We start from the raw sequence: 55566 nt of genomic DNA, 5'->3' as shown, positions 1-55566 counted from the left end.
GCGGTGCAGAGGACCCGGGAATGGGGATGCCATCGGCTTGCTGCCGTGACTGTCCCTCGCCGGCAGAAATCGCCCGCCACATAGGTACAGTTCAGAGGGAAAGGGGAGCTGGTGCATCTCTGGTTGGGGATTTTGCTGGGTGGTATTACAAGAAGGGGGTGTGTTAAAGGCAAGTGGGAATCAAATTCTGAGCCATGCCAGCTAAGGCGTGGGAGGGCACTGAAGAAATAAGAGGTTGCAGGATAGGGGGAAAGAGGAGGGGTCAGGGGACAGGTGTAGGCCCAGGGATTGAGTGACTACGCTGCACTGCGAGGCTAGAAGAGGCCAGAATTAGTCATTTCCGAGGTGGGGGAGTTCTGGGTGGTGACTTCGTCTGGGGAGTGGTGATGAAGTGGGTGGCCAAAACAGTGGGACTGAAGGTCATGAGGGATGGGGAAACCAAGTGACCCAGGGGCTAGGGTGTGGGCTGGTCACTCTCAAGGATACTGAAGTCATCCATGGTGATGGCAGAGCCTCCTGTCTCCTCCATGGCTTCACCTCTCCCGGCAACGCCTCCCTGTTTGTCAGGCCCCATGGGTTGCTATGGTGGTGGGCGGGAAGACGGGAGGTGGCCGGGCTAAAGCTGGGAGGGGACTCTGAGCCACTTCCAGGGTAGAAAGAGATCCTGTGGAGGCTTGAAACAAAACAGATTCCTCTGAGTCTTTCCAGGCTGAAGGCAACCACAGCCCGCCCTCCATATGTGTCAGGACAGAGAAAATCTTGGAAGATTCGTTCTCTTCTCAGTGTTACTCTGGAAGCCCAAGGAACTAGTATATTCTGGTAATAACCAGAGTGGGAGGCCTCCGCTCCTCCCCTCCCCAAACCCCAGAGCCTGCCCCCTGTCTTAGGTTCTTTCGGCCATTCTCGCGAGAAAATCCTGTCTCACTTCCACCTCCACTTGGCCACTAACTCTGCCTCTTTCTATTCCCACAGCACCTGCTCTGATTCATGGTGTTGTCATCTGTCTCCTAACATCACAATTGTTTCCTAAATGATTTCTCTGCTTCCCTCCTGCCACACCCTCCCCACCCCCCAATTTTCCCCGGCTTCTCCCCCTTCCCAAGAGGCCAAGGCTAGAGAATGGACACTCCTAACAGTGAATTCACCAGCTCAACCATTTACTCAGCCATCAGTATAATCTTCCCCAAACGCGCTTCGGTCACATGACTCTTGTCCTCAAAATGTCTCAGGAGATCTCTGTGTCTACAACACAAAGATCAAAGTCTTTAGCATAGTATTTAAGACTCCTTTTAAGCTGGTCCCATGTTTTTCGTCACCAATTCCTCCCACCAGGCACTTCGCGCCAGCACCCCTGGGTTGTTTTACATTAGCTGAAATCAGCAATGTTCTGTCCTGACTCTGGGGTTTGGATCCACTCTCCCCTCAGCCTGGGATGCCCCTCGTCCCGTGCTCCACCTGCATCCTGTAGGGCTTAGCTACAATCACACCTTCTTCCTGGTACCTCATCTGACCCTCATCATTCAGAATTAATCAGCCCTGCCTCTACCATGAAGCCAGGAGGTTGTGCCAGCATCTCTGTTTAGCGTGTATTTTCAGTTGTGTCTACAGTAAGCAGTTTAGAAGTCGGGTATGGAACCCTTATTCTGCAAATACGCATGGTCATATGAGACACAGGGTACAATGAAGACTGGTCCTGCCTTCGAGGTGCTCGTGTTCCGCTGGGGTGCCCGGTGAGCTGACTGCCAATGGCAAAGCTTCGCGGTGGTACTAAGATAGGCGAAGGGCTGATCCCACCATGGAGTGCAATTATTGGTTTATGTCTGTCTCCTCAGCTAGAACCTAAGTTCCTGGAGTTCAGAAAGATGTTTTGTTTATCTCAGAGTCCCCACGCCTCGGCCCAGAGCCTGGCAGGTTGTAAAAGCACCCTGTGTGGTTTGTGGGGAGGAACCTCAGGCTTCCAGAAGGCAGGAGCTGTGTCTCCTTCATTCTTCTATTTTTCTCCCTTCTGGTGCCTTGTACCTGGCCTGGCAGAGCTGGCATTTGCTGAAAGGAATTAAGAGACAGAGTTGCTCAGAAGTAGCAGGTGCTCTGGGGACCTGTGAGTAACGGTTGACCAGCTTTGTGCTTCAGACCAGACACGTGCTCACGATTCATAGACCCAGACACCAGAGAGTCACTGCCCATTCCAGGGGGCCTCCCTAAGGCTGGCTGACGGACCAAGAGAGCCCAGCCCCCCACCCTACGGTGACTATGGCCACTCTGTCCTGCACGTGGGGCAGGGGGCAGGAACCCGGGGACCAGGCAGGAGTGCCCCACTGCAGCAGTGAGAGGCAGGCTGAGAGGCACCAGCAGAACGCCTCCCCTCATCCTGCCACTATGGGCCACCCCATCTTGGTTTGGGAGGCTGTGCGTGCAGCACTGTGACGACAGCTGTCGAGTCACCCACCTTATGAAAAGGACAGAGGGGACCTGGTCCCTAAGTGTGGCTTCAAAATGACCCCACAAGCCCTCTGGAGACATGTGGGGAGGGAGTGTCTGCTCAGGGGGCAGGTGCAGAGGTTTCCAGGAGACTCATCCCCCACCCCACCCCCGGCCAAATTTGTGAATCAGTGGGGGTGGAGCAGTATGCAGAGGGTGAAGAAGTTATGATAAAAGCTGGACAATGTCCTGAATTCCTGGGCTGAGGAAAATCCCCCCAGGGCTCCACAGTTCCTACCAGGAAGTGGGGAATTCCTAGTAGCTTATGGGGGCGGGAGGGTGGCTGCCAAAGGGGTCAGGGCTCAATTAGCAAGGACAACCGCTCCTGAGCCAAGTCCCCGCTGTTTGCTGGAGGTGTGGGGGTGGGGTGAGGCTGCTGGGATCCAAGGTGCCCCTTTAAGTCTGGGATGCAGAGTGCTCCATTCCCACGGGAGGCGGGCTGCCCCACCCCAGCCTTCCCGGTCCCTCCCCAGACGTCCCAGAGGCTCCACGTGGCCCCTCCTCTCCTCCCCGCGCTCCTCCCCGCGCTCCTCCCCGCGCTCCTCCTCATTTATTACCCTCGGCCCTCGGCTCATCTCCCCCACCCCCAGGAAAAAGCCAAGGGAGGGCCCGGGTCTGCCTCTCTGTAGAGGGTCTGCAGGGCACCGTGAGAAGAGCTTGGGGTCTGGTCTGTGCCTGCGGCAGCCACAGGCTCAGACTCTGTCCAGGCAAGTCACTCAACTGCTCCCAGCCCAGGCTTGTGCTTCTGTAAAATGAAAATGCCCTTTTGCAAAGCTGCTTGAAGAGCCATTGTATATAAGGGCTGTTTGCAAATTTGCTGTAAATATAAGAAGAATGTAAACAAGTGTTTAACTGAATCGCTTCGCTGTGCAGCAGAAACTAACACAACATTGTAAATCAGGTCTATGCCAATAAAATAACATAGTTTAAGAACATAGTTTCAACACTCAGCTATGCCTTTATTCACGCATCCATTCCACACGGTACTTATCCACACGACTATGTGCCTGGCGCTGTTCGCTGTGCTGAGCAGTGAACACATCAGGAGCTAACACTTCAAAAGCCCCGGTCCTCCAGGAGCTAACACTTCAGTGAGGAAGATGAACAAGAAACTCACCAACAAATGAATAAATATGTAATATAGAATAGATATCATTTTCTGCTCTGCAGAAAAGTAAAACGGGCTAAGGTGACAGCAGTCAGGATGGTTCCATCTCGGGATGCTCAGGAAAAGCCTCCGGAAGCAGCGACACTCTGGGGGGAGCATTCCAGGCCAAGCGAACAGCAGTGCCAGTGCTCTGGGGCAGGGAGGCTCTTGGCTCGAGGACCAGCATGGAGCCTCTGTGGCTAGAGTGGAGTGACCAGGGCCTGTGCAGGAGGATGAGGTCAAAAGGGAAGGCAGGGCAGGGCCTGAGGGCCTTGTTTGTCATGCTGGGGAGTTTGGTTTTACCCTAAGGGTTCTGAGCAGGGGAGTGAACTGACCGATTTATGCTTTTAAGAGTACTCTGTGTGGGGAGTTACTTGACAGCCAAAATGGGGCCAGGAGAGAAGCTAGGAGGCTGTGATCATCAGTCATCACAACTGCTGCCCCTCCCCTACCTCCATCCCTCCCCCACTATCATTCCAGCCTGACCCACAGGGCCTCGCTCCTCTCCTCGGCTCACCTCCCGGTTCACCCTTTCCTTGGTCTGGAGGCTGTCCCCACTCGCCACTGTAGCTGCCACCAGTGGCCTACAGTGATTTCAGCCCTCCTCCTGCTGGGACTCTGCACTCCCTGGGCTTCTTGGTCCAGGGGGTCCCGTTCGAGGGGCAAAGTACAAATTCGAGCGTTCCCGTCCTGGCACATCGGAAACAAATCCGACTAGGAACCATGAGGTTTTGGATTCGATCCCTGGCCTCGCTCAGTGGCTTAAGGATCCAGCATTGCCGTGAGCTGTGGTGTAGGTAGTAGACGTGGCTCAGATCTGGCGATGCTGTGGCTCTGGTGTAGGCCAGCGGCAACAGCTCCGATTAGACCCCTAGTCTGGGAACCTCCATGTGCCGCGGGTGCGGCCCTAAAAAGACAAAAAAGACAAAAAAAAAAAAAAAAAGTACACATGCCCACATAAGGTCCACTCTCTGGGCATCCTTCTTCCCTCCTCTGGGGGCCCCTCTCTCTTCCCCAAGGTGTCAGTGTTACCCCAAGATCCCTCCCAGGTTCTGCCCCAGGCCCCTTCTCCTCCCACCCTGACTGCACCCCGCTGTGACCCTCCCCCCACTGCTGGCACAGCTGGCACACTCCCTGTGGGTCGGTTCATCACCTGTGTTTACAGTGCTCCCACCACACTCTTCTCAGATGCCGTCATGGGGAAGGTGAACCAGACAGACTGAACCCCTGCCCTGAGGGAAGTCACATTACTGCGGTGGGAGAAAATGTAAAGGACTTTACAATAGAATGTTGGGGCGTGATTAATGGTATGATTAAAAATTAAGGCAGGGTAAGTAGCTAGAGAGAGATGGGGTCAAGGGCTACTCCAGAGAGAAATCTGAATTAAGTGCACGAGCCACGTGGGTATCTGAGAAGAGAGTGTTTCAGGCAGAGGAAAGAGCAAGTGCAAAGGCCCTGAGGTGAGAAATGAGCTCGTAGGGAAGGCTCAGGTGGCTGGCGCAGGGGGAGCGGTGGTGGACGGGGCCGTCTCATGGATAACTCCAGACTCTTCTCTTAGCCTCAGACTCCAATTCCTGTGTCTTTCTGGACTTTTCCAGCTAGCGGTTCTACAAGTATCACCACAAAGTCAGTGGCTCCAAAACTTAACCCATTTTCTTCCTCTGGAAACCTGTTCCTCTTCCTGTCCTCTGGTCTAAACCATCCCTCACGTTGGGATGCTGGCAGTAACTGTGACTCCTGCCTTCACCCCACACAGCCAGCCAATCGCAAGTCCCATTAAACCCCCTTTAAAAATATTTATTTTGGAGTTCCCGTTGTGACTCAGCAGTAATGAATCTGACTAGCATCCATGAGGACGCAGGTTGGATCCCTGGGTTAAAGATCCAGCACTGCCGTGAACTGTGGTGTAGGTTGCAGATGCAGATTGGATCCGGCATTGCTGTGGCTGTGGCCGTGGCTGTGGTGTAGGCTGGCAGCTACACTAGGGGGCTGACTGAGGCATTCGAGTTCCAGAGACAAGGTTAGTTTTCTGCAGGGGTCTGTGTTGACTTGGGGGCCCAGGTGTGTGCCGTCCCTGAGCTGCAGGGATGAGCTTTCCCTCTTCCCTGAGGCCTGCCCTCTCCCTCCAGTTTCCTGCCCCAGCTCTATAGCCCTCCGCCTGCACTGTGTGCATTGGGTTCTTCAGCTTTTCTCTGAGTATGGCTCATCTTTCTGTTCAGAGAATTATCAGAGGTTAGCTTCTGCAATATCCTCACAACAGAGATGAGAGCCTGATCCAGAAAAAAAGGAGATAGATAAAAGAAGGTTTTTGTTTGTTTTTAGGGCTGCACCTGTGGCATATGGAAGTTCCCAGGGGTCTAATGGGAGCTACAGCTGCCAGCCTACAGCACAGCCACAGCAACGCTGGATCCTTAACCCACTGCTCGAGGCCAGGGATCCAACTTGCGTCCTCATGGGGACTAATCAGGTTCGTTTTCCCTGAGTCATGACAGGAATTTCCTAGGCCAAAGTCTTAAATTTTGCAGGGCCCCTGGGGAACTCAGCCTTTCCTCTGGCCACTCGCTCCAAACTTTATGATAAATTTCAGTTCCTAGAATGCACCGTCTCTTGCCGCAGGCCTTCCTTCTTTCTGCTTCCTCTGGTCCCAGGATCCCTGGTTCCAAGTTGGCGCTCCCCCGTTCCCTTGCCTCCCTAACTCCTACTCACAAGGAATCAGCAGCGTCGCCTCCTCTGGCAAGCCCTCTGTGACCTTCCCACATGTTCCCCTAGCACCCTGAGCCCACCTGGCTATGCTGCAAGTGCCCTTTATGTCTGTCCGGTCCTCCTCCAGCCTGGCAGTGCTTATGTTGTCTAGCTTGGTGGTAGAAACCCAGCTCCTGGCACCATGCTTGGCATTCTAGTAGAAGATACTCAACAAATATTTTTTGAATGACTGGATGGGTGAGAGAAGAATGGCCATGGGGTTGAGAGCAGGGGTGCATCCGGAAGGGTGCAGGCATCACAGGGAGCGATAGAGAAGGGGCACAGCAAAGGCAGAAGTGAAAGGATGGCCTTGGGCACGGTCACGTTCTGGAGCGAGGGGCCCCCTGATAGGAGGGGAAGGCAGGAGTGGGCTGAAGGGTGATGAGGTCCAAAGGGGGACGGGCCAAGGTAAGGCAATCAGACTTTATCCCAGAGGCAATGAGGAGCCTCCAAAGAGTATAAGAGAGCTGTGAGATGGTCAAAGCCACGTTTAAGAGCATCAGTCTGGTGTGGCCTGCAAGGGGCCAGGGGAGAGAGGAGTTTGGAGATGGCTCCCACTCCAGGGAGCCCGTTCCACACCCTTCTGTCAGTAGGAAGACCCCCAACCAGCCACAGGCTTCTGGCAGCCTTGGGCCGTGGAAGGAAGCTCCAACCCATGCATCCTCTTCCACCATTAGGCTCGCTTGCCCTTCCTGGTGACTCAGCCCAGAGGATCAGCTCAGAGCAGAAAGTCATTGTTGACAGGAAGAAGGGGCTCAGAATTTCCCTTCCTTAGTGGCTTCTTAGGCACCAAAAAAGCAACACAAGACAGCAAAGGGCGGGGAGGGAGGTCCCGAATGGGCTGGGGGCATGCCCGCCCACCCGCTCGGGACCCATGGTGCCTCAGGACAGCCAGCCTGACGGCACTGCTTGTTGGTGAGTCAGGCAGCCCTGGAAACCCTCTCCCCGCCAGCTGGGGAGATGTGGGGCCCATGAAGGAGGAAGGAGGCACGCTTCCAGCCTTCACAGGCTGGCTGCGCTGGAGGGAGCCCACCAGTCAGCACTGGCTCCTAGGAGGACAGTGGAGCAGGTGAGGGCATCAGAGTGGGGATGAAATCTGAGAACTAGAAGAGGGGGCAGAGGGCAAGAGCTTCCAGAAGGATGTATCCTGGAGCTGGGATCAGGTCACATAACCCATCCCTCTGACGTAGAAGCTGGCAAGAGTTAACCCACTGTGGCAGACACCGAGGCAGGCTGGCTCCAACCCCCAAAGTCACTGGAGATTAGAATTTGTTCTCTATAGAAGGGCAACGTCCCAGGCGGTGGCCTAGTTCCTCGGCTAGGTCATCCCACAGAATTCTGTGTGAGCCAGAATGTTTACTAAGAGAAGCCCTGGTGCCTATAGCTAACGATGCTGTTTCATGCACTCGCAATTTGGTTAAGCGGGTAGATCTCCTGGTAAGTGTTCTTACCACAAAAACAAAGCGAAGCAAAACAAACACCAAGGGTCACAAGGAAACTCGGGGAGGTGATGGATCGTCAGCTACCTCTGCTGTGGTGGTGGTTTCAGGGATGTACCCATCTGTCCAAACTCATCAAATTGTGTGCCTGAAATCTGTACAGTCTTCGTACATCAATTACACCCCCATAAAGATGTAGAAAGAGAGAGCGAGCACTGCAAGTCTGGGTGCAGGTGGAGGTGGGGAAGCGAGGGAACTGGAGCAGAGTCTGGAATCCATACCCATACCTGCATTTTCTCAACCAAAGAGGATGGGAACCCTGAGCCAGAGGGCAGAACTTCCAAATTCTCTTCCAGTTCCAGGCTCCATGTCTGGGAGAGGCTCCAGTGAAACCCACTCAAGCCCCTGTGGCTGGAGTTCCAACCTTCCCTGCACAGGAGGAAGCAGAATCCAGATGCTGCTGCTCATCTGCTTGGTGGCAGGAAGGGAGCAGCTGGCTTTAGCAAGCCTGGGGCCCACAGACCGATGTGAAGAGCAGATGTGGGTGCCAGGCCTGGGCTGAAGGCTGGTGGCAGGCGGTAGGAGGAGAGGAGGTGAGAGGGGAGCTGGGCTGAGAGGCAGGGCGCTGAGGAAGAGGGTCCATCCTGGGAGACCGCCCTGCCCACAGCCACCGCAGCACCCAGAGTTGCAGGTCAGAGGAACCCCGATTTTCCTTTCTGTCTTACCCATCCTCCTCCTTGCTCCCCTTCCCCAGTTCTCCCAGCACTGCAGACCCTGCAGCTGGTTCGGCTTTGGGCCAAGGACAGAAACGGGAGCCAGTGTGTCCCTCTGCCTGGAATTCTCTTCTCAAAGGTGCCACAAAGCTGGCTCCTTGTCACAGTCTCTGCTAAAAACATCACACCTTCCAAGAGGCCTTCCCCAACTATACCTCTAGCGGAGGCCACCCTGGCATTTCTAGTTCATTCTAGCAGGGAGGCAATCCTTAGTTCGTTCTCACAGTAGCCCTGATCACTCCTGGCTACTCTCTGCCCTTGGTTTCCTGGTCTGCTCTGTGCCTCATCTGTGACCTAAGCCCCAGAAGCTCAGGGACCACATCTGTGTTGCTCAAGCGTGGGAGGACAGTGCCTGGCACAGAAGAGGTGCTCAGATGTTCAGCTTGTTCAAAAATGAATAATAATGGCTAACATTTATGGAGGTTTACTACCACCAAGTACTTTCTTTATATATTAACTTGGGGTCAGCAGACTGTGAGCCTCAGGGCAAAGCCAGCTGCATTATAAAGCTTTGTAAACAAAGCTTTATTAGCATCCACGCCCACTGGTGTATGTACTGCCTCTGGCTGCCTTTGGATAAAATGACAGAGCTGAACAGTGATGACAGAAACTGCATGGACAGTAAACTAAAAATACTTACCCTCTGGCCCTTTACAGAAAAGGATGGCTGACCTCCGTGCTAAGCCGGTCCCTCCTCCCCGATGCCCTCGAGGCCGGCGCTGTGGTTACCTCTGCCATTCTACAAATAAGGCAACTGAGGCTCAGCACGCTCGCCCCAGGTCACTGGTAAGTACAAATGTACTTGAACCCTGACCGTCTTGCTCAAGGCCCATGCCCTTAGCTAGCTGCCACGTTCTCATGACCCTCTAGGAAGTGACAGGAAGAGAGAGACGGAAAGTCAGGAGGTCAGAGTCATTTCCTAGCCTGTTAAAAAGGAAAGGAAAGTGGAAAATAGAGAAAGCTCGGCAGCCGGAGGTCAGCCAAGCCCTCGGATGCTGGGCTGTTGCGTTTAAAGTTTGGCCCAACTCTGAGACCCGGAGCTCTCACATTCTGTTCCTTGGAGCAAGAGTCTTAGCCCCGAAACATAAATAAAGACCCTCTTCCTTCAATCTGAAGACCGAGGGTAAAACATTCTCTGTTTAGGACATGAGATCCTGGCGTTCATCTTAAACTTTCATCCCTCGGCCTCTGCCACTGCTTACCTCTGTAAGAATCAAGGATCCTGTGTGATCTGCGATTTAGCACAGGTAAGGGTGATCCGAGGTTGCACATTCTGCTTTTTGGGAGAAGAGGGGGTTTCTACAAAAGTGCTGGCTTCTAGCGTCTCCACTGTGTGAACAGGTTTGAACCTCCCATTCCTCTGATGCTAAAATTTGGATACAGTTCAACCCACAGGTTAATGAAACCAAGCAGATCCTCTAGAATCAGACTATTAACTGCAGTCTTGGAAAAACCTGTGTACGCGGCCTCCCAGGAATACCGAGAGCTTTTCCTCACTGATTTAAGACATTTTTAACAAGGGGTGGCTGTCAGCTGGAGACAGTCCTGCGGGCCTTGCTGGGCTGCAGGTTCGGGTCGAGTGAGCATCCCCTGGCAGGTGCACGCTGGCGGGGAGTCCTGGAAGAGCACCGACCCCCAAAGCTTTGGCCTCTGGAGGTTGCACAAAGACTACCCAGCACCTCCAGGGTCATTACTGCATTTTCTCATGCCAAGGCCCTGAGGGAACGGTTTCTTTTATCCCTGCCAGAGAGGGTACGAAATTTGTTCAGTGCCACACAGCAAAGTGGCCCCGAACAACTGCCCTCCGTTTGGATGAACTCCTTGCTTATGAAGCAACCTCCTGATGACTCACTGGAGAGCCTGATAGAGGAACAGAGGGGATCTGGGTGGGCACTTAGGTATTCTCATTCGGTTCCTCCGTCTAGGTCCCTGCTGCATTTCCAGTACCCCAAACCCAGCCCAGAGCACACCCTCGGTCGGTGTTTGTGGAGAGGTTTGAAATGACACGCCCCTGCTCCAGAGAAGCACCCAGTCTGCTGGAGGAGGTGGAGCAGATACACACAGAAGCCTAGAATAAGCTGGAACGTGGAAAAGGGCCCCTGGACAGAGACACGATGTCATGGGCTTCTGAGAAGGAGAAAACCACACAGGTTGGGGAAAGAGGAATTCTTAGGGAAGGTGGCAGCTGAGAGGTTTACTCAGGTGGGGACAGGGGCCTCGTGACAGGTCTCTGGCCTCACCAGTCCTCTCCCCACCAACCCCCATCACCCGCACTTGGCCATCCCCAACCACACTCCTCTCTGCCCCTCGGCCTTTGCGTCTCCCTCTCCCTGGAATGCCCCTCCGCACCTCCTGCCGTTGCCTCTCCTCTCCCCTCCCCTGCAAACTGCTCCAGCTCCCCCACCCTCTCCAGGAGGATCCCAACCTGGCTTCCTGCCTGTGCCACTAACTACAGGCTGGGGCACTCACTAGTCGGTCACTTACTTGTCTCGCCCCTCTAATCTGCTGGACCAGGAGCTCCTTGAGAGCAGACTGTCTCTGATTTTGGGAATTCCAGCAGCTAACCTTGAGCCAGGCTGTAGTAAACATTCAAGAATGATTTATTGGGTGAATGTGTATCCAATTTTTGTGGGGCGGGGCCTGTGGGTGGATAATAGATGATGAGGGTGAAGCAGGAGGCTAGGACCAACCAGAGGAAGGCCCTGCCATCGGAAGCAGGGGCAGGGGTGGGGGGGGGGCGTGTAGAGCCCCTGGGTCACTGAGGGAGCCACAGCAGCTGGCGGGGCCACTGCAGGTGCATAAGGGCTAGAGCAGAGAAAAGAGAGGCCATGAGGGAGGAAGGTCCAAGGCTGGCCAAAGCATCCTGGTGACGTCTCCGGAGCCTTTGATGAGCCTGCTCAGGCCCCAGGTTCTGCTCACACCTTGGCTCACTGACAAAGCAAATGCAAACCCTGCAGCTCTGGCGTCCTGCCTGACCATGACCTCAACCAAGAGCAGAGGGCCTATGACAAGCATGTGACCCAGCAGCCAGCCACCAGGACAGGCCACTGTGGGAAGGAACAGGGGAGGGGAGGGCGCTTCCGGCAGGGAGGATAACCTGGGTTTTTGAAATCCATTCATTCATTCATCCACACATTCAACAACAAACTTCTATTGAGCACCTAGTATATTTGTCCCATGGGAAACAAAAAGCTGCCTCTGTCCTCAAGAAGCTCATAATTTAGTTGGCAGGAGGGTGAGAAGTGTATGCACAAAGAGAGACACGAACGCAAGAGAGGCAGAGACCGAAGCATCACGGAGCTTCAGAGGAGGGTGAAGGTATTCCTGCTGAGGAAACAGGAAGGCTTCCCAAGCGTGGAAGCCTTCAGAGACATGAGCTCAACAGGAGGACCGGGAAGGGGGGGAGGAAGGGACAGCAGGCCAGGCAGAAGGAGGCCATGAGCTGCTGGGGACGGGAACCATGGCAGTTTGGTTCTGTCCCTGGTCCCTGGCAGTGCTCAATAAGCACGTGGCTTGTTTGCCCAAGGAGGCAGTGAGCTTCTCCTGGCCCCTCCTCCCTCCCTGCCCACCCGGACCCACCACTGACCACTTGAACGTCTCTCTCAATAGCACTTGGTCTGCGGAACCCCTTTTCTTCTGCCAAACCCACATCGTTGATCTCAAAGGCAAAACCTCTCCTCTCCCGACACCACAAATCTTTCCTTGCATCCTTGATCTCACCCCCACCTGCCCCCAGGACCCCGCTCATCTGCGGCCTCCGCATCTCCATCTGTTCAGTCTCTTTCTCTCTGGGCAACATCTCTTTAGCTGATCAACGGAGTTAAGTCTCTGGCACCCCCCAAACCCCCTCACTTCCTGATTAGATGTTGCATTTCCAGAGGCCACGAGTCCATGCAGCCCCATATGCACCTCTCCCTGGGCCCCTCAGAACCTAAGGACAGGGCCCTCAACTCAGAAAGTATTCACCGAATGGATGGATCTGAACTTGTCACCCCTCAGCGTCCTCAGTGGTTCCTCAAGGTAAAGTCAAATACTGCCTGCATGACCCTCCCGGCCTCTCTCCCACATCCACCCTTCCTCCCCAGCCCGAATCATTCCGGAATAATTACACTGCCCAGAGCCCACTACACTGTCATTCACCTCTCCTGGCCTCTGCGGTTCCCTCTCTCTGGAGTTCCCTTCCCTACTCTCTACTTTTGCTCTCAATGCAGTTCCAAGGTCTCCTCCTCCTAGAAACCCCCCTGACGCCTCACCAGCTTAACTACTCCGAAGGCCTTCCAGCACTGCCTCTCTGTGCAGGAGCAGGGAGTGCACAAATGCCAGAGCTCCTTGAGAACAGGGAGGGGTCTTTTCAAAGATTTTAGCCCTATGACTAGGGCCTGGCGATTGCTAGGCGCTCAATGTCCATCAAATGAATGACTCCGTTAAAATCTGGAGAAGTGGCATTCCTGTCATGGCTCAGCGGTACAAACCTGACTAGTAGACATGAGGATGCAGGTTCGATCCCTGACCTTGCTCAGTGGGTTAAGGATCTGGCGTTGCCATGAGCTGTGGTGTAGGTCGTAGATGCAGCTGGGATCCAGCGTTGCTGTGGCTGTGGTCTAGGCCATCGGCTACATCTCTGATTCAACCCCTAGCCTGGGAACTTCCTGAACTTCCTTACGCTGCACCTGAGGCCCTAAAAAGAAAAAAGAAAAAAAAAAAATCTGGAAAAGTGCTAGCAGTTTCAGAAGCGTGTGTCTAATTTTCCTCTTAAATCCTGGCTCCCACCTGCAAAAAGGGGTAAAACTCCCTGGGGACCCAGAGTGTCCAAGATGACATGCCTCCACAGTTCTAGGACCACCCCCACTCCCAACACTCAGCCCCAAGAAGACTTTTAGTTGGCTTAAAACCTAGGCCTATAGTCCATGATCTAATTTTTTTTCAACTGAAGGAAGAACCAGAACATGACTTCTATTGTTGTGTTCTAAAAATATTTCTTCTTTGGTTCTTCTTTCTTCAAAATAGCTTTGGCATGACAGTCTTCTTGCATAAGTCAAATAGCATTTTAGGAGCTTCAAGGGAAGCAAATAACTGACCTAAGGTGGGGGTAAAGAGAGGGGAGGCGAGACAGTTCCATGTCCACCGAAGCAGACCCTGGGCTTGGGGCAGGGATGCTGGCACCAGAGCCCGGGATCAATCATCTTTAAGCATCAGAAAACACTTACTGCGTGATTACAGCTGGGGCGCTGCATCTAAATGGAAGAGAAGATACCTGTGAATCTGATTTATTTTCTGTGGCCAGCTCCCTCTGACCACATCACCACTGCTCCTTCCATCAATGACTGTAACTAACATTCATCAAACATCTGCTCGGCAACGAGGGTCTGGTTGTCTCTAGGACTGACTTTTCACCAACTCTCGAAGACACATAGTATTACTTCCACTTGACAGATGAGGAATCTGAGGCGCAAAAGAGGTTCCTAGGTCGCTCCAGTTTTCACAGCTAAAAGTAGATCTGGATCTGAAATCTGATCTCTAACTGGAAGTCCTTTAATAAGTGACGGCTGCATGAGTCTTCCAAGAGGAAAGAGTATTTTCTAGGAAATTTCTAATTTGATACTAGCCCTAATCATGGCGGGGGGGGGGGGGGCGCGCAGGTGTGTCACAATTGTTGGAATCCTCATTTTGCAGCTGAAGAAACTGAGGTGCAGAGGTTCCAGCAAATGGCCAGAGTCCCTGTCTGAGGTGAAGCCAGATCCTGCACCACCGCATCGAGGACTGGACCCCTCCTGGGCCCCTCCTGGTTTCTAGCACAGAGCTCGGCACTGCAGTTTCTTAGAAGGTATTTAATTCCAGGAACAGAATTCTTACCTAACAGCTCCCAGGCATCACCATGGCCCTGCCTGGATTCTGGCCCAGACACCCGCTCCTGGGAAGGAGAGAAGGCCTGCAGCCCTGCACCGGGAGCTGGAATGTGAGGGAGAGGCCGGAGCTGTGCTGGGCTCCACAATCAGGAGGCTTTCTAATGAATGGACCAATTGGTCGTTGTGGTTCTGTGGGCCAATTGCGGTGAGAGGAAGGGGAGAGGCTCCCAGCGAACACTGCGTTCCTTCTCCTGCAAGTGGGAGCCAGGAGCACAGGCCCTGTCTCCCTACGGCTCCCCTCCCCCAGCCTCGCACCCTCCTGGCCCCCAGAACCGGGCTCTCCCCTCAACAGGGTCCAGAGCACTGTTTGCAGTAGGAGGGGGCTTGCCTGAGGTGGAAGCAGCCTTGGCCTTGTGCTGCCCTACCCCACCCCCATTGCTGCCTGGCTAGGGCACCGCTGAGGAGGCATTAAGCACAGCTACTCTGCAGTCCTTTTTTTTTTTTTTTTGCTTTTTAGGGCTGTACCTGAGGCATATGGAAGTTCCCAGGCTAGGAGTCGAATTGGAGCTGCAGCTGCTAGCCTATGCCTCAGCCATAGCAACTCAGGATCCAAGCCAAGTCTGTGACCTACCCCACAGCTCAGGGCAACACTGGATCGATCCTTCACCCACTGAATGGGGCCAGGGATCGAACCCACATCCTCATGGATATTTGTTGGGTTCTTACCCACTGAGCCACAGCAGGAACTCCATGGAGTCCTCTTTTAATGGAGCCTGGAGCAGTACTGACTGGAAACAGAGGAAGTGCCCTCTTGGCTTCACTATTTCTGAATGATGAGAGCTCTCCCCCTTATACAGCACCTGCTATATCCCAGCTGATGTCCCAGGCATTTTATACATGATAACTCAACTCTAGAGAAGACCTTTGAGGATGATGTCATTATTCTCCCCATTTTACAGATGAGGAAACTGAGGCCTAAGTAATTTAGCCAGAGTCACAAAGCTAGCAGGCTAGAGAGCTGAGATCTCAACCCAAGCATTATGTCCAGCAGGCATTTCTCTGCTCCAGGTTTCCAGCTCCCCAAAGTGACTTCCAGAAGCCAAGTCACCCCGGCTCCTGGAGCACATTTTCTCATCATCACAGTCACTGCCTCAAGTTGGTCTGTCCCCCCGGCAGGCTGTGAGCAGGAAGGGCAGGTACTTCAACCGACCAGGGTGAGCGCAGGGCCAGAACGTAGCAGGCCCTCAAAAGTGCCTGTTGCATTAGCAGATGACTACAGATAGCATAGCTTCTCACTTCCTGTTTCCGGGTAATTCTCTCGATTTGTTCTCAGGTCACACCGGGCCAGAGATAGGAAGTGAGCTTGTCTGCCGCTTGGACACCAGCAGACACATGATCCTCCTTGTGATGATTCTCTTTTTCCAGTGAGGTTTTGGACAAACTTTCATTCTAGAAGAGTCTTCAGCTGAGGGACTGTAACTCTAGTGGGTAGGGAGGGTATTTGGGAAGACAAAATACACTGTGAATAAATTGCTTCTTGGAGTTCCCATTGTGGCTCAGCAGAAATGAATCTGACTAGTGTCCATGAGGCTGTGAGTTTGGTCCCTGGCCTCGCTCAGTGGGTTAAGGATGCGGCGTTGCTGTGAGCTGTGGTGTAGGTCACAGACATGGCTGGGGTGGAGGCCCTAAAAAGACAAAATTAATTAATTAATTGCTTCTTCATTCCCTGGCTAGATTGATCAGCTTTGAGGGTTCATGAGAGCCTGAGAGAGTCTGTCCAGGTCCACAAGATGCTTCCCAGCCTGCTGGTGGCAGGAAGCTCAGGGCACAAGAGAGCGCTGGGCCCCTGATACAGACAGCCTCCCAGAATGCCTGCCTGCCCCCCAGGGGCAAGATGCCTGGAGGCATGGTCCTGAAGCCAGCACAAGTGTTTTTTGTACCTGCAGGGACAAGGGGACAGCTGGCTGTCCACCATCCAGGGGAAGAGTGGTCTCATCTATTCTATCGGTCATTTTCCACAGTACCACATGTTGGCTTGTTTTCACGGCAGCCCTGGGCAGCCAGCCGCCATGCACTTAACTGATGAGAAACCGCATCCAAGAGTCCCTCCGTTAGGGCCGCTTTACCGTTTTCATGCTGCCCACCTCCTCCTCCCCACCGCCACCGCCCTATATGAAGGGAGAAGACAGGACTAGGAGGGCAGCCTACAGAGTAAAGGAACTGCGTGGGGCAGCAGGGGAGACGGGTTGGTCGGGGGTCTTAGCACACTGGCCCTCTCGCAGGCAGGCAGCACCGTGCCAGGAGCATGGGGACAGGACAGCGGCATTTCCTCTGCAGCCCCAAGCTTCCGAGGCTGTGCTTTCCACCCCTGGTCCACTTCCCAAAGAGCCCTGGGCCACTGCAGTGCAAGAAAGAATGAGAGAGTGAGGGAGAGAAAGAGAGAGACAGAGAGAGAAGAAGGAGGAGCAAGGGAGAGAGAGAGAAAGAAATGAAGGGAGAAAGAACTAAAGGAGGAAAGAAAATAAAGGGAGGGAGGAAAAGAGAAAGGCAGGAAGGAAGAGAGAAAGAAAAAAAAAAGAAAAGGAAAGAAAAGAAAGAAGGAAAGAAAGGAAGAAAGAAAGAAAGAAAGAAAGAAAGAAAGAAAGAAAAGAGGAAGGAAGAAAGAAAATGAAAGAGAAAGAAAGGAGTCCTCTGTGATAGAAGTCAGCTCCCTAGAAAAGATCTCAAGGGGAAATTGCCTGTCAAATAATTTCAAGGAAATGACATTTTGACAACCAGCAAATGAGGCTTTGCTCCCACTTCCTGCCATCCATCTCCATTCTCTCTTTTCAGTCTCTCTCCTCCCACCCTTGGTTCATTCCACTGGCAGGCAGGGTCCCTCCACTCCTCCCTTCTGCCCTCCTCCAGGGTCAGGGGAGCGCTGCCTTCTTGATGATACTACATTAGGACATCATTTGAAAACCCAAATCTTAGATTGTTCCAAATTCCTCTCTGCCTCCCCCAGGACCCCGCTCCGGATGTGACTCTGCCCGTAGTCAGCAGGGAGAACAGCAGCTACTCTGACCAGACAGCACAGGGCACTGAGAGTTGTTCTCTCCAGGTTTCACTCCTGAGGCCCCCTTCCCGCACTGTGCCAATCATGGGTGACCTCGGAGGAGGCGGCTCGGCCTGTCTGGGCTTCCATTTGCTCATTTGAAGCAGTATGGGTGGAACGGCTTCTAGGTCTGGTCTGTGGTTCCAACACTCCGTGACCACGGACGGGCACACACAGGCTTGCACGGGTGTAAACAGCGAAGGAGCCACACACAGACACTGAGATCCAGCCAGAACCTGCCTCCCAAGTCTCCCAGCCAGACAGGCAGGGGCAGGAGTCCCTGCCCCGCTCAGGAGAGAGCAGAGGAGATGCTGCCTGGGGAGCCCCACTAGGCATAATGCCACGAGCACTTCCAGCCTCCATTTCCCCACGCCGGGTGGTAAACGTGTCTGAAGTTGAGCAGATTCATAAACTCCCCTTTGAAGGTAACAAGAGCTGAGACAGCTGCGAGTCCCTCTGCGGAGTCCCAGTTACCCAGAGCCTTGCTCATCTCTCTGCGGCTCCGCACAGGCAAAGCTCCCCAGCGTGGCATAGCCTACGCTTCCAAAGTGCTTCTTCATAACCAAGCACTTGTTTGGGGCTGTTCGTTGCCCTAGAGAGCCCCAGGCGTTACCCATTTGACCTCTTAGCCCCTCCTTGGGGAAAGGGCTCATCATCGCCATTGTCAAATGATCACGGCCTTTGTCTAAAGTCATATAGAAAATGAATGGCAGAGCTAGAACTAAATTTGGCATTGGGACTCTCAAGTTTACTCTCAAGCACTACTCTGTGTCATAAGTCAAGACCTGTGTGAGTGCACAGATAATAATAATAATAATAGTAATAGCACTACCTTTGGGTTCTGTGCCAAACACTTCATAGGCCTCATCCCATTAAATCACTTTTCACCAAAGTAAAATCACCACTTCACTTTGGTGAGAAAGATAAACATGGCACACATTGTCAATCCACTGCTGTACTTTAATTTTTAAAAAAACAGAAAGAAAGGAAGGAAGACATGAAGGAAGGAAGAAAGACAGATAAATAGATGTCTCCATTTTATAGATGAAGACACTCAGGCTGAGAGAGGTTTGTCTCAAGTCACATAACAAATGACAGGGCAGAGCTGCAAGGGCAGAGAGCTATAAGTGGTGGGGTCGGGGTTCAAACCCAGGTGTGTAAAGAATTTCAGTGAAGGGGGAACAAGAACCCGAGGCTCGTGCTGACAAAGAAAGGCTGCCTTCCAGAGCTGCATCCTCACACCGGCCTCAGTGAGCCCGAGGCAGCGCTGGGTCAGGGAAGGGGAAGCAGTGGAATTTACTCCCAGCTCCACAAGTCAAGAGGTTTATCTCCTTACTTTACTTCCTTAACCTCTTATCCTTAAGAGCAAATGGTATCAACCCATTGTCTTAAATCGGCTTGTACTGGGCCCATTTAACAATGCCCAGGGGAAGTAAGCCCTCAGCCTCCTTCCTCTGGCTGGGCTCGGTCTCTGCTCTTCCTTCCGCAAGGCTCTGAGCATCCAGGGCTTCCCCACACCCTTTAAGCTCCAATTGCTCCCAAGCCCAGGAAAGCAGGTATGTCAGCGTGTCCATTCTTAGGCCCAGCCTGGTGCCTGTCGCATCACAGCCACATGGTGTGCATTTGTCAAATGAATGAATCATTCTCTAATGGCCTCATTTGATTCGGTCACTGTTAAGTGGGCACCTTCCATGTGCTAGGCACTTGATTTGGAGGTAAATGACCACGAGACCACCCTGGAGAAAGTTCTCAGTCCGGGGTAGGGGTGAAGTTTCAATCTGATGATCCAAAACATAACTCTCAGTACCACCTTAAGTACTTTTTAGAATGATGTGGGGCATGAGCGAATGACAGTGGATCAGGGAGACCGCAGAGAAAGGAGCCCAGTCCAGTGAGACCACAGGAACAGGAAACATTGATCCGCCCGAGGAGTGGAAGAAAGCTCTGCTGCTGAAGGATGTGGTGTGCTTTCAACCTTGAAGGATGAGGCGTTTGCCTTAAGGACAAGTGGGGAAAGGAGCGTTCTTTGCTGGGGGACCACTATGAGCAAGGGCACGAAGGTGTAAAATTACCGCTTGAGGGTGGATGACAAGAAATGCCCCTTCCAGACCAGACTGCCCTGTATTTCCAAGGGCTGCCAGTGGGTGGTCACACAGAGAGAGCGAGAAACATTGAATCACAGCCAACTGAAGAAAGAGAAAGCTCCCAAATTTGGCATTGTAATTACCAGGCTCACCCTATTAAGCCTTGTTTAAATTCATTCTCACGTAGAGACAAAGTGTGATTAATCAGCTCAGTAAAAGCATTTTCAGAAACATCGGGGGAAATCTAGAGCCAGGATGCCTATCTCCCCAGGTCTGGACGCTCAGGAGGGAGCAGGGTACCAGCCAGCATTTACATCACCTGCAGGTCTGGTGCCGGGGAGCATCTCCCGGCACACAGCAGAGCCTCCCAGCTCCCTGTCACAGGACACAATCCATCCCATTCTGGCCAGGCAGTTAGCCTCTCTGCCTGGACGCTGCCTCCAGACTGGGAGACGAGAGGCTGGGCGGGCTGCTGGGGGGCTGCCTAGGCAGGAGAGGGCTGCCTACAAACTTGCTGACTCAAGCTCCACAAGGTGTTGCAGCATTCGCATTGGTCTCCAGCGTTTTTCCCTACTCTCGGAGCATTTCCTGCTCAGATTTGGGAATTTTCAGGCTTAGAGGGAAAGTCCCTTGAAGCGAATATTAGAAAAAGAGAGAGAGAGCACCCAATCCGCCTGGAGAGCGCGGAAGGGAAGGCAAGGCTCTGTCCAGAGCCGGCGCGCTGGGGGACGGGAGGCGGCGGAGCCCGCGTTACTTTCTCAAAGGCGCCGTCGTTGAGCACAGCAAAGAGGGCGACTGCAAGACTAGCGGGGAAGACCAGCCCGCGGGGTGGGGGCGGGGAGGCGGTTCAGTGGGCCTCTGGAGTGTGTGTCTGTGTCAGTGCGCGCGCGCGCGGGTGTGTGTGTGCATGTGTGTGTGTGTGTCTGGCGCCTGTCCAAGGTGATTTCCCATAAACCACATGCCTCACAAGTCCGCTTAAAAGGCTGTGCCGAGGAGCTGGCCAGTGGAGCCCGGCTCAGGGAAAGTGAAAGTTTGCCTCGGTGCTCTTGGCGCTGCCGTGGGTCCCTCCGCACTCCCGGGACAGCAGCGCGGCCCTCGGCCGGGGCGCGGACTCTGCAGCGGCCAGCGAGCGAGCGAGCGCGGGCGGCCGACGCGCCCGGCCGGGACCCAGCTGCCCGTATGACCGCGCCGGGCGCCGCCGGGCGCTGCCCTCCCACGGTAAGCGGCGGTCGCGGCTCGGGGCCCGGGCTGGGCTAGGGCGGGAGCTCCGTGGCTCGGCGCGGCCCCTCGGAAGCCCCTACCCGGGCGGCCGGCTGCCGAGGCTCTTCCGCCCGGGCCGCGGGCTCGGGTTTCCATCCCATCTTTGCGCGCCGACTGTCCGAGGCCCCTCGTGCGCTCCGGCTAGAACCAGAGACGGCCCTGCAGCTGCTCCTGGGGCTGCAGCGCTTGTCCGGGAAAGGGAGGGCTGCTCACCCCATTGCACAGGCGGGCACACTGAGCCACCCGCCGGCAGGAGAGAGGGCTTCGCAGCTGCAGCGCAGAGGCTCCCTCCTTGCTTCTTTTCCTTATGAATCAGCCTCCAACGAGGAGCAGGCGGAGTGGCTGTGAGATGAGGGTGGTGCTTTCCCAGTGGGCATTCCTCCCCGGCCATAAACACGTCCTGCTGGGGAGTGGGCACGTCGGGATGACGAAGGTTCAGGAGCCATCCAGCTTATAGAATGCCAAGGCAGCCCAAAAAAAGGGGGCCAGGGCAAGCCACTACTTGTTCCAGCACACAGGCAGGAGCTGTTGGGCACTTGGGTGGCTGGATCAAGTCTGTCTGTGGGGGACATGGCCCCAGAGTTGCGTGGGGCCAGCTCTGAATCTTCTTGTCAAATATGGTTCAGTCCCTTGGGGAGATCCTGGGCTTGGTGGTGGTAGAGGAGGTGGAAGGAGGGTTTGCGGTTGCAGAATTGTGGACCGGGGCTGCGGGCTGCTCAGGACTGCACAGGGGCTGTCCCGCCCCAACCTCGGGCTGTAGCTGGGGCAACCCCTAGACAATGCAGGGTGGCACCATTCCTGCACAGTAAGTGGTCTCCCAGTGAGTGTGCTTCTGTGAAACCCTGGAGGACAACCTGGGGTCGTGGGGCAGGGGGGAGAGAAGCAGAAAAATATTTGGAGGATAAGAGAGGGGGCTGCAGATAGGGTGAGAGGGAAGAACCCTTCCACGGAGGAGGAAGAGCCCAACTGAGAGAGAAGAGATGGGGTCAGAAGGGAAAATCAGGAAGGATGAGGTGAAAGGCAACAAGACAAATAGGGGCTGGAAGTGAGACCTCTGAGGAAGGAGGAGAGTAAAATGCATAGAAAAGGGGGCCGGTTTCAGACAGCGGCAGCCCAAGGGTCCACCCGTGCCAAGGTCTCTCCGAGGACCCGACTGATGGGGAAGATGAAACAGGATGGGACTTGAGTGAGGAAGGCCAGCTGGACTGCGATGTCCTAGCATCTCTCTGAGCCCGAGGCAGAGACTCCTTGTGGCTGCCCCAGAGGCCAAGGCTGGTGGGTGGAAGGAAGAAAGGGGTGGGGAGAAGAGCCAGCCCAGCCAGATGCAAGCTAGAGTGTTAACCCCTGGGTGCCTGTCCAGATCTTCCTCTGGGGACAAGTCAGGGCTCCAGGAGTCCCTTTTGGCCACCTTCAAAGTCAGCCTCTTACATAGTAGCTGTACTCTCCCCCCACTGAAACCTGAAATATCTCCAAAAGCTGGGCAGCCCTTGGGGTTAAGCACTGCCCTCTCCTTGCTGTCCTCAAACAACCATATCCTGAGTTGCCTGTGGCTGCCTTCCTGAGCATCTCTTCCCCAGGCCCCTCCCCCCAGACCACTTCCCCCCCAGGGGCTCAGAGCCTCAAGGGCAGCAGTGGAGGGTGGAGACTTACCCTCTGCAAGACCCAGTTTCCTCCCATGGGTCCCGAACCACGGCAGGTTCCTGAGGGCCTGGACAGCCGTTCCCACCCAAGGCTGCCTCCTCAGCCACCCAGAGGAGCCCCATGTCCCCCTCCCCTTCCACTCTCTCCCCTTCCCCAGGTCAGCCAGGGATCCTCAGAGATCCTCTGCCGAATGGCCCTGGGCCCTCTGGGGCCTTTCTCTGAGGCCTCCCCCTCCCTCTCTCTGCCATCAACTTCTCCCCATCTTGCAAAGCCTCACTGTGCCCCCCTCCTCCCTCCAACCTCCCTGGAGCCCTGCCAGGGCCTCTCCTCTCTGCTAAGAGCTGACAAACATTCGGGCTTTTAGTTATATGCAAATCAGCATGTTGTTGTGAGCTGTTTCATAGCCTCTAATGTGCTATTTGTTTGCAGTATTTGTCTGAATTACTGAGGCAGAGCCCAGAGCCCAGAACCTAGGAAGGTGCCAGGCCTCGCCCCACCCTGACAGCATTTCCCTGAACTAGGGGGCATCAGCTGCCAGGAGGTGACATCCAGCTGGGGAAGGAAAGCCCAAGGGCCTTTCTCTGCCTCTGGACAGAGAAGGGGAGACCTAGGGCCAGGAGAGGGCTAAGGGGACCTGTGCAAGAAGGCAGGAAGGGGAATGACAGGGTGTCAGGAGCCTGTCCCATCACTCTGCGGGGGAGCAGCTACTGGGCCAGGTGGGTGCTGACAGAGGGAGAGATCTCAGAAAATGTTCTGGCCACGCTTCTTGCTGGCTGGCTGGTGCTGAGCCTGACGGGGCTCAGATAGGCAGGTGCCAGGCAGGGATGATCTAGAGCTGGCTCCAGTGCCTCTGATTAATCTTTTTGACACACATACCCAGGGCTCCAAAGGTTTCTGGTGTGGGATAGGTTCCCAGTGAAACTGAGTTTGGGCCCCTGGTTTTTCCAGTAGCAGAGCCAGACCTGTGTGGAATCAGGTAGGAGGAAGGGCTGGGCCCAGGAAAGTATCTCTGGCTCCAAGACTAGAAGCCAGCCAGCGTAAGAACATGAACTTGAGAGAAGTGGGCAGCTCACAAGATGCCTGGCTCAGTGTCTGATGTTGCAGGGACAGAATAATGGGTAGAGGCAAGTCCTCCACTCAAGGAGTTTCCTGTGTAATTGGCATGGGGACTGGTAGGCACACCTCCCATGTCCCTAATAGAAATTCAGTGTGTAGTCAGGCTTGGGCTGGGTTGATCTGGGAAGGCTTCTTGGAGGAGACGACTTTTGGGTTGTTATCAAGGGAGAGCAAGGCTGTGCGTGGCGGTCAGGAATGCCCAAGGAAGCTGGGTTTGGGAATGCTGCCTTCTGGGATAAGAGGCGAAGCCTAGAGCACCGTAGGTCTGAGGTCCTCAGCAGGGCACGGAGGTTCCGGGGGAGTGTGGGAGCCAGGGAGAAATGATGCCCTCTCTTTCGCAGACATGGCTGGGCCCTCTGCTGCTGCTGGTCTGTCTCCTGGTGAGCAGGAGTACCGCTGAGGAGGTGTCGGAGAACTGTAGCCACATGATTGGAGACGGACACCTGAAGGTCCTGCAGCAGCTGGTGAGTGTGTGGCCCTGCCTCCCTGTCTGGCCCCCACTGGGGAAACTGAGGCAGGAGCCAGGGAGCAGGCCCAAAGAGGGGGTTGCCGGCAGAGAAATAGGACCATGCAGGAAGGGGATCATGGCTCCCACTAGCTCCACAAGGCTCTTCTCACTGACCTTCTAAAGGTCGGGGCCTCCAACCACCCCATCCCACCCCTGCCACCAATCCCAAAGGCCTCTCTGACTCCCCTGCAGGCAGTGGACAGGGTGGGCTTCCAGCTGATCGCGTGGGTTCATGATTTCCAGCAGTGTAAGTCATGGACTCTGAAAAGGCTCATAAGGCCTGCTCTCCCACTGGAGATGGAAGGATGGCATGCTTCCTCTGAGGAGCTGGCCCAGTCTGCCCGCTGTGTCCAGATGTTGCCTCTAGCTCCTGGACTCCCAGATGTGCCGCCAGCCTGGCACCAGGGCCTCAGCCAGATTGGAAAGGGAGGCTCTTGCCTAAGTCCCAGCCCTCCGCCCTCCCTTCCCTGGCTCCTGCCCGAGCCCTGGGGCTGGGATGGCCTGCTCACCCAGGCCATGAAGGAGCCCGTCCGTGCCTCACACCCTGCCCAGGCCAGCAGAGTTGTCAGCGATTCCAAGCATGGTCCGGCCAGGCCGAATCAGGCTGTTGTCATGGCTGCTGTCCCGCTCAGAAGAGAATTTAACAACCCTCTGGCCATCTAGGCAGGGTGGGGCACCTCTGGCCAAGGCCAGCTCCAGGACCATGAACTTGGGGCCTGGAGGCTGCCTCTCATATACTTTTCCTCCTGTGTGTAGCAGCCACAGCAACACAAAGTAGACCAAGAGCCACAGCCTCTTTGAGGCTTAGAATCCCAGAACCACTGCTCTGCAGGCCAACAGGGGCTTTATGGATCGTACAGATCCTGAATCCCCAGAACTTGTCTAGCCTCTGCTTGAGTTCCTTCCAGGACAGGGAGCTCACTACCTACCCACAGGAGATTAGGTCTTATCCCCTCTATTAGTAGACAGTTCTTCCTTACAGCAAGCGGGCATCTGTCAGAGTTCATGGAGTGGGAGGGAGGAGGAAGAGGTTCCTTATCCTTCTAAAACCCTCCCCTAGATATGTGGCAGGCACAGGTATGCCCCTAGCCTTGGCTTTGTCTTTCCAGGCATGTGTGGGGAGGGGGGGATGAGGATCAAACCCTGATCTATCCAGAAACTCTAGTCCCCATTCTTAGGCAAGCTCAGTCGAGCTGCAGACACTCTGCCACCAGTGGCCTGTTTTCTCTTACAGATTGACAGTCAGATGGAGACCTCGTGCCAAATTGCCTTTGAGTTTGTAGACCAGGAGCAGTTGGTGAGTTATGGTTGTGTACAGGCCCACATGCCAGCACCCGTGCACTTCCCAGGGTGGGTGTGTGTGGGAGCGTGAAGGCAGCAGAAACCCTAGAGCTGGGCAGGGTATGGGTATGAGGACCCCTGGGTGCTCAAGTCTGGGGTGCCAGGGTCCAGGGCTGGGCAGGGCCCGGGGCTCAAGTCCCCTGCTGCTCCCTTCTCCTGGCCTGGCCCATGTCGAGTTCTTACCATGTGCCAGGTACTTTTCTAATTTGATCCTACGTGATTCATTCATCTCACTGTCATATAGAGGTTAGGCGAGAAGGCTTAGCTAGTAAGTGGTGGTGGTCTGATTTGAACCTGGGCAGACCGGCTCTGAGGCCTAAGGCAAACCAATACTTCTTCTGGGTTGCATGCTTTGCTTAAGGATATCACTTCCATCCAGCAGACAGACCAGCAGCCAGCGAATCAATCCAGCCCTTTCTCCTACCCCACACCCAGCCGGACACTGAGTGCTCCCAGTCCTGCCTCCCAGCATCTCTGGGCCCCCACCCCATCAGTTGCTTGGACAATTTCAAGAGCCTTCTAAATGGCCTCCCTGCTTCCACTGCACCCCTCCTCCCACCACTAGGGGGTAGCTGTCTGAACCACAACCTGTCCTCTTCACTGCCTCCCCCAAAGCTGGAAAACTGCTCACTTCAGGAGAAAGCCTAGGCTGCTCAGCCTGGGATTTACAAGCTCGAGGCTCTGTCACACAGCGCCATCCACACCACCCCATTCCCTGCTCCGGCCTGCCTCCAGGCCTTTGCACGAGCTCTTTCTGATGCCTATAGCGCCTTTCCAGCTGCACCCAGCCCAAACCTGGTCATCTTTGTGCCCCAAACAAAATCGCCATGATGCCTACAGTTTGCCCCATCTCTGAGTTTCTGCACGCCTGACCCCACACACTTCTGTTGGAACGGGAGACCGCCTGTGGTGCAGTGGGTTCAGAATCCGACTGCAGTGGCTCAGGCCACTGCAGGGGTGTAGGTTTGATCCCCAGCCCAGCATAGTGGGTTAAAGGTTCTGGCATTGCCACAGCTATGGCGCAGGTCACAGCTACAGCTCAGATTCATTCCCTGGCCAGGAATTTCCGTGTGCCTGGAGACTACCTCACGGTCCAAGGAGTATCCTCATTTTCTCAGTCACTCACACCTTAACAAGCACTTACTACTCGGAGCCCACCGGTAGGATGGAGCCAGGTGGTAGGAGTGCAGAGCTAAAGCAGAGGCTTCCCTGAGGCACCCGTCAGCTCCTTGGGGAGACAAAGCGCTGAGGCTGGCCTGGGACCCGGAGGTAGTCTCCAGGAGCCCTGTGGCCTGGAGGATTAGGAAGAGCCCTAAACCGAAGGGCTTTTTGTGAAAGCCAGCCAAGAGAGAGTCAGAGTTGGACAGGAAAGGGAAGTTCCCCAGGACTCACCCTACCTACGCAGCCCCATTCGGATTAAAGCCTCTTCTGTCAGAAAGCCCCAGATCTTCCTAGTCAGCATCCACATTTCCTTTCCTCTGCCACAATCCCCAGCAGCACCGGATCCCAGAGAGGGAGACTGAGAGGCCGCGAGGGGGTGGCAGTGGCGCGGCCCCTCTCCTTGGGAGCAGGGGCGGGGCAGGCCGCCACCCTTCCTCCGCCCGAGCATCACCGCCGCCTTCTCCTTTTTCAGACGGATCCAGTGTGCTATCTGAAGAAGGCCTTTCTCCAGGTGCAGGACATACTGGATGAAACCATGCGCTTCAGAGACAACACTCCCAATGCCAACGTCATTGTCCAGCTCCAGGAACTCTCTCTGAGGCTCAACAGCTGCTTCACCAAGGACTACGAAGAGCAGGACAAGGTGGGAGGTCCTGGGGCTGGGGGCACTGAGGAAGGGTGGGGCGGCTGCTGCGGTACCATCCCTGCCCACAGGCACCAAGGGCATTTCCTGGCCTCACCCGCGCCCCTTGCCACTGTTCACCCCTCTCCTCTCATTCTCGTGTTCATTCCATAAACCTGGCCGAGGCGGCACAGTGCTAGGCCTTGACCTTGTCTTTACGGGCAAGAACCACAAGGTTCCATCCTCTTGGAGTTTAGAGTTAAGCGAGATTAGCAGCCATTAAACAAACAATGACACAAGTAGGGAGAAGTGTAACCCCTGACTATTGGTTCATTCAGCAAATAGCTAATGAGCGCCTACTGGAACCGGGTATTGTTCTAGGCCCTGGGAAACAGGGGGGATCAGGCCCAAATCCCCACCCTGACGGAGTTTACCTTCGGGGCTGGTGAGATGGTTAACCAAATGCATAAGTAAAGTATGTGGTGTGGATGGTGTCAATAACGGCCTTGATAAAAAAAACAAAAACAAACAAAAAACCAGAGTGGGAAGAGCCAAAGGAGGGGAGAGAGTGAGCCAGGAAGAGGTGCATGGCGGGGGCTCTGAGAGAGAGAGAAAAAACAGGACTCTGATGTAAAACGGGGTGGGGAAGAAGAGACAGGGAAGGCTTCTGAATAAGAAAATATTCAGCTGAGATCCAAAGGTGAATAAGAGTTAGGAGGCAATAAGGCTGGTGAGAACATTCCAGAACGGAGAACACTAGGCACAGACCCCTAGGTGAGCAAGCAAGTGCACATTCGGGGTGCACATTCAGCATGGCCAAGGCCTGGGGAGGGGAGAAGGGGGAGGGGGAGCCAGATCACCTGGGGTCTTAGAGATGTGGGCTTTCGTCTGAAGAGCGAGGGACCTGGTCTAACTCGCGCCAGGAGCCCCTTCTGGCTGCGGTGCAGAGAATGATCTGTAGAGAGCAGGGGTGGAGGCTGGGCAGCCAGCAGAAGGTCCAAGTCCAAGCGGCTTGGACTGGGGTTGTGCAGTGAAGGTGGAGGCCAGGGGTCGCGTTCCGAGTTTGGAGAAAGAACCAGGGGACCTGGTCACGTGGCGCCCGTGAGGCGCTGACGGAAGGGAAGAGCGGCGATGGTTTTGTCTGGAGCCTACCGAGTCCAGAGATGCTGAAATGGGGCGGAGCAGGTTTGGGGCAAGAGCAGGAGTCCAGGCTGGGGTACCTACCACTCGAGGTGTTTGTGAAGTGGCCAAGTGGAGATGCTGAGCAGGCCGCTCAGCGGACGTCCGGGCCCTGAGTTGCCGTGACAGAGAGACCTGAGCGGTGTCAGTCTGCAGGACGTCTGTGAAGCCAGGAGTAAAGCAGTGCTGCCCTCTGCGAGAAGAGAAGCAGGCCCGGGGTGCCCGGCCTCTATGGAGAAGTTAGGCAGCGGAGGGGGGCCTGGCAAAGAGACTGAGGAGCCGCCCAAGGGGAGGGAGGAAACCCTGGAGCGTGCGGATCGCCCAGCGTTTCTAGGCGGGAAGCGTAGTCAGCTTTATCGGACAGGATGAGAAGTCACGCGAGAGAAGGGCTGGACGCTGACAGATGTGGCGACGTGGAGGTCGCTGTTAGAGGCCGGTGCCAGGTCAGGTGATCAGAAAGCGAGGAAGTAGAGACGATGCTGTGGAGGAACCTGGCACCCAAAAGGGGAGGCAGCAGGGGGAGTGCGCCACCGAGGAAGGAAAGACTTTTCAATAAGCGAGGTATTAACCTTGTGGTTTTCCACTGTTGAGGTTTGGAAGAGTCAGTTGGGGAGCTTGTTTAAAATGCAGGTTCCCAGTACACACCCTCTGGAAAGTCTGATGCACCGGGTCTGCGGGCAGGCCTGGGAGTCTGCCTTTTAGCAAAACACCCCCACGGTGCTGCACGGATGCTGGGGGCAGGCCCCAGGACAGGGAGCCGGTGAAGCCGGAGGAGCTGGTCTCCTGAGGAGCCGGCAGGGGAGGGATTCAGAGCTGGGGAGGCGAGAATGCCCGAAGGCCCAGCCTCTGCTGAGACAGGCGGTCTCTGTCTCCGGTTCCTGTTTTCTCCATGAAGCACGAGGTGAGGTATGAAGGAGACAGAGATGTGGGAAGAAAGCGGAGAGAGAGAGCCAGCTTACCTCTTTCCTACAACAGCCCTGGCAGGGGGCTGGCACAGATTGTCATTTTGAGCTGACAAATGAGGAGATGAGGAGTTCAGCAGTAACGAGCCCAACTAGTATCCATGAGGATGTGGGTTCAATCCCTGGCGTCGCTCAGTGCTTAAGGACCTGGCATTGCTGTGAGCTATGGTGTAGGCCAGCAGCTGCAGCTCCAATTCGACCCCTAGCCTGGGAACTCCCATATGCCGCAGGTGCACCCTAAAAAGCGAAAAAAGAAAATAAAATAAATAAATGAGGAGACGAGCCCACGCTAGATAGTTCATTTGGCCCGTGTGGCCAAGCCGGTGAGTAATACAGCCAAGCCTGGAGCTCTCCATTCCCACATTCATTCTCTCCCTTGTCCGGCCAACGTTTATTAAGGGCGTGCATGCACGGCCCCTGGGCATCCAGGGCATGCATTCCAGGACTTCGCCACCTTAGGGAAGCCTGCAGTTCCTCCCCAGGCGGCTCAGTTTAAGGGAGGACTTGAGAGTGATCGGCTGGCAGGCCGTAGATGATGGAGCCGTGGGCACACTGTCTGGTGTGAGAGGAAGGGCGGGCCCAAGATGAAGCCCTGAGTGCCAGCATTTAGAAGTCAGGTGGAGGTGAGAGCCTGGTAAGGGGATGAGCCAGGCAGCTTATGGGGTAGGAGGAAGACCGGGGAGTGTGAGGCTTCTCAGAGCTCCCGCAGGCCTGGAGAGTCAGGGTCCCATGAGCAGAGGAGAAAAGAGCAGCTCAGCTGAAAGGGCTGGGGCAGCCTCGGCTCTCCTTCCAAGATACACCGTTGGCCAGAGAAGGACCCACAGCCCCGGGGCCTCCTCCAGGCCATTCTCATCACACAGTGATCTTTCTGAAGGACTCGAGCCTTATCACGCTCCACCCACCTCCCCACCATCCTTCAGATGTTGTCTCTGCTCCGAGGATAAAGTAAACGGTTCTCGACGTGGCCAGTAAGGCCCTGCAGGACCTGACCCTTGGGGACATCTCTCACCCCTTTGCTCCTAGATGGCAGTCCCACAGCCACGCTAGCCTTCTTTTTGTCCTCCGGCATTTCTGGCTCTTTCCTGCCTCAGGATCTCTGCACGGTCTGTCCACACCACCTGGACAGCTCCTCTGGCCCCGCCTCCTTTCCTGGCTCAGGCTCGCTTGGTTCCACGGGGACTCCCCCAAGCCCTGGTTTAAGTTCCCCTTGTTACACACTCTCGGATCACTCTTCCTGGGACTCACCGCACTTGTAACTGTATGTTCGGTGCCCATGCCCTGCTGGACTCCATGTCCAAACTGGCCACAGACCTCCTCCCTCTTGTTCATCGCATGATCCCAGGTAGTTACCGTAAGCCTGGTGCATAAATATGTGTTAAGTGGATCCATGAATAAGTGATAAATCTCACCATCTCGGGACGTGGAGGTCCTGCAAACCTGGGGAGAGGGGAGAGAGAAAACACAAGAAAAAGGTGAATGTGAGAAAGGTCAAGGGAGTCTGACAGTCAAGCTAGAGACACGGGGCCAGTGATCATTGTCATCAAGGGGGACTCTGCTCTCTTCCCAGGCCTGTGTCCGAACTTTCTATGAGACGCCCCTCCAGTTGCTGGAGAAGATCAAGAATGTCTTTAATGAAACAAAGAATCTCCTGAAAAAGGACTGGAACATTTTCAGCAAGAACTGCAACAATAGCTTTGCTAAATGCTCCAGCCAGGGTGAGCACCCAAGGGTCTGGCAAGTGTAGGGCTGGGGAAGGGTGTGTGGAACAGAGCCACACTGGAGGGTGACACAGGGGGCTGGAGGGACCTGGGGAGGCAGCCTGGCTGCTAGTCGTGTGCCTGTATGTGTAGACCTGCTTGTTTTGTGTATATGTGGCTTCGTGTACCTCTGGGTGATCCTAGGCACATGTCTTCTCTGACATGTGTGTGCATGCACACCTACATATGTCTGCATGTTGAGGCATTGAGAAGAATCACGCTGGTGGCTGTGAGATCAGGGAGTGGCAAAGGGGGCCCTCTCTGGGAGCCCTGTAGGCATGGAGGCTTTCCCACCGGCTCTGCAGGCTGGCTGAACGTATGGGGGGTTCCGTGGAGAGAGCAGAGGCTCCGTCGGGGAGTCAGGCCCTTGCTCCGGGAGCCCTGCTGCGAATCACCAGGATGCCCTGGCTCCAGAAGTCCCCAGGACGCCTTGAGTGTCCCCTCAAGGGACAAGGCTGGATTTGAAGTCTGAGCATCACTCGAACTCTCCCAGTGCTGGCCCGGCTGCACACATATGTACCCTGCGTGTCCTCGTCTCTGCGTCCTGTGCCACGTGTGCCTGCCCACATCCAACCTTCTTCCCTGAGTGGGGGCTGAGGCCCTGCACCTGCCAATGGCCAAGTCCAGTCTTGTTGCTTCAGTCCCAAGTCCTCAAGCCTTGGCCCCATCCCAGCCCCAGCCTGCTCGCACCTGTGGCTGTGGCCGCATGGCCCCTTGCTGTGCATGAAACCACCTTGCTGCTTTCCAACCAACAGTGTCTTTGGGGCTCGAGGGTGTCTTGTGTTAGTCCTGGAGGCCCCTGTGCTCAACCTCCTGGCTGGCTGTTGTCACCCCTGGCTTGGTGTCTGGCCAGCTGGTACTGCTGGAAGGGCTGGTCTCTGGCTTCCCCTGACCCCGATCCCCAATCTGTGTGTCTAAACCCCACTCTTTGCTCTTTCCTGGAAAGAGCCTTCCTGCCGTTTGCACCTTCCCTGCCTAAGGCCTGTGTCATGAGCATTGGCTCCAGTCCTGTCTTCTCCTCAGTCCCAGGGCTGGGTTCGGGCACAAGGGGACGACCAGCCCCCCTCTGGACCCCTCTGGAAAAGCTGTGCTGGAGGCTGGTGACTCTATTTCCTCCCCGTCCTTCTCTCTCCCTCTCTCTCTGTGGTTCTTTCAGATGTGGTGACCAAGCCTGATTGCAACTGCCTGTACCCCAAAGCCACCCCTAGCAGTGACCTGGCCTCTGTCTCCCCTCAGCAGCCCCTCACCCCCTTCATGGCCCCTGTGGTTGGCTTGACCTGGGCTGACTCTGAGGGGACAGAGGGCAGCTCCCTCTTGCCCCAAGAGCAGCCCCCTCGCACAGTGGACCCAGGCGGTGCCAAGCAGCGACCACCCAGGAGCACCTGCCAGACCTTTGAGTCATCGGAGACCCCAGGCGTCGAGGACAGCAGCACCGGAGGTTCACCACAGCCCCACTCCTCTGTTGGAGCCCCCATCACTGGGATGGAAGACATTCTTGGCTCTATGCTGGGCACTGATTTGGCCCTGGAAGAGGCCTCTGGAGAGGCCAGTGAGGGGCCCCTACCCCTAGGGGCCGAGCCCTCCCCCTCCAGGCTGCAGGGAGACAGCGTCCAGGCGGAGAGGGCCAGACCGAGCCACCTTCTCTCAGCATTTTCCCCACTTTCTGGACCGGCAAAGGGCTGGCAGCCTGCGGATGTAATTAGCCCGCTCCCGCCCACGGGGGCCACCGGGAGACCCACTGAGGCCTGGAGCCACACACTTGAGAAGACAGTCCATCCATCTGCCTTGCCCAGAGACCGCCTGGAGCCAGACTCCACCAGGATCCCAGCACCGCACCCACGAAGCCTCAGCAGTCCCTCCACGCTCTCCTCTCAGCCAGGCCTCCCCGGAAGCCGCCCCTGGGGCCACGTGCTGTCCCCTGGGGAGCCGGAAGGCAAAAGAAGCACCAGGGACCGGAGGAGCCCCGCAGAGCTGGAAGGAGGACAGGCAATTGAGGGGGCGCCCAGACACCTAGCCTATTTTAACCCCATTCCTTTGACTGATGCAGGCCATGAGAGGCAGCCCGAGGGACGCTCCGACCCCCAGCTCCCCGGCTTTGTCTTGCGCCTGCTCGTGCCCAGCATCATCCTGGTCCTGCTGGCCGTCGGCGGCCTCTTGTTCTACAGGCGGAGGCGGTGGGTAAGAAGAGCCCAATGGGGGGAGAAGGGCATCTCGTGGGGACCAGGGCACAACCTGGGTAGAGGAGCAGCCGGAGGTCAGCTTGGGTTCAGAGCAGGTGCTTCAGACCCTGAGAGACAGGAGGCTGAGCACAGAGGGTGGGAGGTGGAAATGGAGGGTTTTTTCAAGAATGGGGAGGGCTCGGGCCACAAGAGCAGCCAGAAGGGACTGAGGACGAAGAGTGGGAGCGACTGTTCTTGGGCCACAGCAGGATATGAACCCAGACGGGAGAGGGGACGGGGGAGGAAAGCGATGCCTGCATGGGGAGGAGAAACAGCGTGTTGCCAGCATAGAGGCTTCCCCGCTGGCTGTTCCAGAGGGAGGCTTTGGTACCCCTTCATAGACCCCCTGGGCAGCCCTGCCTAAGGGTGGGGCTGTGGTCTCCCTGCCGTCCCCAGCCTCTCAGTGAGCCTGCTCTGTTCCGTCCCCAGAGCCTTCGAGAGCCTTGGACAGTGGATCCTCCCATGGAGCAACCAGAGGGCAGGTGAGAGCTGGGAGGGGGCTCTGGTAGGCGCGGGGGCGGGGGGCGTGGTCTTAGCATCTATTTCCCCTCTAGATTTGGAAGAGACTTTCTCCCACTTGATCTAAGGAAATGAAGCTCAGAACAGGATGTGAGGTGGGGAGGAGGAAGGGTGTCTTGTCTTTCTTAGCTCTCTGGGATTTTTCCTAGTTTCTTCTTAGGGCTAGGCAGTTCTGAGTCTTCTAAATCTGAGAGGGCTAGAGCACATGTGCAGGGGACTGGGGGACAGACTTAGGGGGTTCCCTCACTCCCTGGCCCCCGCTGAAGTCTTATGCCAGCCCTGTGCTCTGCTTGCAGCCCCCTGACCCAGGATGAGGACAGACAGGTGGAATTGCCAGTGTAAAGGGAATTCTAAGGTAAGACTTGGATCTGGATCTCTCTCCATCCCTTAAAATGAGCTACACTCTCTTCCAGTCACCAGAACTTGGTGGTGGTACCACCAGCTCCCCTGAGGCCCCCTACACTTGACTCCCTTCTCTGTCCCCTACTCCCTCATCCATCCATCACCAGGTCTGGCCAACTCCCTTCTCCCTGGGTCCTCAGGTCTCCCACCGCCCGTCCAGCCCCTCCCCGCATCTGAGGCCAGGCACTTGTTAATTCTGGTTGGGTTATTATTTCTGCATTGGGCTTTTACTTTCGCTACACCTTCCATTCCAGAGCAACCAAACTCCTCTCGCATAAGGCCTTCAGCCTCCTGGGGAAGTCCGGCAGCTCTGTAGCACCAACCACTTCAAACCCAACTTGCTCAGCTTGGCTCCCAAGCTCCTCCGGCAGCTGCCACAGCTCTTGCCGGCTTCCCCTCTGTGTGCACCCTGATTTGACTCTTCTTCCCAGCCAAGGTCATTTCCACCTGCCTGCTTTTAGATGTGTGGAGCCATAGAGGCTTAGTCTTAGAAGGGCCCTCAGACGTCATTTGGTCCAGCCTCCCACCCCACAGGGGCCTCCCCTCTGCATCCCTGACGGGGAGAAGGCCAGCTTCTGGTCACACACTCGGTTGCAGGCACAATCCCTGCCCTCGCCCTGCACGGTGGGAAGGCCTTCCTCACTGGAGGCATAACTGGCTTCCCTGGCGGTCCCCCTCCTCCTCTCATGCCAGCACTCTGATATGTAAAGCCAAGTATCCGTGTCCCCTTTAAGAATTCTCTAAGCCAAGTGTGGTCAAGGCCCTCAAACATTCCTTCTATGACGTGGTTTTCAGACCCCTCACCAGCCTGGCCGCCCTCCTTTAGACACTCCCGTTTGTCAGTGTCCCTCTGAAGATGTGGCGCCCAGCCCTGGACACAGCGCTCCAGACGCTGTCTGACCAGCTCAGAGCACAGCGGGGCGGTTACCTTCCTTGATCTGGATGGTTTTCTTCTACTCGCACAGCTTAAGACGGCATTCGGGTCTCATTTCGTTTGTAACAGTCCTGTCATTCCCTTGTCCCGTTTGGAGCTTGTGGTGTATTAAAGCCCGGAGTTCCACCTCCCGTAAAGCTCTGTCAAGCCAGACTCTCTTTCTCCCCTATATTCAGAGAACTTAGCTGTTGTTGTTTTTTTTTCAACCGATGCGCAGGAGCTTACATTCATCCTTATAGAAACCACCTTGCTGGTTCAGGCCCATCACCTGAGCCTGCCCAAATGGTTTTCAAATCCGAATTCCGCCTTCCCAGCCTCGCGCTGTCTCCCGAGCATTGATGGGTGCTTTCTCCTGTCCTTGCCCGTGTTGTTTGATAAACATGTGACTCTTATCACCCCTCGCCCCCGGCTCCCCAATTCCAGGCGGCCCATGACCCTCCTCCCTTCCTTCCCCTCAGACCACAATCAGCCCGCAGGCATCGGCCCTTCCTGACCGGCTCCATCACGCTCTGGTTGCTCCTTTCATTCCTACTCCTCTGCTCTTTTGTGTTTGGTTGATACCATATTGACCTGCACTTACTTGGATGTTGTTTTTATACACTTAGAAGTCTTATTTTGTGCCTGTGTGTACACTTGGTACCCCTAAGACAGCTGTAAGCCCCTTGAGGGCAGGAACTGTGTCTACTTTGGGTTGGTTTTGTTGTTGTTGTTGTTGTTGTTTGCATTTCTTCTTCTATCCCGGATCCTAAACAGTAGGTTTCTTCTTACTTGCTAAGAACTCGGTGTTGACTGACTGGCCTCAGGGCTGACTGGCCAGCCGTCTCTAACCGGCTAGCCTTCTGACTGACCACTTAACTAGCTCATAACTGACTCTGACTGCCTGACCAGCTGGCTGAGTGACTCTGACCAATGAACTAGCTTGTAGCTGCCTAACTGCTAGTGAATTGGTGAGCTAACTGGCTCACTGACTAGCTGGATGACTGCCTAATGTGCTGATTGGCAGGCTGGCCGACCAGCTGGAGTGAACCCATTCACGTTTCCAGACACAGCGCATGCTACATGCAAGCCAGCACCTCAGGGCCTTCTCGCGTGTGGAGTGATAGGTCAGGGCCCTGCCGGGAGAGACAGGGGGTCTGCCAAGTGCTCAAAACCGGGAGAGCCTATTTAGAAAACAGGGAGAAGTAATGCATCTGGAATCCTGGGGTCCACTCTGTTGGCAGGTGGGCTAAGAGGGGACAGGTGGGACACTGGCAGCACTGTGACGATGATGCAGACCCCTCGGGACTGGCACGCAGAGGCCAGACTTCGGCCCCTGGGGACGCAGTGGCTCAATGCTGCACCACCCTCTGGCTGGTTGCCCACCTTCCCCTCTGGTCTTGGCCCTCTGCCCCATCTCCTCTACACGCCCCTTCCTTTCCCTGCCTGCCCATGCCAGGCCCTCCCGAGCTCTCCTCTTCCTCCCCTTAAGATTTCACTTCGTGAGAAGCCCAGGGCAGGGGCCACATCCAGCCCCCACTTGGGTTCTGCCCTAAAGCGGTCTCCAGGCCAGGCAGCAGGAACCTCAGGGAGACACAGGGCCAGCTCCGAGACTGACGCTGCTCTGATGAGAGACGTGAGAGGGGGAAACACAGAGGCAGGGAGATCGAGAGGGGGACCCTCAGAAGGAAGACATGGATGCCAGCCCCTCCACTCCCAGGAACCAGGACCTAGGGGCCATGGGCTGGAGCTTGCCCACGTGGTTCTTCTTCCCTCCTGGCCCCAGCAGGGCCTGTGGTCCGTCGTGCCCAGCATGGCCCATGTCCCGTTTACGGTCCTCCCTTCTTCCCCTTCCAGAGCATGGGAATGGGCCGGGAGCCAGGAGCCATGGTCCCATCTTCCCTCCTTACCCATCATGGGTTTTGCCAGTAGGGCCTATGGACAGCCAGGGAGGCAGGCTCCACATGGGGTCCAAAGTCAAACTGTTGGAGAGAATCCAGGGGATTTCTGCTCTGAGAACAAAGCGTTCTGAGGAGGCTGGACAAGGGGACAAGGAGGGGGAGGGGCTGGAGAGAGCAGGGCCTGACCCCTGTGGATGATGCGAGGAGGCAAGTCCCTGGGCGCCTCCGGAAGGAAGGGTGGCTTGCTTGGGGCGAGCACGCCAAATGGCAGGGTGGGCGTTTCCTCGTCTGCAGCTGTCTCCAGTTCCTCCCCTGCAGATACCTCTGCCCTGCTCTCTTGAATGTCATGTGTGCTGGCCCTCTGTGCTGAATGCGTGGAGGTGGGAGCAAGAACCTTGTCTTCTCTGCTAGAGTCAGCAGGATTCACTCTTGATTTTTTTTGGACCCGGGACCGTGCCATGGTCTTGCCTGAGGAGTCGTCTAGGGACACTCAAGTGCCCCCTTCCCGCTCCGTGAGACCCCTCCTCTTGAGCAGTGCCCCCCAGCCCTCCTTAGACCTCCGCCAGGCCCTATTACCTCCCCCTGTGGTCCCCAGTTCCCCAGGAGGAGGTAGGAGGTGAGGCCAGTGGGTCCAGCGGCTTGGGTTGCTGCCAGAGAGAGCTGCCCGGTTCTTGCGGTGTCTGGGGCGGTGGGGAGGGCGAGGGAGAGGAGGGAAGGAAGTCCTGCCTGCAGCACCAGCAGCAGCCCACAGGCATGCCGGCCTCCCCGCCGTGTCCTCAGCAACCCCTCCCTTCTAGTCCTCTCGGCTGACCAGCCTCTCTCTCTCTCCCCTGCAGCTGGGCGCGCAGGACAGACTCTTCGTGCGAGGAGACTTATGGGGGCGTCCACCACCACCCCTCCCCAGCCATTCTCCTGGGAACACAGCCTGCCCTTGGGGAGAGCTCCTGCCTGCCAGGACTAGACCAGAGCCGCCAGCCTGGGGCCCCTCCGCCCTTGACCCTCAGACTCTGGACTGACTAAAAGAGGCTGGAGGATGCCCCCACATTGCTGAGGCTCCCATCTGCTTGGGGAAGGCCGGCAAGCCCGGCTGGGGACCCTCCAGGGCTGCATCCACCTCCCGCTCCCCTCCAAGCTGGCACCTGAGCCCGGGACCCAGAGGCCCGTGGGATGCGGGAGAGCAGGGTGGGCGCTGAGGAATGGAAGAGGCCTTGTGCCCAGAGGAACTGCCTGGTGCCAAGGGATCCTAACAGCGACAAGCAGGGACGTGTCTCCAGAGAGAGAAGCGTGAGACTCACAGGGCGGGACAGCGTCGCTGGATTTCCTGTAAGGTGTGTAGCCCAGAAGATGGGAAGAGAAGGCCTCTGGGCCTGCTGCTCTGCACTGACAGCCTCAAGGGGCCTGCGCCCCCCACTTGCCTGAGTGCCCTCTGCTGGTGGCCAGGCGGAGAGGGGAGGCCAATCATACCCTCAGGACCTGCCTGGCCCAGCCCATGATGCCAAGGAGAAGACCAGCTCTGGCCTCTGCCCCGCCGTGCCCCAGCCCCGCCAGAGCTTCTCCGGGAGGCCGCACAGAGGCTGTCCTCAAGGAGGAAGCCATTGCACTGTGAATACTGAACCTGCCTGCTGAGCAGCCTGCCCCATCCGTCCCAGAGAGCAGACACCCCCACCCCCCCGTCCTCCCACCTCTCCAGCCTCTCCCCAGCTTCCTGCACTGAGTGCCCGAGCCGGCCTCACCTGTCGACTGAGGGAGCCCCTGAGCCCTGACCTTCTGCTGACCCCGCTCTGTCTCCCTGGGGTGGATCGGGGTGGGAGCACCGCCCGGGCCGCCAGCCGGAGCCGGTCTTTAGGCTGCGTTGTCCGCCCAGGTTTCTGCATCTTGCACTTTGACATTCCCGAGAGGGAAGTGACTAGTGGGAGGGGGAGAAAAGGAGAGCAGGGACACACACAGAGAGGCTACAGGCTGCACTCTGACTGCAAGTGGGCCTTTGAAAGGATGGGCCCGCTCCCGAGATGGGGGCAGAGGTCTGCACCCCTGACCCCCCCAGCCCAGTCTCTTGCTGCAACCCCAACCACGGCTCCAAGACTGCTGCCGATAGGCACCTGGGCTGAGCGGGTCGTCCCTTGTTAGGGGGCCGGTAGGCAGCGACACCCTCCAGCTCCCGCCCCACCCCTCACCAGCACCGTCTCTCTGCCCAGGCAAGCCAGGGTGGGAGAGGGACTCGGAGGGCCCTGGCACCCGCCTCCAAGTCTGCCTTGAGGGCCTCAGCTTCCTGGGAGCCCACGGCTGCAGCTCTGAGATCCAGACAGCAGGTGACAGGGCTGTCGATTGGCCTTGGTCCCTTTGTGCTTCTGGATCCCTCCTCTCCTGCTGCCCTGGGCCCTCCACTGAGAGACCCTGCCCTACTTGGCCGTTGCACCAGGGCCCTTCCTGCCCTTGAAAGTGAAGGCCCACTGGTCCCTGCCTCCCCTGCCCTGTTGCTGTCAGCAAAGGCAAGGGCATTGGAGAACTTTCCCTGTCGGGGTCCTTTTGCTAGTCACAGACTCTATATTTGATACTAAAAAAATATCTATTTAAAAACGTGGAAGGAAAAAACAACACAGAAAAAAGGCATTCCTCCCTCACTCCCCTCCTTAAACATATAGTATTTTGAAAGTCAAGAAAGCAAATCCAACCCATCGCAGAAGCTCTTTGAGGGCTCTTGGGGCACAGGAGTGGGAGGGCTCCTAGCCCCCCTCTGGGTGTCTCCCCAGCTACCTGCACAGGAACCTTCTTTTCTCTGAGAAAGCCGAGAGGGAACATTGGCTCACACACTGTGAGATTTTTGTTTTTATACTTGGAAGTGGTGAATTATTTTATATGAAGTCATTTAAATATCTATTTAAAAAAATAGGAAGCTGCTTATATATTTAATAATAAAAGAAGTGCACAAGCTGCTATGTGTGAGTCATGGGAAAAGTTGTTTTGGGGATGCAAGTGGCCAAAATGGGGAGTGGCCGGTAGCTGCTGGCTAAGCCCCAGCTCCGAAAGCTTTTTTCAAGATAATGGGGCAAAGGAGGGTTCTCTCCAAGTTCCAGTCTTGTTACGAAAACCTCCTGCATTATCAGTGTCCTGAACACATGCATCCATCTATCTGCTTCATAGGAAAACGGACAGAAAGCAGCCAATCCTCAGGCCTGGCCTGGGCCCCGCTGCAGTGCAGTCTGGCCAGCCCAGGAAAACGGCTGGTTGGGCTCCGTCCAAGGGTCCAGGGGGCCTGTGAGGATGCAGCTCCTTGAGCACTGACCCCTGCCGTCCAGGTCCTAGCGGGCTCGGAGGTGACAGAGCACTGTCTCTGGGCTGGGAACCGGGGTGGGAAGAGAGCCAGCAGGCTCTGTGAGGCGGGTCTCAAGCCCTGATCTTCCTTCTCGGAGTGGAGAGAAGACTGAGAATGCAGACTTCCCGGGTCAGAAGGGTGTTGGAAAGGGCCAGCATGACTGCAGGGCCAGCACAGCCCCAACACACACCCTGGGCCAGACTGTGACAAGAGGGGCCTCCCTATCGCTAAGAGTGCGCTGGACAAAGTTTTGAACCAGTGGTTCTCAAAACTGGCTACCAGAAAATCACTTGGATTGTTTCCAAAAATACTGGTATCCAAGGCCCACCCAAGATCAACAAATGAGTCTCAGGGGTGAGGTTCACACATGAGACATCAGAAGATTTCTAAGACATATCAAGTGATTCAAATGGGATCCAGGGTGAAATGCACATGGAGCTGCACTGTCTGATATGGTGGTTACGTAGGTTTAAATTCATTAAATTGAAATAAAAGTAAACATTCCATTCCTTTGCCAGTAGTCCTAGGCACACTTCAAAGCCCAATAGTCACATGTGGCTGCCACGCTGCTAACACAGAAGCAGAACATCTATAGCATCTCTGACATCATATGAGACAGCGCTGCTTGGACTTAGGGGACCAAGGTTATAGAGTCAGAAAGGGCACCAAGCAAACTCGCCAGGAACGAAGGACCCAAATATCTCAGTCACCCGTCTCTGTGCCCTGAACCCCCCACGACCTCCCTGTCCCTCATCATTTCTCTTAAGCCAGCTCTTCCCTTTCTATTACAAGCTCCTCGGAAAATATTTTCTAAGAAACTTTGTAGTTTTTCATTTGAGTCCCAGCTGAAAAGTCCCCTCCCCTGAGAAGTCTTCCGAGCTTTACCTAGGCCCCAGAGCCCCATTGTGGCTCAGTTCCTTCCACGCCTGTGCTCCCACAGACTGAGAGCTTGTTTATTTGTCTGTCCCACCAGGCCATGGACTATGGCAGGAACTGTGCTGCATCAGAGTATCTGGCACACAGTAGGCACTCAATAAATGTGCATCAAAAGGTTAGTACTGAATGCATGAACAAAGGCAAGAGTAAGGAAAATTCTGACCAGATTTAATGGTAGCCTTTTCTAGGGACTCTCCTGGCATTAATTAGCCAATGGACTGTATATCTAATAACTACGATTCACTAGCCAGGCAGAGGCGGTATTTTCAGCAGGTTTCCCAAGCTTCTGATGAGATGAGGCTAGGTTAGCACCCTAAGAGATCACTGGGCTGTGGGTGGAATGTACATTTGAAGGCCGTTAAGCAAGGATTGGCAAAACAAACACCCCTGGTGCTCACCTGCCTTTCCAGAGGCCCCCAAGGTATCCAGAGAGAAGGGCTGGAGAAGCTCAGCTTCGCGTGCTGCAAGTGCTGTTTCAGCAGTGCCGCATCGGTGGAACAATATCCACATTGGATTTACAGCCAGAGAACTTAGGCCACTGACTTGGATCTCTTACTGCCTAACTGTGTGAACTTGGACAAGTATTTCATCCCTCTGACCCCCCCCCCTCCATCTTTAGAACTGGTTTAACAAAACGAGCCAGGCATACATGGTCTGAGGTTCAAATATGGGGACACTCTGTGTCCAAAAGCACCTTGTGGATTCTAAAGGCTGCTCCCAAAGAAAGTGTGTCCTGGTGCTGCCCCTGCCAGCTGGTCCCATGGTTTCCCAGGCCAAACACGGCTCCCCTCTGGGCAGGCACTGGGGACCCAGGATGCAGCCAGGGCCTGGCTGTGCTGGCAGAAGGTGGTAGAGCTGGGTGCTTCCTGCCAGGATGAGGCTTCAGATACCTTGTAGCTCAAGGATTTGGGGCTGGAGGGAGGGGGGAGGTAGGAGACCGAGGGGAAAGTGGCCCTGGGATGCAGCGGTGCCGGTTAGCAGGCAGGGTCAGGAACTCTGGCTTCAAGTATGAAAGCAGAAGGGCCCAGCCAAACCCCAAACCATTATCCGGCCAGAGTCAGGGAAGTGAATCAGAGGCAACCAGGAAGAAGCCTGAGGTTAACCTCACGCAGACTGCCAGCCATGGCAAGGAAGGGGTTGGGAGTGCGGGGTGGGGGGAACACCGGGGTCTGGGCAGAGCCTGGGTGATGTCCGATGACCCCCTGAATAAGTCATTAGGGGGTGGGCAGTGACTGGACAGCCTGAGACCCAGGTCAGCTGCCAGGCAGCCCTAGGGAGACAGCCCTCACTTCCCGGCAAGACCCTCCAGCCCCAGGGGAGGCACCCTCTACCATGGCAGCACACTGTTGTCCCCAGTTTCTCAGGCCAGTTTCTGGGGGTGACCAGGCTCTGCTGCCCTGGATGCTGGGACTGCCAAGGGGGCAAGGTGGACCATACCAGCCTGGAAAGCCCCTCGGTGAAGTGAGGAAGCACAGATGGGTGAAGTGAGGAAGCACAGATGGGTGAAGTGAGGAAGCACAGATAGGCTTGCTCCCAAAGCCCTGCAGGGGTTGTGGTGGCTGTGGCCCCATCCTTGGTCTGGGACCACAGGAAAGCCCAGAGGTTGACCCCCATGGCCCGGGGGAGAGTCCACATGGGCACAGATCTGAGACTAGGTGGCTTTGGGGCAGAAGAGGTTATGAACTGGGAAGTGGAGGAGGCTGGGTCCGGGGAGCTGCTGGGTGAATTTCTGGAGGACAGCTGGGTGAGAACGCCATGTTCCACTCCAGCCACTCGGGCTCACCAGCCCCCTCACTGCCCTGAGGTCCTGGACCCCCACCCCAGCCTCTGTACATGTGCACCTAGTGAAGTCTGGGAAGGCTGGAGCCTCATTCTCTTCCATTCACTCATTTCCACACCATTGCTAGACACTGAGCACAGAAGTGTGAGCAGAAGAGCCAGTGGGGGAAACAGGTATTATTCAACCACACAAATAAGTATCTAATCATAAACTGTAAATACAGGTAGGAAGATACAGGCACGGTGAGAGCTTCTAATAGGGAGCCTGACCCAGGGTGCAGGGCCTCACAGGCCTTGCGGGTGACTAAGGCAGAGGAAGCCATGGGAGGTTTCAAGCGGTGGGGCATGGGTTATTCCTCCCCCGTATCCAGTGCTGCCAACGGAACTGAGCAGTTTTCATTGACCGACTACCTGGTGTTTATGGGGCACTCGACAAAAATGCGATATTCATTCCTACAACAGCCCCATGAGCTAGGTGCTAATATCCTCTTTTATTTTCTTAGAGAAACTTAAAACATGGCCAGTTCATAGCAGCTGGTAAGTGGCAGAGTCTGGATTTGAACCCAGGTATGGGTGTTTTCAAAGCCCATGCTCTTGGCACATCACACCCTATAGGCATTTAAGAGATGCCTGTTGCACACATGGACAGCTTATGCCAGCCTGGCAGGGGCTGAAAGTCCCGGGGCCTGAGCATCCTCCGCCTTCTTCCCCTCAGAAGGGCTGTTTAATCTGGCATTGGGTAGCGGGTGTGCCTATGACAGACTTGTATTCTCTTGGCCCTGTTCCTAACCCTAAGTCCACCAGGAGAGGAGGAAGGCCCCTCCTGGGCAACATGCCCACCGCCTGAGCCTCTGGGAAAGGCCCTTCTCGACTGCCAGCCCTCCTACTGGCCTCCTTTAGCTTGGACCCTTTGAAGCCCATATGATTTCTCCCTGCCCACCTTTTGGGCATCTCCCAGGCCCCTGGTTAATTACTGACCCAGATGACATCTAGGCACGGATCATTCCAGCTGGTAATAGGCTTTGGCATCATTTTTATTTTGCCTGATGTGACCTTCTTGGATTGGCCAGGATTGCGTGAGCAAGGCTAGATCAGGATCACCAAATGTGACATCTCACATGCAATATTCTGGGAAGATAGGCCAAAGGCTAAGGAGTGGACGGCACAGAACTCTCCCACTGCCCATGAGGTCTGGGAGAGCCTCAAAGAGGCATCATGATCAGGAAGCTCAATCTGTAATGGTTCTCCTGAAAGGAGCTCCATGTCCATAGGCAAGAAGCCACTCTGACAGTCTACTTTTCCAAAGAAGAGCTTCAGGCTTGTAGGCAGTTTGGCACAGAGCCTATATTATATTCAGAGTATTTTTCTATAGCAGCAGCAACAACAGCACCCTGGGGAAGGAGTAGAAATCAGATTTCCAGAGTTGCTGCATTATGTCATTTTAAATGTCTAGTTTTAACAACAAAAAGATTACAAGGTATTTAAAAATACAACAGCATGTCTCATACACAGGGGAAAGAAGCAATCAATAGAAACTATTTCTGAGGAAGCCCAGACTTTGACTTATTAGGCAAAGTCTTTAAACCAGGTGTTTTAAATGTGTTTAGAGACTAAAGGAAACCATGTCTAAATAACTAAAGGAAAATATGAGAGCAATGTCTCACCAAACAGAGGAGTATCAACAAAGATGTAGAATTTTTTTTTTTTTGGTCTTTTTGCCATTTCTAGGGCCACACCCGTGGCATATGGAGGTTCCCAGGTTAGGGGTCTAATCAGAGCTATAGCCACAGGCCTACGCCAGAGCCACAGCAACGCGGGATCCAAGCCACGTCTGCAACCTACACCACAGCTCATGGCAATGCCGGATCCTTAACCCACTGAGCGAGGCCAGGGATCGAATCCACAACCTCATGGTTCCTAGTTGGATTCGTTAATCACCGCACCACGATGAGAAAGATGTAGAAATTATAAAACAGGAATCAAATAGAAATTCTGGGAGTTCCTGTTGTGGCTCAGCAGGTTAAGAACCTGACTAGAATCCATGAGGATGTGGATTCAGTCCCTGGCCTTGCTCAGGGGGTTAAGGATCCAGCATTGCTGCAAGCTGCAGTGTAGGTGGAAGATGCAGCTCAGATTCAGCACTGCAGTGGCTGTGGTGTAGGCCAGCAGCTGCAGCTCTGATTCGACCCCTGGCCTGGGAACTTCTACATGCTGCAGGTGCAGCCATAAAAAGGAAAAAAAAAGGAAGGAAGGAAGGAAAGAAGGAAAGAAGGGAGGGAGGAAGGAAGGAAGGAAGGAAGAAAGAAAGAAAGAAAGAAAGGAAGGAAGGAAGGAAGAAAGAAGGAAGGAAGGAAGGAAGGAAGGAAGGAAGGAAGGAAGGAAGGAAAGAAAGAAAGAAAGAAAGAGAAAGAAAGAAAGAAAGAAATTCTAGAGTTGAAAAGTACAATAACTAAAATAAGAATTTCCCCACAAGGCTTCAATAGTAGATTTGAGCATCCAGAAGAAAGAATTAGTGAATTTGAAGAAAAAATCATTAAGATTATCCAGACCGAATAACACAAAGAATGAAGAGGGACTTCCCATTGTGGCACAGTAGTAACGAATCCAATTAGTATCCATGAGGATGTGGGTTTGATCCCTGGCCTCGTTCAGTGGGTTAAGGATCAGGTGTTGTCGTGAGCTTCAGTGTGGGTTGCAGACATGGCTCAGATCTGGCATTGCTGTGGCTGTGGCTGTGGCTGTGGCCAGCAGATATAGCTCTGATCCACCCCCTAGCCCGAGAACTTCCATATGCCATAGGTGTGGCCCTAAAAAGGCAAAAAAAAAAAAAAAAAAAAAAAAAAGAAAGAAAGAAAGATGAACAGAGACCAATGGGATATCAACAAGCATAACAACATATGCGTAGTAGGAGTCCAAAAAGGAGGAGAGAGAAACAAAGGAGAATTAAGAATATTTGAAGAGGAGTTCCCACTGTGGCACAGTGTTTTAAGGATCCAGCATTGTCTCTGCAATGGCTCAGGTCACTGCCCAGGTGCAGGTTCGATCCCTGGTCCAGCACAGTGGATTAAGGACCCAACATTGCCCGGCTGTGGCATAGGTTGTAGCTACAGCTTGAATTTGATCCCTGGCCTGGGAACTTCCACATGCAGTGGGTGAAACCAAAAAAAAAAAAAAAAGAAAAGAGAGAGAGAATGTTTGAAACTTCCAAATTTGGTGAAAAACATTCACATTCATATCTGAGAAGCTCAGCAAACTTTCAAAAGGCAGAGGCTCTTGAAAGTAGTAAGAGAGAAGAGACTCATACAGTGCCAGGAATCCTTAATAAAATTAACAGCTGATTTTTCATCAGAAATCATGAAGTCCACATATGCTAAGCCACAAAACAAGTCTCATTAAATTTAAGTGGATAGTATTTGCAAATGATGCAACTGACAAGGAATTAACTTACAAAATACACAAATAGCTCATACAACTCAATAACAAAAAAACAAACGACCCAATTGAAAAATGAGCAGAAAACCTAAACAGACATCTCTCCAAAGATGACATACATATAGACAATAGGCACATGAAAAGATGCTCAATATCGCTAGTTATTAGAGAAATGCAAATCCAAACTACAACCACCTTACACAAGTCAAAATGGCCATCACTAAAAAAATCTACAAATAAAAAATGCTAGAGTGGGTGTGGAAAAAAGGGAATCCTCCTACATTGCTGGCAGAAAGGTAAACTGGTGCAGCCATTATGGAGAAGAGTATGGAGGTTCCTCAAAAAACTAAAAATCAGAAGTTCCTGCGTAGCACAGTAGGTTAAGTGGCTGCATTATCACTGCAGTGGATCAGGTAGCTGCTGTGGTGCAGCTTTGATCCCTGGTCCAGGAACTTCCACATGCCACGGGTGTGGGGAAAAAAAAATCTAAACTAAAAATAGAGTCACCATGTGATCTAGCAATCCCATTCCTGGGCATATATGCAAACAAAACTATAATTTGAAAAGGTACATGCTCCCCTGTGTTCACAGCAGCACTACTCACAATAGCCAAGACAGGGAAACAACCTAAATGTCCATCAACAGATGTGGATAAAGAAGATGTGGTATATATCAATGGAATATCACTTGGCTGTAAAAAGAACTAAATAATGCCATTGGTTGCAACATGGAGAGACATAGAGATTATCATATTAAGTGAAGTAGGTCAGAAAGAGAAAGGTGAATAACACATGATATCACTTATATGTGGAATCTAAAATATGACACAAATGAACTCGCTTAGAAACAGAAACAGACTCACAGGCATAGAGAACAGAATTGTGCTTGTCAAGAGTGAGGGAGGGTGGGAAATGGATGGATTGGGAGTTTGAGATAAACAGATGCAAACTAGTATATATAGAATGGATAAACAACAGGTCTTATTGTATAGCACAGGGAATTATATTCAATATCCTGTGATAAACCATAATGAAAAAAATATGAAAAAGAATAGATAAGTAGATAGATAGATATAGATAGATAGATAGATAGATAGACAGATAGATATCTGAATCACTTTGCTGTAGCAGAAATTAACACAACACTGTAAATCAACTACACCTCAATAAAATAAAAAATAAAAATAAAAAAAGTAAGAGATTATTGCCTGTGGTTCAGTGGGTTAAGGATTCAACATGGTCACTGCAGTGGCACAGGCTGCTGCTGTGGCATGGGTTTGCTTCTTGGCCCAGGAACTTCTGCATGCTGTAGGCATAGCCAAATAAAAAAAAATTAAGATAATAGAAAACAAGCATTTTTTTCTGACCACAATGATATAAAATTAGAAATCAATTATAGGAAGAAAAATGGGAAAGGCACAAAAATGGGAAAAGCACAAAAAAGTGGAGACTAAAAAACATGCTACCAAGAAAAGCCCAATGAGTTAATGAATCAATCGAAGAGGAAATAAAAAATTACCTCAAGACAAATGCAAATGGAAACATAACTCTCCAAAATCTATGGGATGCAGCAAAAGCAGTTCTATGAGGGAAGTTATAGTGATACAGGCCTATCTCAATAAATAAGAAAACTTTCAAATAAACAAACTGGCCTACCAACTAAAGGAATTAGAAAAAGAAAAACAAAGAAATCATGAGGTCTAGAAGACAGTGAGATGACATACTCAAAGTGCTAAAGGGAAAACTATCTATCAACCAAAAATTCTATATACAGCAAAACTATCCTTCAAATACGAAGGCAAAATTGACATTCTCAGATAAACAAAAAATGAGAGAGTTTATCAGGAAGCAGATCTGACCTACAGGAAATACCAAGAGAGTTGCTTAGGTTGAAATATAGATATGATAGATAGTAATTTAAACCCACATGAAGAAATAAAGAGCATAAGTATAGGTAAATACAAAAGACAGTGTGAATGTATTTTTTTTCCTATTTAATTTAAAAGAAAACTGAACAAAGCAATAATTACAAATATATGCTGATGGATAAAACAATGTAAAACAACATTATTTGTGATAATTACAGCATAAAGGAGGGGAAAGAATGGAGCTATATAGGGAGAAAGTGTTTGTGTACCATCAAAATTAAGTTGGTGTTGGGAGTTCCCTGGTGGTCTAGGGGTTAGGATTTGATGCTTTCACAGTTGCAGCCTGGGTTCATTCTCTGGTCTGGGAACTGAGATTCCCCATCAAACTGCTATAGGCCACAGCCAAAAAAAAAATTTTTTTTTCCAGTGGGTATTAGTCTAAACTTATTATTGTGATTTAAGATGCTAATGATAGTCCCCAGGGCCACCACTAAGAAAATAATAAAAAGTACATAATAAAGTAAATGACAAGGGAATTAAAATGGTATACCTGAGTATTTTTCTATAAAAGCCTCACTGTCCAGCTATCAGTGAAAAATTGGGGACCCTTAACCCCCTGAGGGGGAAAGAGGTACACACTGTCCTTGCCCCTTGACTTCATGTTCTACTCATCCCTTAAGATAAAATACCCAATGTTCCTTAGTTTTCAAGCGCTTCCCAGATAAGAACATGCTTCTTCCTCACAAAACCCTCTCATGGCAGGTTTTAGATGACTTTATGAATGAGGGCCCTGAGGCTCAAAGAGGTTAGGGAAGCAGCCCAAGGACACACAGCCAATAAGTATAAAAGGTGGGACTAAAATGAGGTCTGTCTTGTTCAAGTTCAGGGCTCCTTCCTCCATGGCTAAGCTCAGTACTTGGCCATCAGAGATGCCAGCTTCCTTTTCCTTTGTTCTTTTTCCTTACTTTTAATGATGGAAACTATCAACTATATACCAACATAAAGAGATAGTAAAATGAACCCAACACTCAGCTTCAACAATTGTGGCCAACCTTGGCCCATCTGTATCTCCACACACTATCTCCTGTTCTCCCCCTCATTATATTGAAGCACATCCCCAATATATCTTTTCAAATGTGAAATTTTCAATATGCGTCTTTAAAAGGCAAGGATTTGTTCTTAAAAACATAACCACAATACCCTTGCCACTTCTGAAAAAAATTATTAATACCTTAATATCATCAAATAACTGAGTGATTCGATTTCTCTGTGGGTTAAATTTTTTTTAGAGTTTGTTTGACCCAAATACTATTTATATACATTGCAACTGGTTGATATGCCTCTTAAGCCTCTTTTCATCCATAGGACTTTATGAGACCCGATCTCTTCCCCCTAGCAGTTTATTTGCTGAAAAAGTCTGGTCTATGTGTCCTGTAGGTTTCCTGGAATCTAGATTTTGCTGGTTGCAGTGCTATAGTGTCACAAGTATGTTCCTCAGACACCCATATTTCCTTTAAAATGGAAATAAGCAATATCAGATTTTATCTTTAAAAAAACTTAGAAACAGCTTAAATGTATTCTCCCATGCTAGGAGAATATATGCATAATGATGGTCAAGTGTTACCACAGAATTTTATGCAATTATAATTATACTTTTATAATTATACTTTTATTTTTTGTTTTTTGCTTTTTAGGGCCACACCCATAGCTTATGGAAGTTCCCAGGCTAGGTGTCAAATCGGAGTTGCAGCTGCTGGCTTAGGCCACAGCCACAGCAACGTAGGATCCAAGCCACATCGGTGACCTACACCACAGCTCAAGGCCACACCAGATCCCCAACCCACTGAGTGAGGCCAGGGATCAAACCTGCACCCTCATGGATACTAGTCGGGCCCATTTCTGCTAAACCATGACAGGAACTCCCAGTAATCATACTTTTCAAAGAATTCTGAGGGATATGAGAATGCTCATCATATAATATTAAGGGGGAAAAGCAGGAATAAAAAATATACAACCATACAGAGAAAAAGGATTAGAGGGAACCACTAATGGCAAGGAAAACAAATAATATTAATAGAGTCTATTGCCAAGGATTAGAATTAGGGTGGATTTTTTCCCTTTCTTCATTCTTCTGTATTTTCTAATTTTTTCTTCATTTTTTGAAGTTTTATTGAAGTTTCTGCTGTATTTTCTAATTTTTTTTTTTTTTTGGTCTTTTCTAGGGCCACAATCGTGGCATATGCAGGTTCCCAGGCTAGGGGTCTAATCGGAGCTGTAGCCACCGGTCTATGCCAGAGCCACAGCAACGCGGGATCCAAGCCACATCTGGGACCTACCCCACAGCTCACGGCAATGCCAGATCCTTAACCCACTGAACAAGGCCAGGGATTGAACCCACAACCTCATAGTTCCTAGTCGGATTCATTAACCACTGAACCACGGTGGGAACTCCTATTTTCTAATTCCTAATGATATGTCCGTATTTCCTTTACAATCAGAAAAAATAATTTAAATATCTTGTAAAACTTCTATGTGTGAAATTGTGATTTTCCTGAATTCATCCACAGGACCACAAAATTTTACCTTCTGTAGCAAGAGGTAAACATACAAAGCAGTTTGACCAATTGAACAAATGGCTGGTCAGTTACTGGTTGGTCACTGATTGATGTCTCTGAATGGTCATTTTGGTCACAAAGACCATTTGCCGGTTACAGGGACACAGCAAGAGTGAATAACATTCTATCACGAAGGCCAGCAGGGCAGCCTCTTTGGTTTAGCAGGCCTGGCTGGTGGACTTGGGTCTTTAGAAGGCCCGGTTCCACTGCCCTGTGCCCTCCTCCAAATCACTCACCCAAGACATCACATCCACACAGCCACAGGGACATAAGCCCCATAGCAGTGAGGACAACTGAGGACAATTATAGGTACCTTGAGCAGGGCTGGGCCACTGCTGCAGCCCACTGTCAGAGGCAAGCCTGAGGGTCCCTCTGCCAGGGCAACAGGACCTGCAGGTCTGACCCGGGCAGAGGAAGAAATGAGAATTCCATTTCTGCTTTCAACCTTTTCCTTCCTGGTCTAGCCCAACCCAGAAAAGTCTCCTGAACAAAGGAGGCATCAGATATTGATCTATAAGAGAAAAGATTTGATTTTAGGATCTCCGTGGCCCTTTTGTGATTCTGACGTGAATTTTTTCTGGGATCAGTTTCCTCTAAAGCTCATGGGCCATTTGAATTATACCAAAGACAGAGACTTTTTGTTTCCTTGTAAGTAATCATTTAAATTATGTCCTCAGGCGTATACCATTGGATTGTGGTACAGATGTCACACACACACAGGCTGAGAGCCAGGCCATCACCCCGATTCCCCTCTCACAGTTCAACCCTTGGGGAGGCCCTCTAAGCGACCCATCTCTTCCATGTTGTTCTTGTTTTCCTTTAAGAGGAACCATACCTGACACACAACCTCACCAGACTGGAACTCCATCCACAGAGTCGACACACCCCCACTGAGCAGAGAAGGCGCTCGATTCACCTCTGCGGAGCTGGGGAGAACAAACAGAAAGAGATGATGAATACAAGTTCTAATTCAATCATTTCCCTCTTTATTTTTAAATAAAGGCACCAAACCATGAGCTGGGACTTTTGTTCCAGTGCAAACACTCTCCATCAATTTTTCAGCACGACGTAATCTGATATGGAAATATCAGCAGAGGTCCAAAGAGCACATGCTTTACACAGCATTTGATTTTTGGCTCACAACAACAGATCATCTTTCCCAGAAATGATTCTCTTCATCCTTTGCATGATTTGACAGTGAGCAACTGTCTCATTAAAAAAAAAAAATCTTTTTTACATGAGCACCATTTTTTTTTTTACTTGAGCAGCATTTCTTTCACTGCACCTGCAGCACGTGAAAGTTCCCAAGCCAGAGATCAAACCCACGCCACAGCAGTAACCAGAGCCACAGCATTGATAACACCAGATCCTTAAACTCCTGAGGCACTAGGGAACTGCAGGGTGGGATTTTTTTAAGGAAAAAGCTAATGAGGACCAGCCCCTAACTCTGTGCCTGTTGGTTGTTGAGATGGCGCTGAGGGCGGAATGAGCACCAACTGGAGTCACAGGACCTGAGTTTAGCCCTGGACACCTTAATGAGGAGCCAGGCCCATCTTCTCCAGGGTGAAGGTGGTGGAAGGAAGGAAGCCCAGGAAAATCTGCAGCTTAAGAAGGGTTTATGGGGAGTTCCCGTGGTTGTGTAGTGGCAACAAACCTGACTAGTATGCATGAGGACATGGGTTTGAACCTTGGCCTCACTCAGTGGGTTAAGGATCTGGCATTGCCATGAGCTGCAGTGTAGGTCGCAGATGCAGCTCGAATCCTGTGTTGCTGTGGTGGTGGCGTAGGCCGGCAGCTGCAGCTCTGATTTGACCTCCTAGCCTAGGAACTTCCATATGCTGTGGGCGTGGCCCTAACAAGATAAAAAAATAAAAAAAAGAAGAAGGATTTATGGAAAGACTAGGATTCAGCCTGTAATATGATTTAGAGGTTACTAAACAATTTTGCATGTATTTATCACTTGGTCCTCGCAACATCTGATGAAGTAGCACTTTTTACCATTTCATTTACATAGAAGGAACTGAACCCAAAAGAGGATACGTTACTGGTCCAGTGTAATGACAGCCCAGGGTTTTGTTTGGTTTTGTTTTTTGTTTTTTGTTTTTTTTGCTTTTTAGGGCCACACCCGCAGCATATGGAGGTTCCCAGGCTAGGGGTCTAATTGGAGGTACAGCTGCCGGCCTCTGCCACAGCCACGGCAATGCCGGATCCTTAACCCCCTGAGCAAGGCCAGGGATCGAACCTGCAACCTCATGGTTCCTAGTCGGATTCGATTCCGCTGTGCCACAACAGGAACTCCAGCCCAGGGTTTTTATGCCAAGTTATTCCCAACTGGATTGTAACATCCTTGAGGACAAGAATTTTGCCATATTCATTCAGATCCCCATCAAACTGAATGCAGGATCAAGCTCAGAGCAGATACTCAATAAATGTTCACCTAGTGAAAGAATATGTATGACCTTGGACAATCCCTTTGCCTGTCCACACCTGAGAGTGCTAGGAAGATGGCCTTAACAGCCCTTCCCAACTGGGAAGAACCAACAGCAACAGCTCTCTGAGCTCTTCTGACATCTGTGTGTACTGTGTGTCAGTGGGGCAATAGTCAGAGCATCCACTCCATCCTGCACCCCTTCTTTCATTCAGCACCAGAGTCCTCGCTTCCTATCGTTGCTATACCAAGTCACCCCAAACTCTGTGGCTTAAAACAATACACACGTTTTCTCTTACAGCACTGGAGGCCAGAAATCAGCTTCACTGGGCTAAAAGTGAGGTATCGTGAGAACTGGCTCCTTCCGGAAGCTCAAAAGGGAGAATCCCTTTCCTTGCCTTTTTCAGCTTCTAGAGGCCACCTGCCTTCCTTGGTTTGTGGCCCCTTCCTTCATCTCCAAATTACACCACTCCAAGCTCTGTTTCCTTTATAGTATCATCACAGTTTATTCTGTGGTCAAATCTCCCCCTGCCGCTCTTCTAAGGACGGCGCTGATTACTTGAGGGCCCACCTAGGTAAGTAATGCTCACAGGATTAGGATTTGAATTTCTTCAGGAGGCATCAGTCAGCCTACTGATGACCATTTCACTTACAGTTTACCTTTGCATTGATATTTGCCTGTCTCTCTGGTAGACTGTGAACAACTTGAGAGCGAGGATTCTGCCCTATTTACCTCTGTCCTCTCAATTCCTAATATGATGCTTCACACACAGTAGGTGCTTAATAAATGAGTTTATGAAGAAATGACCCCATGCCCACGGATGGCTTCATCTTAAGGACCATCACAGTACAACATTCCAATGAAATCTAAATTTAAATTCAGGAGCTCCCGTCGTGGCTCAGTGGTAACGAACCTGACAAGTATCCATGAGGACACCGGTTCAATCCCTGACCCTGCTCAGTGGGTTAAGGATCTGGCATTGCCATGAGCTGTGGTGCAGGTTGCAGATGTAGCTCTGATCTGGTGTTGCTGTGGCTGTGGTGCAGGCTGGTGGCTACAGCTCCAATTTGACCCCTAGCCTGGGAATCTCCATATGCCACAGGTGCGGCCCTAAAAAGAAAATAAATAAATAAATAAATCTGACTTCAAAAAAGCCTTAAAAGATGACAGTCTTTAGCAAAATTCTCTTGGAGACTTAGAGGCGATGACATTACATGGCAAAAACTTCCTAAACATGCCTTGGAGACATTTCTCCCTTCCCTCCAGGCCCCTTCACTCCCCACTTGCTTGCCCATTCACTGCCTCAGGCAGCCAAATCTGTAATTGTTTCCAGGGAAAACACAGGAGCATCAGGATTTAATTTTGACAATACTTGCTCTCAACCAATGGCCAGGCTATCAGAGGGGAAAGCAAAAGCATTATCTGCTTCCTAAATTCTTGGGTGTGTTCCTGGATCTGTCTGCCACACAGCAGGGTCTGCAAGACATTCATGGTCTAGTCCCCTGTGGTCCCATTTGGACATATTTAGGACCAGACCCCTGTCACAAGAAGCAATTCAAGGGGAACTCACTCCAAGGAGTGGAGGAGAGAAACCTCTGACAGCCCATCTGGCTGGAAGGCTCAGGGACGTCCCACCACCCCAAGCCAGCCCAGCATCCCCCGTGCCAATACCTTGAAGGCCTTCCTTCTCCCTTCTCCCGAATGAATGTCATCAACAACAACAACAACAAAAAGAGTCTGGGTGAAATCTCACTCCATTCAGGAACGCTCAGCTATAAATTCCTCATTCTCTGACGTGATCCAGCCTTTCTGATTCTCCAAGCTGTGCACACAGGCACTTTGCTGTATGGGCAAGTCACCCCAAGGGCATAAAAATGACAAGAGTTCCAATGCAGGATCTTCACCCGCATCTAAACTTCACAGCAGCTCTTTGAGGTAGGTAAATTGTTATCCCACATTTTTTCCGGGAAACAGCAAGCTTAAGTGACGTGCTCAAGGTCACCAAACTACTAAATGATGGAGTCAGGATTCAAACCCAGGTGGTCTGGCACGATTAGGCAAACATGCCATCTTCCTGACTACCTGCATGGTGAG

General features: G+C 52.9%; 1 protein-coding gene across 5 annotated transcripts; it reads left to right on the top strand.

Annotated features, from left to right (window-relative positions):
- CSF1 (colony stimulating factor 1 (macrophage)) lies at positions 20278-40044 on the top strand. Of its 5 annotated transcripts, none has more exons than XM_021088653.1 (9): positions 20278-20821; positions 23962-24084; positions 25363-25425; positions 27103-27273; positions 30961-31108; positions 32307-33328; positions 33799-33851; positions 34185-34243; positions 37938-40037. In XM_021088653.1, the coding sequence occupies exons 1-8, from the start codon at positions 20783-20785 to the stop codon at positions 34228-34230; spliced, it is 1665 nt and encodes a 554-aa protein (XP_020944312.1). In that variant the 5' UTR covers positions 20278-20782; the 3' UTR covers positions 34231-34243; positions 37938-40037.

This window comes from Sus scrofa, chromosome 4 (genome assembly GCF_000003025.6).
Source record: "Sus scrofa isolate TJ Tabasco breed Duroc chromosome 4, Sscrofa11.1, whole genome shotgun sequence".
NCBI classification, from domain to species: Eukaryota; Metazoa; Chordata; class Mammalia; order Artiodactyla; family Suidae; genus Sus; species Sus scrofa.
This window is presented reverse-complemented; position numbering and strand designations above follow the sequence as displayed.

Coding starts and splice junctions, on each gene's coding strand:
- CSF1 (XM_021088653.1), top strand. CDS start 20,783: ATGACCGCGCCGGGCGCCGCCGGGCGCTGCCCTCCCACG. Junction 25,426..27,102: donor TTGTAGACCAGGAGCAGTTG/GTGAGTTATGGT, acceptor CTCCTTTTTCAG/ACGGATCCAGTGTGCTATCT. Junction 33,852..34,184: donor ATGGAGCAACCAGAGGGCAG/GTGAGAGCTGGG, acceptor CTCTGCTTGCAG/CCCCCTGACCCAGGATGAGG.